At 50.4% G+C, this 69,424-nt stretch overlaps 4 protein-coding genes and 1 long non-coding RNA gene across 6 annotated transcripts; 3 read left to right on the top strand and 2 right to left on the bottom strand.

Annotated features, from left to right (window-relative positions):
• Positions 1–15,943: 15,943 nt before the first annotated feature.
• On the top strand, positions 15,944–20,098 carry FOXF1 (forkhead box F1). Its single transcript, XM_074881552.1, has 2 exons — positions 15,944–17,003; positions 18,732–20,098. The coding sequence occupies exons 1-2, from the start codon at positions 15,944–15,946 to the stop codon at positions 18,890–18,892; spliced, it is 1,221 nt and encodes a 406-aa protein (XP_074737653.1). The 3' UTR covers positions 18,893–20,098.
• Positions 20,099–28,338: 8,240 nt separating this feature from the next.
• MTHFSD (methenyltetrahydrofolate synthetase domain containing) lies at positions 28,339–45,869 on the bottom strand. 2 transcript variants are annotated; one of them, XM_074881781.1, is made up of 8 exons: positions 45,802–45,869; positions 45,473–45,576; positions 43,621–43,734; positions 42,915–43,028; positions 40,744–40,834; positions 39,761–39,873; positions 39,426–39,551; positions 28,339–31,380 (listed from the first exon to the last, which is right to left on the bottom strand). In XM_074881781.1, exons 1-8 carry the CDS (start codon positions 45,827–45,829, stop codon positions 30,865–30,867), a joined length of 1,206 nt encoding a protein of 401 aa, XP_074737882.1. In that variant the 5' UTR covers positions 45,830–45,869; the 3' UTR covers positions 28,339–30,864. The 2 variants fall into 2 exon arrangements, with proteins under 2 accessions (XP_074737882.1, XP_074737883.1); XM_074881782.1 differs by lacking the exon at positions 43,621–43,734 and adding an exon at positions 43,781–43,894 and having other exon boundaries at positions 45,802–45,838.
• LOC141948743 (uncharacterized) lies at positions 32,705–39,168 on the bottom strand. The gene is made up of 3 exons (XR_012630542.1): positions 38,937–39,168; positions 37,387–37,409; positions 32,705–32,806 (listed from the first exon to the last, which is right to left on the bottom strand). It is a non-coding gene; the product is annotated as an uncharacterized LOC141948743 (long non-coding RNA).
• Positions 45,870–51,651: 5,782 nt separating the features above from the next.
• On the top strand, positions 51,652–54,932 carry FOXC2 (forkhead box C2). Its single transcript, XM_074881429.1, has 2 exons — positions 51,652–52,258; positions 52,439–54,932. The coding sequence occupies exon 2, from the start codon at positions 52,518–52,520 to the stop codon at positions 53,994–53,996; it is 1,479 nt and encodes a 492-aa protein (XP_074737530.1). The 5' UTR covers positions 51,652–52,258; positions 52,439–52,517; the 3' UTR covers positions 53,997–54,932.
• A 4,762-nt stretch (positions 54,933–59,694) lies between these two features.
• FOXL1 (forkhead box L1) lies at positions 59,695–63,127 on the top strand. The gene has a single exon (XM_074881588.1). It carries the CDS (start codon positions 61,163–61,165, stop codon positions 62,066–62,068), a length of 906 nt encoding a protein of 301 aa, XP_074737689.1. The 5' UTR covers positions 59,695–61,162; the 3' UTR covers positions 62,069–63,127.
• The last annotated feature ends 6,297 nt before the right edge of the window (positions 63,128–69,424 follow it).

Here is a 69,424-nt window from a genome sequence, read left to right as displayed (position 1 = left end):
CCATACACCTACCTAAAACCAGCAACTCCAAATGCAACTGCTTTGGGCCAGCTGGGAAGAGAGCAGTGACTGCTAAAGCAGAAGAGTGGCCTCCATCCCTGAACACCCTCTCTGAAAGCTGGTATCGGTGGCCTTTCTCTCCTAAAATTGCTCTGACATGGAGCCTAGAGAATAGACCTGCAATGGGTCAGCGACAGGTTCTCTCTTCTGCCAGAGAGTTTCGAGCCTGCAATTGCCCCCATGCAATGTGGGTGCTTCTAGGTTCAGACAACAGGCAAACCAAGGGTTTGGGATTGCAGTTCTGGGCTGGCATGCCTTATATCCAATCTTTTTACCATTTTTTGTAATCCCCAAATTACTGTATCTACAGTGTTTGAAAAGTCATAACCCATCCACAAAACAGCTGGCTGGAAAAGAGTGTATGAATTCCCAACCCAGAGGCCCAGCAGTATGGAAAGATAACACAGCCAGAGCCTGAATTCTCTCTCCAGGGGGAATTTCTTTGAGCAGTTTGGCAGGAGGATGGTTTGTATGTCCCCACCAGCCCAGCCTGCCATTCCCTTCACCTCATCCCTCACGTTCTCACCATGCTGCACACACTGAGCCAGCCCTGGGTCTGGGGGAAGGGGAGAGCCAGCCACAGTGCTATGCAATCCCCCTGGCCCGTCTCCATTGGAGGGAGACCTGAAGGCAGACTCTTCCAGCCCCATAGCAAATCCCCACTGGAGTGCAAATATAATCCCAAAGCTCCCAGCTAAGAAAAACTGAAGATATTGATGCTTAAACATGGTTGGCATGACCGTTAAGAAAGCTTCAGGCTGTGCACAGCATGACCACAAGATAAGATCCATTTGCAGAAGCAGTCACTCTTGAAGTAAAAGCAATCCCGCAGTTAATGCTCTGCCTCTGATCTCTCTACACCTGCAATGCTGGTCCCTAGGCCACCAGGTCCAGATGCCACCAGCCCCAGTGAGAACATGGAGCTACCAACCAACCGCTTTACCAGTTGCGACTGGTTCTTCCTTGCATCCCTCTGGCTCGGAGCCAGCCGATGACTCAACATCCTTGCCTAGGAAACATATTTCCAGGACTGGTGGGTGACTGTTAAGAAATACGTTCAAAGACAGAGGAGTCCAGATTAGGCTGAGTTATGACTCCACATCTAAGGTCACACTGAGAATGTGACATCAAACCCAGGACTGAATTCTTTTAATATATAAAAAAACCTTCACCGAGCACAACAGATGACTTTGGAATTTGAGCACTTACTTCTCTTTTCCCATATATTTCATTACGCAATTTCTTCTCCCTAGAAGAACACCAAGTTCTCAGTTTTTTAAACAAACTGAAAGAGGTAATACTAATAATCTGGTCCACAGCCTGTGACAGTTTCTTTCGTTGCTTCAGCGTAGGACAACAAATGGTCTTAACCCCATCTGAGGAAGCTCATTGAAATGAATCAGGTAACAAATAGAAAACATACAGTTTACGCAACAGCATGTGACTAAGAAATCTTCCCTTAGCCAAACAATAGGGCCATTGTATTCCCCATCTGAGCAATCGGTAAACTTTACTAGTGCGGGGCTGTAATGAATTAAAGGCTTTTCTACAGAAGATACAATTGCTGTTACTAAGAAAAGCACGTTGTCTGGGCATCTGCAGCACACTAAATGCATGTGTTCATGTTCCCAGCATAGTCAAAACTTGCAAAATCGTGGAGGAGAAGGTGATTACCAGTCTCGAGTGACTCAACTCTATGCTGATTTCTCCCGTTTTTCAATAACGTGGTTACAGGAACACTTGCAACCAAAAGAGCTGCTGCTTTGATAGCAGAGCTTGACAACCTGGTTGGATGGACACAGGTGCACTGACAGCTCCTCTGCTGCCTGGACTATTGATACTCATGACTGTTGGACTGTCCTTGGAGGTTTTCAAAGCTCAGCTAAACAAAGCCGTGGCTGACCCAATCTGGCACTGGTATGGACCTGCTTTGAGCAGAAGGTTGGGCTGGAGCCCTCGGACATCTGTCTCAGATACCTGCTGAGGCAGTGACAATGGGACAGTAGGTTACAGGATGGGATATCAAGGCACCAGAGCTGGCTTTGGGCAAGGTGCTAAATCTTCTCTTGACTATATTTCCAGCTCTAGTCAGTCAGCCTGGTCTATATTGGATGTGCACTCCTCTTTTGGCTGGAAGGACAGCGGTGGAGCCTACCTGGCAATAGGTATGGGGCATTTCCAGTGGGGTTTGCACCACCATGGGAAAGCTGTAGCTATCTGAACACCAGAAATTGTTAAAACCGATATGCCTGTAGCAGCAATTAGGGCTTACTGTGAGACAGAAGAGAACAAATCCTGGCAGTGGAAATTAGGAAGTGAAATGCCAAGAACAATAACTAGAACAATGTCATGAATTTCCTCCACCACAGCACTGAAGGAGTGTGAAGGGGAATATTTTGATGGGCCCAAATATTTCTGAGCATTGGTTTCACTTGGGAAATTCCAACTAAACATGATCAACGTTTGTGTTTTCTTTTTAAATGTTAGCAATGGTTTGAATTGCTATCATGGGCACGCGTCATTGGAGTTGATCCTGGGCTCCCATCTTGCTACTCCATGGGCTCCAAACCCATGAGCAGCTTAACAGAGCTGGGAAAAGGGAGCTGAGACCTGTGAGACGGGCTTTCTCCTGCATCCCCTTTCCCAGAGCACACACATACCACGTGTCATGTTGAAACTGGATGCACCTGCTATAGGAGCTGTGTGGGGGCAGACATTATACACCAGTTATAAATCCTTAGGCTATCAACAGCCTTTAGTAAACATTTGGACAATCCTTCCTACCTCTCGGTCGTCCAAATATTTGCATCGTGCGGGGCTGCTAGCCGTTTCCTGACATGCTGCATATCTAAGAATATCCTCGGATCGTAGGTCGGTTCCAGCGCACTGTGATGGATAGTCTTATTGGATGAAATAAATGGCTTGGGGAGAAAGAAAAAAAAAAAAATCTATCTGTCTCCTGATGATAAATCCAGGTCAGGATGGAGTGAAACAGCTTGCAGTCATGAATGGTATTTTTAGAGAGCTTTTAGGATCTGATCCGAAGCACCCAAGGGTTAATGATGAACAGCTTAATTCCCTAGTGACTCAGACCACTTTGGACCAGTCTCTTGGAGAAATGGTTGAAGATGCTTCTGAAAGCTCTTCCTTCCTGCAGTGCTGAGCACAGGGTTGGAAACAGCCTGAGCCAACTTTGGATATAAAATAGGAGCCCGCTGCACCGAAGCTGGGTTTGGCAGCTCTTCCTCCAGACCACAGCATCTCCCAGGTGAATGCACAGGGCTTTCAATGTGTGTGTGAACCCTTTAACGCAGCAGAGTTGCCAAACAGAAATAAAACATTTTTCTTCTCTCTCAATGCAGGGAGAGGAAAGCAGCCTGGAGCTTTAGCAGTTAACGGGGTTTAGCAGTTAATTGGGTTTAGCAGTTAATAGTCTTAAACACAAAATCTGTGTTTTGTGGTTAAGACTACTGTGCTAAATAACAACGCTGGGAAGATTAAGCCTTGCAACACAATAATTTTAGTCTTCTGTTGAATACATGGCTGGTATTTTATGGCTAAATATACACTATAATAAGCCAGTGGATTTTCTGATAGCGTAGTAGAGAAAATAATCAACCCTCAACTTAACTGCAGGATAAAACTGCTTAGGGTGTAATGTGGCTTTTCCACTGCAACTTCAATTTGGACGTTTTGTTTTCATCTTCTCTCCCCTCTCAATAACACCACCAAACCCATGACAAATAAAATCAAGGCGGCTCACTGTTCTGTGAGATAGTTGAGGCGGAGGGTGCCGTAAATGTGGTTCCTAATTGTGGTGCGGGGCTAAACCCATGTGGGGAGGGTTTGCTCACCCCCAGGTAATTCCCCTCTGCCACCCCCCAGTTTCTCCAGCATCTCCTCTCCCCTCCCATGGTCATCGCTTCCTTTTGGGAAGCCCAAAGCTCCGACCCCGCTTTTGACAGACTAAACAACATCTGCAAAGTCGCCTCTCTCCCCTCCAGCCCTCCTGGGGGAGAAGAGCCGGTCCCAGATGGACAGGAGAAAGCCGGTGTCACCCAGGAGGGCGAGCGGGGCTCCCGGGGGGTGCCGGGGAGCAGGGATGTGGCGGAAGCATAAAGCACCTGTTGGGAGGCTATTTAGGGATTAGCCAAGTGCTGACAGACAAATTGGCAAGATTAATAAGAGCAATCAAGGCTGTGTGGGCTCGAGTTGTGAGCTGACATTAATGTGACATCACTTTCATCTGCTTTCACCTCACACCGCATAGCTGGTCTGCGGCATCATTAGTGCTTCTAGAGAGCAGCGTGGTCGGATGTGGGGGTTAGAGGAGCGGGGGGGTGTCTGTGGGTCTGCGTACGTGTGCGTGTGTGTGCACACACGGGTGTCTGTCGGGGTAGGGGACAGCCCACTGTGCCCACCCTTTAGCTGGTCCCGACACTGGGGCTGCCCACAGCGACCAGCACAAGGGCTGTCCCTGCTACACGGCAGGCAGCAGCGAGGGGCTGTGTGTTTGGGGGACCCCTGGACCCCCCTGCCCTGCTGCCCCCGCCCCCAGCACCTCTGCAGGGCCTACCTGGCTCCAACAGCATGGGCTTACTTTTGGTGACATTTTCTCTGAAGCCATCAGCTCTACTGGATTGTTGTTTTGGTTTTTTTTCCCTGTCAATCCCCCCTACAGTATCGCTTAATGTCACTGGGAAAACAAAATAGTTTCCCCCCCCTCAAAAAAAAAAAAAAATGAAAGAAGATAAAAAAGAGCATCGTAGAATAAAGGCTAATTCCAGGTGCGAGGAAAGAACAAAGAAACTCCTCTGAAGTCGCGCTAAGCCCCACGCTGGGAGTCTCCCCTTTCCGCAGGGAGATGGTTTGACCCCCTAAAGATATTTTAAGGGAGAAAAAGCTGTTTTCAGAGCACTTCTCCACCTCCCAAACCCAGGGAGAAATCCCCCCTGCAGCTCTAGTGCACCACAGCCATTGCATGGGGAAAATTTTGGGTAGGGTTTTCTCATTTTTCCTTTTTTCCCTTGTTTCCTTGAATCCCTTCCCTGCTAAAGTTTTGCTCGCCCCGAATTTTGTTTGCATCCCCTTCCAATGGCAACTTGTTTACGCCCCAATTTTCTTTGTGCTTTAGTCAATGAGGAATTATAACAGTAGTAAAACATCTGAATGTACAAATCCTCCAGGTCTGCCTGGCTCTGCAGGAGAGGCTTCTCCGCCGAGAGCTTTTGCCCACAAAAGGAAAGTGTTGAAAAGGAGCGAGATGCCAAACGCTCCGCACACATTTGCTCGCAGAGCTCCTGGGGGGAAGAAACCCACTCGCTGGGACCCAAAGTGGATCCCTCCATGCGGGGAAATTATCGAGTGGGGAAAAAAAAAGGCTGTAAAAATCAGTTCAAGCATGCAAATGCAGATGGGGATAGAAACAGTTGGGGGGGGGGGAAGGAATAATTTGGAGAGATTAATTTTAACAATCTTCTTAACAAATTTTCCTTGTTAAGAAAAACAGAATGAGACTGACCCCAAAGCCAGACTCTGAAATCAAAGTAACAGGATGATGATTGTTGCTCCCCCCCAAAAAAAACTTGTGTATTTTTATTTTCATGTGAATTTAATAATTGATTCCTGCTTAGTTAACGTTTAAAAGGACTGGAATTATATATGTATGGTTTTACCATCCTAAATGGGTAAACTACCGGGGGTTTTGGAGCAAATTTCAGGCTCTGCCTAACTCCACTCGGCAAGGACAAACCCCTGAGCACGACCCATCCCCACCACGCCCGCGGTTCCCCCCGCACAGCCGAAGTTTTGGGGTACACACTCCCGTTTGCCACCGGGAACCCCTCTGAGGGGTCGGGGAGGGACTCGGGGAAGGCGAGCTGAACCCCCCCTTCCCTTGCCCTCCTCCAGCAGCCCAGGGCTCGTTTTCGTTGGGTTTTATGGCTGATTCTTGGAGATGCTTTTCCCCACAACCCTCCTCCATCCCTGCCCGCTACGCCGGGAACCGCAGCCCCGAAACCGGGGGGAAGAGGCGGCATGGGGCTCCCCAAAGATCCCAAATGTCTTTCTGCTAAAAATAATAAACTTAAAAGGAGAAAAAAAAAATCATATTTGCTCCCAAAACCTGATTAGGTTTAAAGTACACAGCTTAGACCAATCCGGCAGCAACATCCCGGGCATTCAGTGGTCTGTTTGTAATCTCAGCCTTTTTCATTAACATAAACACTACTTCAACAAAAATATACACGGCCACCTACTAAGCCGGTGAAGTAAATGAGGAGCCGGTCGCGCCACTTTCAGTGCGGGTATTAAGCCGGGTTTAAGGGGCGCGGAGCGGCCGCGCACCCCGGGGAACGGCGGGGCAGGAGCTGCGTGGAAAACCCACGCGGAATTCGGTGTTCAACCGCGGTTCTCCTCCGTGTCCCTGCCCCGGGGCGGGGGTGTACGGGCACCGCCAACTCCCCTCTCCGGGGCAAGATTAGGGAAACACTAAAACATGGAACCAAATCCCCTCTACCCAAACCCAAACCCGGGCTGGTTTAGGCTTTTTTTCCCCCCGTTTCGCGCCGTCCAGGGGCTGGGTTAACGGCACCGGGCACGGCAGCGGGCTGCCCGCCGTCGGGGCGGCCGGCACCGGGGGCAGGTACCGGGGGCAGGTACCGGGGGGGAGGAACCCGCGGCCCCGACGGGACGGGACGGGCAGCGCCCGGGGCCGGGCTGCTCTGCCCGCGGGAGCGCTTCCCTCCCTGCTCACCCCCGTTTTCCAGGGAAAAATTATATTGTCTATGTCCTATTACTGGTTTTGCAGGAAATTAATTTCCCTTTTCGTACTTGTTTGCTTGCTTTTTTCCTCCCCTTTCGTGCTCTCTCTCATTCTCCTCTTTTCTGCCATTCTCTCTTTTCTTTCTTTTTTTCTTTCTCTTTTCTTTCGCTCTTTTAATCATTCTCTTTTTCACTGTTTCTCTTTTTTCTTTTTCTCTTTTTCTTCCTTTCTCTCGCTCTCTTTCTTCTTTCCATTTTCTTTCTTCCTTCCATTTCCTCTTTCTTTCTTTCTTTCTTTCTTTCTTTCTTTCTTTCTTTCTTTCTTTCTTTCTTTCTTTCTTTCTTTCTTTCTTTCTTTCTTTCTTTCTTTCTTTCTTTCTTTCTGTCTTTTTCTGCTCTCTCTCTTTCTCTCTTTTTTCCTGTCTTTCTCTTTTTCCTTCTCTTTTTTTTATCTCTTTCTCCCTTCCTTTCTTTCTTTTGCTCTCCCTTTTTCTTTCTTTCCTTCTTTCCAGATTTTCCTCTTTCTCCCTATTTTTTCTTTCTCTGTATTTTTCTTTTTCTCTTTATTTCTTATTTTTTGTTTCCGTCTTTTTTGCCTCTCCATTTCCCTGTTTCCCCGTTCCTTTCTTTCACCCTTTCTCTCTCACTCTCTTGCTCTTCATTTCTCTGTGTTAATGTCTCTCCTTTTCTCTCTCCTTTCTCTCCGTTTCTCTTTTTCAAATTCTTTCTAGTTTTCGTTCTTTATCTCTTTCTCTCATTTTCTTTATCTTTTCTTTCTTTCTCTTTCTTTCTTTCTTTCTTTCTTTCTTTCTTTCTTTCATTCTTTCTTTCTTTCTTTCCTTCTGCAGTTCTGTATGTTGTTCTGTCTGTTCTGTCTTTTGTTCTGTCTGTGCTGTCTGTTCTGTCTTTCTTCTTCCTCACTCTCTTGTTCTCTCCCCTTCTCTCCCCTCCAGGACAGTCTCACTGTACCCGTTTATCTATTTCAGTATTTGGAGGCATTTCTCTTTTCCTCTTCTGGGGCTGCGGGACAAACCAGACCCAGGTCTCCGCTCCAGCTCTGCTCTAAAGCCTCATCCCGATGTAAAGAATGCCCTTTCCTGCTCTGCCCGCGCAGATTTCAGCACACGCCTGTATTGGGTTTAATCACAGCCGCTTCACCTTAACCGGGAGGAGGGTTCGCGTCCCGCCGTGGGTCGGACCCACTCCCTCCCCAGCGCCAGGGCTGTGCAGGCGGATTTCGATACGCTGTAAGGGCTCAGCACCCTGCCCCGACGGCACCCCGTGGGGTCCCACGCGTGGCGGGGGGACACGGGTGACCCGGGACTGCCTCTGCCCCGGCACCGGCAGCTCCGCCGACCCCGTCCCCGCAAGAGCTCCGCGGCTGCGGCTTCACCCCCCTCCTCCCCGTTCCGTGGGGGAAACACCGCTGTGGGGGGAGAAAAGTCCTTGAGCCCGCGGTGCTGTGAGTGAATCTGTCCAACTCGATCGTTTCTAAAGGAGAAACGAGTGATTCTCTAAGAAAAAATTATTATGCTGCAACCCAAGCCCTCGGCAGCATCTTTCTTCGCAGGTAGCCGGCAAAATCTGCTGCAGAAAGGGATTTGCTTCCAGCTCTTTGGGGGGCAGGCAGGAGTTTCCCCTATTCACCGATTTTAAGGCGGTTAGATGCAAAATGATTTTGCATATTTTAAGAAGTGGAATTTAAAGGAGATTCAGAGCGCGGAGCTGAGGGTGCTCTGCAAAACGCACTGGGAGTGTGTGGGGGGATATAACTCAACGGGAGATTCTGAAAACAAGAAAACCAAAACCATTTCTGGGTTCGTTATTCGAATTTTTAGTGAGTTCCACACCAATTTTGGTGGGTTGGTTTTTAGGTTTTTTTTTTTTACAGATTTCTTTCCCTTTCCTCCCCGGCTTTCGCACATCCCCTTCCCCAAGAAACCCAGATGCCCAACGGGAAGATGGATGTACCCGTTCCCGTTATCAGCCTGATTCTCACAAAAAGCCAGTTTTGCTGCAGAAATCGGTTAACTTCGGGGCATAATAACCAGTGCTGCGGAAAACCTTCCCACCTCGGGTCGAGCATTTCAAGTATCCACTGAGCATCTTTCCCGGGAATGCCAACCGAGCACGCTGTCCCCTGCACAACATTTTTTAAAGCCCCCCCCCCCCCAAATCGCTTATAATATTTAACTAGGGACCGGTTGTGCAAAGGAATCGATTTGCGACTCGGTCTTCTGTTTTTCTAAGCATCATGAAACAATTTTTGGAGTCTTTTGACTCTCTGCGCTGGTAACTGCAAAGCAAAGGGGGTCCCGAAGCTGCGGCACCCCGTAGTGTGGCTCCAGAGCCCGCTGGTGCGCTACAGAGCTGCCCGGGTGCAACAATTAAGGGATACATCATTAGCTGGGAGTTTACTCATTAAAAAGAAAATAATAATAACGATGGGAAACAGTTTTTGCAGGGAGAGCTTTCAAGGAAAGCCATCCGCAGGTCTCTGCAGCCAGGGGAGCAGCGAGGGGGGAGCTGCAGTTGTTCACAGCGGGGGGGTTTTCACGTTGTTTGTGAACATGAGTCCCGAAACCCCCCTTTGGGTTGGGGAAGGGAGGGGGGAGGACGGAGTTTAGATGCGGGATTTATTATAGAAACGAGGTTTAAAAAAATCAAGAGGTCGCCCTGGGCCACAGGCGGTAGCTGGGGGGGCTGATCTGGGTCCGGGCAGGGGGGTCTCCCCTTAGCCGGTGCAGTGTCGTCGTCCCCCGCCGCAGCCCCTTTGCCTGGGGGCTGCAAGGCCGCTCTGCAGCCCAGCCCCACGCCCCGCAGCAAAGGAGCCGGAGGAAGGGCCCACGGGTGTTTTTTTCCCCCCCAGAGGGATGCTCCGGGGCTCCCTACAAAGCCGCTTTTACAAGTGGGGCAGATCTGGCCGGTCCCGGGGCAGCGTGGGAGTTCCGTGGGCAGGACAAAACCCCTCTGCAGCCCCAGGGACCTTCGAGACCCGCCGGGGGCTTCCCCCCCCCCGTCCCGGCCGGGTACCTGGGCAGGTCGGTACCTCCCGGCGGGTGGCTGAGACGGTGCCAGCCTCGCCCGGATCCACCGGAGGAGCTTTGCCCTCAGCATCCTTCCCTGACAGCCGCATCCCTCCCCACGCGGGACCGCGGCGTCCTGCGTGGATGGCTCTGCCGCCGCAGCCCTCTCTCCCCTCTCGGCAGGCGACAAGGCTCAGTGCTGGGGACCCCAGGGCAGCGCTCGGCTGCTGACACCCCCTCTCCCTCCCAAGGCTGGGTGATGCTCCGGCCTCGGTGATCCCGGGTCCAAGGAGCCCACGCGGATCCGCAGCACCGGCGACCCACCCGGGGCTCTGCACGGTCGCCGACACCGTGCGGGTCCCCCCCAATATTCCTCTTAGGATTCCCGCTGCCCGCACCCCAGCCCGGGGAACCGGGGTACCCCGCACTGCTGTGCCCCGGTGCTCAGCAGCGGGAGGCCGGGTCCTTCCCCGCGTCCGTCGGGGTTTGTTTTCAGCATCTCCGTATTTAATCGTAGGCGAAGCTCGGTTATTATTTAGCCCGACAATATACCTTCCCCGCGGCCTTTACCACTCGTGGAAGAAAATAACCCATTCCTCCTTGTTTTGGGCTATTCCGTTTTCACTCCTCTCTCCTCTCCCTGCAGACGGATTTTGTGTGATACCCCGAAACGGGGGGCCGGTGGCCCTCGCCTGCCTGACGCTAAAAATCCCCCCTTGCCGCTCGCACCGCCACATCGGCGCGATTTCGACGGGGTCTGGGGTTAAAGTTGGGAAGAAAACAACGAAAACCCAATTTCAATAAGCCTGGAAATAAAGCTGAGCCCCGGGGAAGCCCCTCGCCCTCCCCGTTTCGCGGGGACTCCCCGGCCCGGCCCGGCCGGGCTTTTCGCTCCGGGAGACGTCGAGGGCCGGGGGTGATTCCCCACCTCAAAAAGCTCAGCGGATCGAAAGGTTTCTTCGGCACCGCTGTCCCCATTTTACCGCTACCCACCCCCCCCCCCACCCCCCCCCCCCGAGTTTGGGGCTAGAAAAGTTGGAAATGGCTACTCATTTGGTTTGCGTGCCACAAGGGGGGACATAACTTCCCGAGGGACCTGTTTGATTTGGGGGCATCCCCAGCACCGGCCCCGTCACTAGAGGAGCCCCCCCAGGGAAGAAAACGTGTCGGAGAAAGCACGGATGGCTCAGCGATGCCAGCCTGGATTTACACCTGGATTTACACCTGGATTTACACTTCGGGCCGCCTTTAAGGGCGAATTTGTTTGCTGAGGGTTGGCCGGGAGCATCACTCGCCGCGTCCCGGCTCTGCTCCGGCTCAGCCCCGCTGTTTCTCTCGGTACCCAGGTCCGCGGGTCTGAATCCCAGCCAGTCAAAAAGCATCCCTCCGGGAAAGTATTCCAGCTATCCGTCCCTGAGCAGGGATATAAATACCCGGAGATATTTTGAAGATCTCTGTGGGAAGCGATCGTGTCTAAGTGGTAGCGCTCGGAGCTTATTATCGCTGGAACCGATTTGTGTCGCGGGGACTGGGTCCTGCCAGAAAACTCCTAAAAAATCCCGCGCTGAAGCAGGCTGTAAATTCCTGTGCTGCAATATTTCATCGAAGGACGTCATGGAAAATGTGGGCTTTTGGAGAGGGGAGGGGGGGCGCAGTGTCGGGACAGGCAGAGGGGGGAAAAGGGGGACCAAGGGGGGGAAGTGTAAGATTTTCCTTTTTCTTTTTTTTCCCCCCCTTTCTGACCAAAGCCTGAACTTCTGCCTGAGACGCAGCGCCTGCCAGCCAGCCCGCACCTCCCGCAGCCGCGTCAGGCGCTTCGGCAGCTCTGCTTCGCACCCGCTCCCAATTTTGGCTTGTTTTTTCCCAAAACCTCCTCCAGGTCCCGCTCGGTCCTGGAGGCCGGAGCTGGGCTCTGGGTGCCACCGGGAAAAGGCCCGCCCGCGACCGGACACACGCACACGCGTGGGGCAAAGCGTTGCCGTGTGATGGACCCGCAAAAATGGTTGGGGGGGGGAATGTCCCCCCAAATACCACCTCTCCCTCGGTCCGTTCACACCTCCCCCGCAGCTCCGCTCTCCCCAGCCTTAAGCCCCTCGCTTGAACGCACCCCCTCGGCCTTAAATAAACATTTAGGGATCAATTTGCCACGGATTTGGGGCGAAAAAAAAAAAAAAAAAAACCCAGAAGAAAACCCCCACCAACCGAGGGAAAAGGGCTGGTGCTGGGGAAGGAGGGGAGGGGGTCTTGCGGGTGGTGTTAATGCAAAGCAGGAGCAGCGGGGGGGGGGACGGGGGACATGGGGCGGTCACTCCCCTCGCCCTGGGTGGTCCGGGCTCGCAGAAACACCCCGGCCCCTCTCCGAGCAGCACCCAGCCCGCCTATAACAATACTACCTATATACATTTCCATACTCGGATTACACCCGGCCTGGTTGCAAAGTTGACTTCACTTAAGCAATTAGCTAGTAAAAATACCTTCGGCGCAGGAAAAGGAAGAAAGCTCGGATTTGTCTATTTTTACACAAAACACTGCCGAGTTTCGGGGAGGGGGAGGGAAGGGGAGCGGGTTTGGGAAGGACCCGGTTGGGAAGCGCGGCGGGGCCGAGGGTGGTTGCGGGGAATATGCGGGGCCGGGCCGGCAAAACGGGCTCCAAACGGTGCCGAGATTAGCAGGGCTAGTTGCTCTAGATGATCTTTTCTTGGGTGTTTTTTTTCGTTTGGGGTTTTTTGTTGTTGTTGTTGTTGTTGGTTTGGTTTGGGGTTTTTTTCCCACCCCCTTCCCTGCATCTTTCCCTCCGTTCATCTGCGGGGGTCAACCTGCATCTTCAACCCAGAAACTTTCCCATCTTCTCCCTTCCAAAAACCCATCCCAGGCCCATTTTGAACCTGAAAATGCTTCTGGGACCTCCGCGGAGGTTTTATAAGCATTGAAGTGTCACCACCAACCCCTCTCCCGGCGTGTTTCTCTCCCCTCCATCCCTCCAAGGCCGACACGGTCCCTCCAGCCCCACACACCATCACCCCCCTCGTACATTGGCCCGGCTTTTCCACCCCAAAATTCTCTTTTCCCCAATTCACGGGGTGGGTTTAAAACCCTCCAAAGTTTCTGCTATTCCCACGGCGAGGCCTGTAAAACCCGGAGCGATATATTTCCATTTTTAACGTTTGCTGGCTGTAATAAACACATCGGAAACCAAATCATCACACTCCGAAAAGAGCCTGCGAGAGTGAGAAAGGGCACTTGTGCGGGGTCTGATATTCTTTGAAGGGGAATGGTTTGATTTTTGGAGAGTTTTTTCGCTCGCAGGTATTTTATTTCCTAGTGGAAATGCTGCCGGTGGCGACGGTTTTGAACGTGGCTTTTACACGAGCTCTTTGTGTTGTGTTTCGAGCTCCATCCCCGGGTGTTTTGGGGGCAGGTCGGGGAGATTCAGTTGCAGAGCGATATAAAGTAAAGAAAAACACCCTTTTCGAGGCCCGGGGCGGGGGGGGGGGGGGGGGGGGGGGGGGGAGGGGAGGGAGGCATTTGATGAGGAGCAAAGCTCAGGGTCAGCGATGCTCTCGCCTCGGAAAAATAAAAATAAATACAGCGAGAAGCAGAGGGTTTATTCTACACCAGCCTTCCCGGGACTGTAAGCACCTGGGGAAGGTGATCGTTTCCCAAAAAAGCGAATTTGGGAGTGGGTTTTCCCCCTCCCTGAGCGGCTGCTCTGCTCCTCGCGTTGCTCCGCGCCCGGCAGAAGGGAACAGCGGCCGCCGCCGCCCCGCGCAGCCGGAGCAGCCCCATCTCCTCCTCCTCTTCAAGCGAAAAACTCCACAAAAAACTGTCCCCCCCCACTGCCATCCCCTCCCCGGGTACCTGTCCCCGGCCTGAGGTTTGCCCAGGGCTGTCCCCCGCCTGTCCCCGTCCCCAAAGCTCCCCCCTTGCCCAGGGAACAGGGGGGCCGGTGCTTTCTGCAAGAGGATTTATTTTGCGGAGAGGGGGCAGACGGTGGGAAGGGGAAGGAGAGAGGGGGAAAAAAAAAAAAAAAAAAAGCCCCTGATGTGAAATCCCTCTTGGTTGTGTCACAGATGTGACAGGCGCCCCGGAGGCTGCTCACAACTCCTCGCGAATAACGCGGAGAGAGTTTGGGAACCCGATCGGTATCTATCTTTCTTTTAGAAGGTATTAAATTATCATGAAAAACTTTAAAAGCGAAACTGGAAGACGGGGGACTTGGAGGGGGGTGTCCCTCTCTCTCTGCAGAGGGAGCAGCGGGACGGACCCACAGCATTGCGGTGCGGCCTGCAGCGGGGGGGGGGGGGGGGGGGGGGAGGTTTTTTCCTTCTTTTTTTTTTTTTTTTTCTTTCTCTCTTCCTTTCCCTAATCTTGAAAGGGAGCGGGCTGCTGCAGCCAGCACATCTGCTCCGCTCCCAGCCAGCAGCCCTGAAAGCCCAGGCTCTCACAGCCCTGCCAGCCCCCATCCCGCCCCCCCCTACCCCCCTCCACCCCCGGAGCGCAGGTTTCCACGCGCAAGACGGTGACAAAGGTTTCAAGAGACTTACCTCGAGTGAAAGCTCTCCTGACGGGACGATGCTCAAAAGGGTGGGGTGGGCTTTTTTTTTGGGGGGGGGGAGAAAAGGGGTTCTTTGCCCCCCTGCCTTCCTATTCTCCTTCCCCCCACCCCTCACGCGTGACCGTGGCATCCGCCGGAGCTGAGCATCAGGCTCCTGGCATTCAACTGCAAACGTTCAGCATAGATTTATATACCCCCCCCCCCCCAAAAAAAACCCCGAAAATCAACCGTCCCACCCTCAACTCGAAAGAAGCCTCGGAGCAGGCGAGGGGTCCGACACCCGTTCCCATCCCCGGGCCGGCGGCGGAGGCAGAAAAGGGCATTTCGAGAAACAGCAGGAGTTTTCGCCGATTTCTTTTTATTAAAGCACCCCCGAGCCCGTGTTTACATTGCGCAGTATAAACATCCTGCCCGGGCCCGCCGAGCTTAAAAGAGCGCACGAAGAGGGGGTTTAAAGTGGGTGAAACTCCGCGCTGCGCGGCGGCCGCCGCTGTCCTGCGCCTCCCGCGGAAGCTGCCGCGCCTCGGCCCCTTCCACGGCCCGCGTGGGGCCCTTCCCACTCTCCCCGTGATTTTCAGCAGAGGCGGCGTGGGGGAAGGGGGAAGGGGGATACACACACACGCACACACGGGTGGCGGAGCCCCACGCAGCGCCGCGGTCACGCGTGGCACAACCCCACATATACACACGCCCCCCTCCCCTCCTCCTCCTCCTCCTCTCCCCCCCCCACCCGCGGAGGGCAGGGATGCTTCGCGCAGCCCCCGGGTCGGGCAGGGCGGCGTGGAAAGGGCTCTTTAAAAGCTGCCCCACCAGCTGGAGCGGGGAGCGGAGGGGGGCCGGGACAGGGCGGCGGAGGGGGCCGCCCGGGAGGGCGTGGGGGAGCGGGTCGGGGCGGGGATCTCCTCTCCGCTCTTACGTCTGTCAAGGAGCGGCAGACGCGGCTGCAAGGAGATAAAGTAAAAGGCGAACGGCGGGACCGGGGGCAGACTCGACAGCCACCGCCATGGGAAGCAGCTCTCCGCAGCACCGGCAGCGACAACCCAGCTAGAGCCGGGGCCCGGGGCGGGGGGGGGGACGGGACGGGACGGGACGGCGGCCCCGGGAGCCCGGCCCGCCGAGGGGCAGCGGGGCAGGCGGAGGCGGCGGCCGCCGGCTTCTCTCTCGCAGCAGCCGAGCTCAGATCGCTTCCACCCGCCCGCCCGCCCCCCCCCCCCCCCATCCCGCCTCCCTGCGGGCCCCCCCCGACCCTCCGCCTCTCGCTCGCCTTCTGCAGCAGGGCTCGGATTTAGGGATAAAGTGGGAGGAGGAGGAGGGAAAAGGGGGGGTGGGGGGGGGGTGTGTGTGTAGAGGGGGGTGTCGTCGCTTCCATTTGTTTATCCCCGGAGGGGTGAAGTCTCCCGGTGGAAAGAAACCCCGCCGGGGGGCCGGGAGGAGGTTTGGGGGTGGGGGGTGAGTGGCGGCGAGCCCCCAGCAGCGTGGCCTTTTGGGGGGGCTCGTGGGGGAGGAGGGCCGGGGCTGGCCGCCGCGGACCTGGCCGTAGATGACTGCAGAAGCGCAACAGGCTCTGTCCTCTCAGCCCCCTCCTCCTCCGGTGCAGAGCAGCTACGGCCCCATGTCCTCCGTGGCCGAGAAGCAGCCGCAGAGCTCGGCCATGGACGCCGCCTCCGCGGCCACCGGCGGGGCGACCGGTAGCGCTGCGGGCAGCGGCGGAGCCGCCGGCAGCGCCGGTCCCAAGGCGAAGAAAACCAACGCGGGGATCCGGAGGCCGGAGAAACCGCCTTATTCCTACATCGCCCTCATCGTCATGGCCATCCAGAGCTCGCCCTCCAAACGCCTGACCCTCAGCGAGATCTACCAGTTCTTGCAGAGCCGCTTCCCTTTTTTCCGAGGCTCCTACCAGGGCTGGAAAAACTCGGTGCGCCACAACCTCTCGCTCAACGAGTGCTTCATCAAGCTGCCCAAGGGGCTGGGGCGCCCGGGCAAGGGCCACTACTGGACCATCGACCCGGCCAGCGAGTTCATGTTCGAGGAGGGCTCGTTTCGGCGCCGACCCCGCGGTTTCAGGAGGAAATGCCAAGCGCTGAAGCCCATGTACAGCATGATGAACGGGCTCAGCTTCAACCACCTCCCCGAGAGCTACGGCTTCCAGGGCTCCGCCGGCGGGCTCTCCTGCCCCCCCAACAGCCTCTCCCTCGAAGGGGGTTTGGGGATGATGAACGGGCATTTGTCCAGCAACGTGGAGGGGATGGGCCTGGCGGGACACTCCGTGCCCCACCTGCCCGCCAACGGTGGGCACTCCTACATGGGCGGCTGTACCGGCTCCTCGGCGGGGGACTACCCGCACCACGAGAGCTCCGTGCCCGCCTCCCCGCTGCTCGCCGGCGGCGGCGTGATGGAGCCCCACTCGGTTTACTCCAGCTCGGCCTCGGCGTGGGCTCCCACCGCCTCGGCGGCCTTGAACACCGGCGCGTCCTACATCAAGCAGCAGCCCCTCTCGCCCTGCAACCCCACGGCCAACCCGCTCTCCTCCAGCCTTTCCACGCACTCCCTCGACCAGTCCTACCTGCACCAGAACAGCCACAATACCGCCGAGCTGCAAGGTAAGGCGCGGACACGCGTGGGAGAGACCCCGCGGGGGGTCGGACGGGGGAGACCGGCCGGGCGGGAGCGCTCCGAGCCGGCCACGCGTGGATCCCGGCCGCGCCGAGCCGCCCCACTTCGTGGGGTTGTAATGCACCCCCCGGGGGGGAAGCCGCCGTGTCTGTGTGTGTGTCCCCCCACCCCGCCCAGCTCCTCGCCTCCCTTCCCAGGGGCAACGGGACAGCCGTCGGGGCTCGCCGCGGGCCTGGGCCCCGCCGGGCCGGGGCTCCGCTCCCCCGGGGCTACCCCGGGCCTGGGGCCGGTGGGCTCGGGCAGGCGGGGAGCTGCGGGAAGGAGATGGACCCGGGGGGTCTTCCACCTCCATCGGGACCTGGAGGGCTCCGGAGGGAGAAAAAGAGGAGGAAGGGGGGGGGGGGGGGGGGAATTTCCACACCGGGGTGTCCGCCATCCGCCCCCTCCCGTCCCCGTCCCCCGCCATCAGCTCCTCTCCGGGGCTATGTTTTCCAGGCCCATCGCCTCCCTCCGCTCCTCCGCCCATGCGGAAGTCGGTGGCCCGGGCCCCCCGCGCCCCACAGCCCCGGCCCCGGGATGGAGTTGCCGAGGGTGGGTTTCCCCCGGCTCCTAGAGCTGGGGGGGCCACACGACACACGGTGTTTTGGCCAGGAGGAGGCCTCGGGAGGGACGAGGCCGGCGCTGGGCTTCGCCCTGCGGCCCAAACTCACCTCGGGGGGGCTCTCGGGGCACGGGGAGAGCCCTGGGAGCCGTGGCCGGGTGAAGGGGAGAGTTTTGGGGGTCCCTGCACATCACCCCGGGCCTTTGGGGGAGCGGGAAATGCCTGGCAGAAACGGGAGTGAAACGAAGCGTTAGCGGGTCAAAACCACGAAGAGGAGCGGGGATAAAGGCGTCAAACGGGCCGCTACGGAGAGGCCGAGCCCCGGTATAGAGCACCGGGCCGGGCCGGGGCCAGCGCCCGATTGTGGGCACCCTCCTGCGCCTGGGTGGGTCCCGGCTCCGGCTCAGCGCACCCAGATCCGCTGGAAAACGGAGGAAAAATCCGCCCCGAAGAGCCACGGGGCCCACCCGCGGCCTTAACAGAAATGCTGCGGATTAACACGCAAATTAACGGCGCCGGAGCGGCGGGGAGCGGCGTCCCCGGGCGGGCATTTCTCCCCAGCTCACCCCAATTTTATGGGGCGTTTGGAGGTCCCGGGGTGGCGGCAGAAACGGCGGGCACAGCCCCGCTCCCCGCGGCCTTTCGCCCTCGGCCTCTCCGCCACCGGCCCCGGTGGACGAATGTGCGTCCCCGCTCTGCACCCCGCGGACACTCCGCGCGGGCGGAGGCGATGGGAAAAGCAGCCGGCAGCTTCAAGAGGGCCAAAAAAACCCCCAAACCCTTTAAACCCAACCCAAATCCCGTCTTCTCGAAGCGTCCTTGGGCCGCGCCGTCCCGGGGCCGAGGGGGTTTCCTCCGCCGCACCTGTCCGCGCCCGCGGAGCCCCGGGACTGCCTGTGTATTTGTGTGCATGCAGAAATATACCCAATTCTGCTCTGAGACCCGGGGGCTGCGGAGGGCTTGGGGTTAGTTTGTTTGTTGGTTTTTTTTTTTTTTTTTCGGTTTGTTTGTTTGTTTTTTCATCCAGACGGCGGCTTTCTCCCCCCCGCGCTCAACCTCCTCTCCTAAATATAATTCCGATGGCTGACAATCTTTCCCCCCCCCCGTCCCGCAGGCATCCCGCGGTATCACTCCCAGTCTCCGAGCATGTGCGACAGAAAGGAGTTCGTCTTCTCTTTCAACGCCATGGCCTCCTCCTCCATGCATTCGGCGGGCAGCGGCTCCTATTACCACCAACAAGTGACATACCAGGACATCAAGCCGTGCGTTATGTGATACGGGGCGGAAAAAACACCTCCTGGGGCCGGCAAAGCCTGACCCAGGCATCGAGCCCCCCCTCCCCAGGACCCTCTCGGTGGAAGGGGGGGGGATCTCTGCAGCCTGGCTTTGTTCGGGAGGAGCGGGGCGTGCGGCCCCCGGGGCTGAGCCTGCCCCGCAGCTGAGCATCGGCCGGACCCGGCCTCCAACACGGGTCTTTAAATCACAGACGGTCTCTGCCTTCATCTTCTGCTTCTTCGCTTGGGGTTGGGTTGAGAAGAAAGCAAAAGCAGCCCCACCAACCCCCCCCCGAAAACCCCGACTGCGAGTTTGGGGTTAAGGGTTTGATAAATGAGGTTTTGATGCTTCTTAAAAAAAAAAAAAAAAAAAAAAAAAAGAAAAAAATTAAATTACTGATTCAGTTTTGTAATTGGCATGGAGCGATGTTGCCGTCCCAGGTGGTAGGCGCAGAGCCGGATCGGGCTGGGGGCAGGGGGGGGAATGGAAAGGACCCTGACCCCAAAGCCAGCGCATCCCGCGCCTGCGGCCTCTCCGCGCTGCGCCGCGGGGAGGAGCGGGCTCTCCGCCGGGGTCCCCCCGCTCCGACCCCCTGGGTCCCGTCTCACTTCGAGCCCCTTCTTCTGAAAAATACTTTTTTTTTTTTTTTTTTTCCGGCAAACACACAGCGGGAAAAAAATCTCTCAGAGGGATTTTTTTTTAGCCTTTTTTTTTTTTTTTTTTTTTCCTGCATAAAGACTGCAGGATCAGACCCTATGCAGAGAGAATAAGGCACTTTGAAAAGAGACAGCCATGCTCATTCTGTTATTTATTCTACATTTTTTTTGTTGTTGCTAATAATCGAGACACGAGTAGTCTCAGTCGATCAGTATTAAATCGGTGAATCTGTTGGCAATATTTGCCATATAGATTATTTTTTTTTAGTTAACCTTTGTAAATTTTAAACCGATCATGGTCTCTGTGTAAAGACAATCCTCCATATGTTTTTATAGAAATATATATATAATGAAGGATTATTCCCCTCCCTCCCCCTCTATATTTTTTTTTCGCCCTGACTTTGTACAGTTCGGTGACACCTATTTTAATTCTTTCTGCACTGTATAAAATTGTAATTATGTGGGTTTGTTTTTTTTTTTTTTTTTTTTTTTTCGCCCTGCCCTTCTGTGTACGTTTTGCCCCTAAAGAAAAAAAAAAATCGAACCGAAATAAAACATGTATGTTATTTGTACATGGGCTTCACGATTGTATGAGCAGCAAATAAACGAGCATGCGGTGTAACACGCGTAATTATATCTGAGGAGTCTGTGGCCTCCGCCGGGCGCTGCGGAGCGCTCCGCAGTGCGCGGAAGGGCCGCGGAGCGCCCGGCCCGGCCGCTGCAACCCTTCATGCGTTTGGTGCAATAATTCCCCATTTCGGTGTAGGGTCGAAAAGGCCTTTTTGGGGTTTGGCTGCGGCTTCCGAGGGGTCCCGTGTCCGGGGCTGGTCACCCTTTTCTCTGCGCAGAAATATTTAAAATGAGGATAATGAAACGAGGAGGGAGGAAAACCGGAGGCGATTTTTATTTTTATCTTTTTATTATTATTATTATTTCATTTTTTTCCCCCAAGGAGAAAGCGAAAGGGGGTTTTTGACAGCTCCTTGCCTCCTACTCGCAGACGAGGCGTGTCTCCGCAGGGATAGAGCCTGCGGCTTCTTTTCTCTCCTCCTCCACCCCGGGAGGGACACGCGCATTTTTCGGGCAGCCAGAGCCGCGCATCCCCGCGGAATTTCCGCTGGTAACGGCCGCGGCCGCGCCGAGGAGAGCGCTAAAAGTTCCCGTGGGTTTTTCCCCACGTGAAGAAAAAAGAAAAAAAATAAAAATTAAGCAGATGAACTCCTGCGCCATCCCCGTCCTGCGCTGGGCAGCGATAAATCCGCAGCGAGGGGAGAGCAGGCAGCGGGGACACAAACCCGGCTCATCTGAAAAATTTTCTGCAAAGTTTGGGTTTATTTGGTCTGATTAAGGGTACTACCTTATCCGGGAATTTTTGCTTTAATCCGTGGGCCAATATGTGTATATCAACACTCATCACAAATATACATGCACATAAAAAATAGATGCAGGCAAATTAATGTGCTTACTTAGCTGTGTATTTCTGTCTTTATACAGGGAAGTTAGGTTACTGCACACTAATTAGCCCAGTTCTGTGTAATCAGCTTAATTAAAAGCAAAGTAAGCTGGTAACAACAGAAAAAAAAATCTAATTATTCTTTAATTAAAGCAGGTGGGAAAGGCTTTATCAGAGCTGGTGGAGGCCTTTCTCAGAGAGTGGGATTTTTGTTGTTGTGGGTTTTTTTGGGGGAGTGGTGCTTTTTGGTTTTGGGTTTGTTTTTTTTGTTTGTTTTTGAGAGTAGATTCTTTAAGCTAGTGGCAATCAACCGGCAGTATTTATTGGGGTTTCCCTGTTTTTATGCCTTTATGGGTTGAGCCGTCGGCACTGCCGCCCATCCCAGTTGAGGTGAGCCGCTTTCTTACCATCCTTTTTATATACAAGCCGAAGGTCTTTGCTCCTGAAGCACATATCTGTGCTAGGTGTGGCTGAGATAAAGGACCGGGGTTAGGAGTCCAGTCTCTGCCAAGTGATTCTTCCTTCCTTGAAATCTCTCTGTCCCTTCTAAGGTTCATTTTAATCTTTTAGGTTAACTTTGGACTCTCGTTTGCCTGCAGTGCCAATGCTGCCAGAGCTTGGCCTTCGCTGGGCTGGAAAGGGCAGGCAGGTACCTTGCAAGCCTCAGGCCCAGCTTGAAAGGGTTTGATATCTGGTCCCCCAACAAAGGTTTATACGATTCATTTTTCCCCCCTCCCGTTGGTTTCCAAACCTGGACAAACAGAACCACTGCATACCGTGGACGCCACATATTCCTCAAGCCAGTGAGCGCAGTCTAAACAGACAGCTCTCCATCTCAGACACCTACATCAGGGAGGAGAGGATGAAACCCCACAGGCTGCTGCCCCCAGCCCTTCTTCTGCACAAGAAAAACTTGATTTTTCCCTGCATATATTGTCCCAGGGGATGGCAAAAAGCCTCGCCGCTATCACAAGTGGTGCCTTTGTACCAGCTCCGCTCGTACGTTTGCAGGATCGGTCGGGCTCTGGTCAGAGGTGAGGAGGAATAAGCTTGCTCAGAAATGCTGTTGGAGCCCTGTAAGAGGAGATGAGACAGAGGCTTGCTCAGAAATGTGCTATTTGCTCACGTAACGGCCCAGATCAGACCGTGGTTGGCTGCTGGGGCTCAGTTTGGTATCAGCCATCTGCTGTCCGCTCCTCACCACCCGCTTCCCAACCTGTAGGTGCTACAACAACACTGGTTTCTTTGCTTTTTTGGCATTTCTGCTAGAGGAAAGAGTTTCTCCTTGCAGATGCCTTATGCAGGCCCATGAGTTTTCTCCAGGCCTGGAGCATTTTGGAGCATGACAAGAAACAGGGCACGGTGGCTCCAGATGGGTTTGGCACAGATGTACCCCCGGCTCAGGGGTCCTGGGGGTCCCCAGATGTGCTGCACCCAGGGCCGTGCGCTGCTGTAGCAAGGATTGGGGTGATGAGACGCATTGGCAACATCGACGCTCCCCTCTGCTCCTCCCGGGGTGCTTCCTCCCACCCTTGCGGGGCCTCCAGGGAGCTGGAGCTCCTCATCTGGCGTTGTCACCTGCCTCTGGGCTCGTGTCCCCAGTGCTGCTTGTGGGGGGCACACGCTCCCACGGTGGGGGGGGGGAAACAGCTTGAGGGAGCGTGGGATGATGCAGGGATCCCAAAGCAGGGACAGGCACCCCCCCAAAAGGAAGTGTAGGGGTTGGGTAACCGGGAAGGGGGGGGGCGGGGGGGAAGGCACACACATTTGGCGTGATCTGCGGTCCATTTGGGGGGGGGAGGGGGCAACATCTGGGTGGGGATGCTGTCGAGGGGCCTCTTGGGGCAGGAGAGGGAGGTTTGGAGGGATCCCCGCCGGGGGCAGCGGGGACCGGTCGGGGGTTGGGGGGGGTACCCCGGGGTGGGGGGGAGCAGGGTCGGGGTGGGGGGGCAGTGCCGTTCCCTTGGCGGCAGCGCCACCTCGTGTCGGGGACCGGCACCACCCGCCCCTCGCTCAGCCCCGATTTCCCCCAAATTGGGCCTAAAACCAGGCCGGTTCTGGCGGTTTCTGACCTTTTCTCCACGGAGTGAGTGTGAAAGGTTTGCTTTCTTTTACTTATTTATTTATTTGTTTTTCCTCCTTCTGGCATCCGGCGCTCCGAAGGTGACTGTCCCTTTATCTTCAGGTTTAGCATCATGATACTGGTGATTAAATGTGCCAGGCAAAACTTGTTTATGGGATGTTTCTGGATCAGGCCTGTTCCGTGTCCAGGTGGGACAGATGGGGATATTTGGCACAGGATAGCATGAAGCAGCCCATGAGTACAGACACAGCACACGATGAGGTTGGTTACCCAGACTAGAAGAAAACTGGGCACTTTGGAGACTTAACTGGTGGGAAGAGACACCTTGAATCATGAACGGGTATTTGGAAAGGCCAAATTCTGAGTTTGGTACCAGCTTCTTAGCAGGTAAAGGCTCAGCTCCATCAGAATGATTGGGTGCCTGATTTCTCCCTCAAACCCAAGAAGTTTAGGATCTACTTAATCTCAGGGGATTTGAGCCACAGTTCTTGTCACTTTTGAAAAGGGGACTTTGATTTCTATGTCACTGAAATGCTTTTGGAAGACCACACCTGAACATTTGTTCCCTTTCCATGCATATTTACAAGCACAACTGCTGCCTGACACCAATCTTTGCAGGAAAAGACAGTGCTGGGGTGCTCCTGTGGCCTTTGCATTTCCACATCCCTGCCAAGAATTCTTTGCCACTGGGAGTCACCCTTGGGGACAAAATACCTGATGCAGGTGAGCGTGTGCCTGGCTAAAGGAGACCCTGTGATGAGCAGGAGATACCTCAAGTGCTGGCAGCAGCTTTGCAATTGTGAGCTGATGCTATTCATAGAAACTATTATCAGATTGGCTCAACAAGTGAGGAAAGGCACGCAGCTCCATTGGTTTTTTAAGTAACTTTCACCGCCAGTATTCATCTTGCCCAGTAAGAAACTAAAATCAGAATATTATTAAGGAAATAAACCTTATCGTTACTGAGCTTCTGGGTTGGAGGTCTGTCTATTTGCACACGCTCTTTCAGACCAATTTCCATTATCACAGGTTGCTCTGATCCATCAAACTTCTGATAAATGTTTTAAACCCAATCTTAAAATGAGCTAAACATTTGCAAGGGAGAGGCAGATCCTTCAGAAAATTTCACTGAGGTGAATCGCTGTGTCGTAAAGATGAATTTCCTCTTCTTGGACACTTCTTGCACATCCTTTGAGAGGTCCTAAGGAGCCTGCAGGCCACTGGTACAAGCATCAGAAAGCAAATGACAATTCTAGAGGTCAAACCATCTCTGCTTAATCATGTTAAGAGATGCGGGGACACTGGCAGTGCCACTTTACTTCAGCAGTTCTTACATGGTGTAAATATATGAGCCTGAACATAGGCGTTTCTTTATAGCAGCAGGAGTCGGAAAACCCAGAATGGTACAGAAAGTGCAGTTCTGTGGCTCAGCTCAGCTTCAGGCTAATTACTGAAAAAATAAGCAAACACACCTGGGAAAGCAAGATGACAGGGCCTGGAAAGTTTTGCAGGGACTTACAGTACCAAGAGTTCACTTGGAGCAGAACTTGCTACAGCAATTGTGTTCCTCTGTGGTGGTAAAGAAAAGCTGCTGCAGACCAGCTACCTGAGTAATTGCCTCCTTCAGAGAGATGGAAACACCACACTTCGGCCTCTGAGCACTGCAGGTGCCTGGAAACACTCTGAAAACACGATATCCCTCTGGAAAAATGTAAGTACTACTCTTGTCTGAATAATTATTCACTTGAAAATACTAAGGAGTGGCAGCAATGGATACACTAATGCCTAGAAATGGAGGAGCTTTTGCAGCACTTCATGAATGTTTCCCTTCTTTCCCTGCCCTTTTTCTTCTCCCATCTAACAGTTCTGTATGTTTGCCTTATTCCCTAAAGAGAGAAAATTAGCCGGTTAGCAACTTGAGTTCCTGCATGGGATGGGTGGACCGTAACACACCGATGGACCTGCTAGACCTCTGGAGGAGGCATGTTTTGGGAAAAGTATCTCAGTTTCTCTCTCATGTCTTGTCCCGCAGGGTGAGAGAGCTGCAGTTTTACGTCCCTGGGCTGGAAAGAGGCTCCTGTTGGGTGCCTTGGCTGGAAGGCTCCTCTGGAGCAGGAGGACCCGCAGGATCACACGCTTCCCAGCCATGGCAGGGCTGGCCGGTGGCTCTGGCCGGTGTGTGGAGACAAAGTGACCACGAGGCTGCAGTTCTTCTTTTGGAAGCAACAAGATGCCCGTCTGGGACATCAGGTATCTGTCACACAGAAAAGTCCAAAGGCCACCATGCTACAGGGGTGGGTTTTTTGAGAGCTTTTGATGAGTTTCCAGCCTGTTCTCTCCAGTTGTTTTCCAAAGTGGTAGGAATCACCCGTTGGATTGAGTCTATCAGGAGCCATCGCCGCCTTCCTCTTTTTCCCATCTGTAAAACGTGGATGTTACTGGGGCCACTGTAAAGATTGACTAGATAGGTCCGTATCCTGAACTCATTTCTCCCAGTGACTTCAGTGGGATGCCCAGCCCAGAACAATGGCAGGATACACGACCCTAAACATTTCTACAGTGCTTTGAAAGATGAAAAGCAGTGACTTTTATACCTGTGTCAGCATAGGGGCAGGGAAACGTTTCATGATGTTTATAGCAGACATCACGGACATTACACATGAAAACATGGGAAATGGGGCACTTTTCTTGTAGGGAGATAATCTTTAATAGATGGCAACAAGGAAATAAAAGCATTCGTACACAACAGCCTACCTCACGGAGGGGTATGTTTGCCTGAGTAACATGGCCACAGTCACAGATGTTTCCTCCAGAGCCAGAACTGCTGCACAGGGCTGTTCCTTCTGAGGAACCGGAATGAGAGAAATCCCAGCACATGCTTTTCCTCCCACTCCTCACCTCTTGCTGTAGTCGTGGAGAGAAAACGCAGCCCCAGTGCTAGATTTTTTCAATGGAAACATTCCCCTAAAAACCATTTGTTTGTCACTTTGAAGCAGTAGAAGACGATGAAATTTGGTGAGATTTTTTTTCTTCCTTTTTCTCTCCATGGAAACAAGCAATCTCTGACTCTTGTCACTCAGAGACTACACAGCAACATGGCTTGTTTACTCGCTGTTGTCTTCGGTGGATTGAAGCTGTGTGGCCTTGTCCTTGTTCCAGGAAATGCATGGACATAGCTGTCTGAAGGAAAACCCTAATGATTGTATAGTTTTCAGCGCCGAGTGGCAGTTAGCCACCTCGCTTTTATTGTTAACAGATTACAGAGTTGCCTCACTGCTCTGTGCCACACACCACGCTGTGACTAGTATCATTCAACAAAAGAAAATCCCCTCCAAAGTCACCATGTTCTGGAGCTTAATGGATCTGGTCGAGGCTCCATTCACCCGATACCGTTGTCTCTCCACACCTCTCCCCTAAGCAAGGATGGGAAGAGGGGCAGCACGGCCCCGGGGAGCTCACGGCCACACTGTAACCCCTCGGGTGGTCGCTGCTGGATCCCACACCATCCCCACTGCCAGGAGAGCGGAGCTGGGTTTACTCACACCGACCAGCCTCGGGAGCTGTTCAGCATCTTTCCCCACTGAACCCTCAAAAAGAGGGGCGTGCAATAACAACATCCTAACTTGTTTGTGCCATGAAAGGAGCTGGAAAGAATGCACTGAACCACATGACAAGCGAGGACATCAGGCTGCGCAGAGAATAGAAAGACCTCATTTTTAATTACTTCTGAACAAAGTTGGCTCAGTAAAGTATTTCCCATTGTACTGCTGAACTTTTCTTCTCATCACACAGCAGTGAAACGCAGGCTCCTCTGCTGCTGCAAGCGAGCAAAAATCAAGTCAGCGTTTGGGATCACTTCATTCCCTATTAAAAGCAGACTACCCATCTATCACCAGCGTTTCAGACTTTTCTGCAGCATCCAGGCACTCCTTTGTCACTGTAGATGTTTTTATCACGAGAATCTTAAGCAGCAAGGATGTCCCACTGTCCTTACAGAGAGAGACTGGGGGTTAAAGTGCTTAAAAATACCTTTTCCCCATTGCTCCAGGCACGAGTGCTCACAGAAAGGCCATTAGAGAACTGGCTTGAAGCACTGAGGCCTCTGAAGTCTTGACTTCAGTCACAGCAAGAAAGAGGGGACTCGAGGGCCAGTGCCCACCTGAGATGAGGCACAAACTACATCTCCATCCTCAGGCCACTACAGCAGGTACAAAATGAAGAAATATTATTCGAGCAAAGGTTCTCATCTTCAAAGCCTGTTAATTCACACTGTAAATTCTTTAGGGCGTGGACTTTATGGTTTGATTGTCAGTAAAATATCTTCATAGTCTTGGTCTGGGCCAAAGTAAAATATAACGAGGCTTCATTTCCTCGAGTTTTGTTGCGAGATCAGAGTCCAAAGATTCACTAAAATGTATCGCTTTTCAGAATTTTGTGGATTTAGGGAAAAGTCAGAAGTGACTCATGTATAACTGATGTCTTCCTGAGCATGCAGAGAGCCTGAAACAATAGATCTAAGAGATTCAGACTGCCCCATTCACTTTTTCTTCAAAATCTGCTGTTTCCTCAAGTAGGAACTTGGTCAGCCCACAAGAAAAAATCCACATCACACAGCTAACGACACCAGAAGGCCATGTAGGCGTGTGCCTTGGGCAGTCTTGCATTATTTAATTAAATAGCAATTTAGCATCTTGCATTGAAATGTCTTTTAGCTAAGGATGAGGAACTTCCCAAGCAGTAGTAAGGGCCCCATCCCTGTCACTGCTTCCCAAGACAGAAATTGCAGACCTCAGGGTGCACAGGCTCCAACTCCTGCTGTGTTGGTACACAATCCATTTCAAAAAGCACGAGCTGTGCCCTCCTCCTCGCAGGTAAGCTTATAGAACAGCTCTGCTGCAAGCTACGCTGCTTTTTTTTTTCAGAATGTAAATACTCAAGTTCTTGTTTTCCCCGTGGGAATCCTATAGCCACCCAAAGGGGATTTCGGAGGACTAGTTACATCTCCATGTAGCCACCTTCTACTAAACCTCTGCTCTGAACCCTGGTGAGCCTTCTGCAGCTTCAGGCTCTCCTTTCAGCAGCTGCCTGTACTAATTCCTTCCCTGCAGGTTGTTGCTCTTGAAGCAGAGGTGACAGCAACTTGTACCTGTGCTTCAGTTGCCACCGACTCACTGAAGCTGCTGGTGCAGGAGGGTTTGCTACAGGCTGCCAATCTCTGACCTGGAGCAGCTGCTCCTTGGAATTAAAAACACTCTTTAATGACTTTATGAGAGCAAGGCCCAAAAGACCTCACCGTTTATTAACAACCTGGATTAAAAATTACTACTTAAGTTGGAAATGAAACTATCATCACATCATTATTCCAGTCCATTCAAAATGATAATGAATGGTGTGTTAGTTTAAGCTTATATTAATTATTTTTCTTCTGAGCCTAACTACAGTTACATACCTCTGTCCAGTTAATATTTTCTCCTTAGCAGGGTTTGCACGGTTAATAGTCTGTTGGGAAAATAACAAGATACTAGGTAGTACTGTGAAATGTGGCCTCACAATACATGAGAGGAAAAAGTGACAGGCTGGAAGAGAACTGCAGAGATCTGCCCCCGCGGATCCACCCTCGCATGGCTCACCCTTGGGTTACACACAGAACCACAACCGCAAACAGAAATTCATCCAGGCAGGTTTGTCCAAACAAAACCAGCCGCTGACTGCATGCGGTGTTGAGAGCAAAGCAAGCAAAGCTAACACATTTACCTATCACATAACATGGAAACGCATCTGCACTCAAACTTCAGAGGTTAAGAAACAAAACAAGGGAAGAGGATGAAATTCTCACAAATTTGACCAGAAAAGGCTGGTTCCATCTGTAGTACAACAGGGGAAGTTTGAGATGCTGGAGGTTTTCATTGGCAGAAAAACTGCTTTTTAACTGCTTTTTAAGGTCACCTGGGCATCTTCACCAAAGCAAGCAGTATTGCACGAGTCAAAAAGAACACCAAATGATCATGTTACTTAATTTGCCATCATTTGGAAGGGGAAGGCAGTGATGCACAATTATTTTTTTGCTTTTCTTTCCTCCTCTTTCTAAGCTCATGATGTTTAAGTAGTAACATAACCCCTGACTCTTACCCTTGAAGTGCACAACTACCGAAACAAGACGCAGAGGACTCTGCAGTGCTTATGTTTTAATTCAGGCTAAGTGATACTGAAAATAATTTTGAACTGGAGAAAAAGAGAGCATTTTAGAGCACAGCACTATTTTTTTTCAGAAATCTTTCCTTTGTTCACCTTACAAGAAGCTGAAGCAATGCTTTCCTTGAGCCCCTCTGTACTGAGTACATGATAACGATGAGAACTTTTTATTTTATACTATATGAAATGTCTGACCCTTGAGGCATAATAATGTGCTTAAAATATACTTAACAGTACCCTCTGGCTAAAAAAAGTTTCCAACTCATACTTAAAAAAAAATATCCATTTAGATGCTTACTTTGACTATGTGCCCAGCATCAATGGCAAAAGTGCTTCTGTTTAGAAAGGATGGTTCAGCCAAAATTCAACTTGTTTTTCAGGAATAGGAAACTGAAGGAAAAAGAAAGTAAGAAAAGCCGTACCAAGTACATCATCATTCTCCTTTACACTGTAAGTGAATGTTCAAGTGTGTGCAAATCTAGCTGTTCAAGCTAGTGCCTGATAGCACTTTCACAATGAAAAACTGCCAGTGCTGCTGTCTAACCCTCATCCCTGTCTGACATTGTGGGTGCAGGAAGACCACACTGGTGGTGACAAAGGCACAGCAGGAACAGGCTTTGCTACTATCTCCAGCAACTTTTCAAACAACTCCATGCCAGACCAGTCACCCACAAGCTTTGAGCATGGTCTGTCTGCTTTTCATTTCCACTACAGTGATTAATAGTAATGTAATTTCACAGAGGCAATGGAATCACACCGAATTATAAGAGACAAGACAATCAGGAAAAACATCTATTTTATGATTATCTCCATCTGTGAAAAAGGCACCTGAAGTGTTTTGGGGAAAAGCAGAGGAGAAAACTGGTCTTCACTTTCCTCTGCCAGACTGAAAAAAGAAAGGTAAGGTTTACAAAGGGCTGAGTTACCAAAACAAAGCTGAGAAAGGGGCTACCATCTCTTCCACCTGATGTTAATAGCTATTACTAGAACTCAGCAGCTGAGCCAGTGTTTCCACAGCCGTTCTTCAAGAGCACAAAAAGGGCAACCTCTCCCCCCCAGCCATTTTTATGAAAAATATGCTGAAAACTCTCACTGGGCAAACCCCATTTTTCAGTAAACAGAATTGTAACCCTTAAGACAGATTTTCTCCAGCTGGCTTTTAAGATCACGAGTACAAATTTGCAGGTACAACCTCTAGATGACAGAACATAACCACCTCGCTACATGTGGCTGCACACAGCTACCAAGGGGCAGGTTTGTGATCCAGGCCTAACAAACACCAAACAGCAAATCAACCCACGGCCAATGAAAAACAAATAGACAGAGTGTGGGGACTTGTGGATAACCGTTTAGAGAAAGGGCCTCTCTTGACATCTGTCTTGACAAACACACTTTGCATGTACATGTGCAGGAAGGAGGCAGGCAAGTCAGCTGTGACGTGTATGCCTCATTTCTTTGAAAAGTTGGCTTTGCACTGTGTTGTTTAGCCTGCAGGAATCAGAAGATATACTAATATCCTTGAAAACTTAGGTCGCTTTCTCACAAAACGATGAAAACATGACTATTTTTCCCCCCCCTCTATTCATATTCACTTCTGACTATTGATTTCTACTTGCCCTTTGTTTCTCTGATTCTTGGCCAGCTCAACTCGCAAAGTATTACCCCCGAGGCTCAAGCCTTTCAAAGAGGATACAGCACTCTCTGCGGTTGCTTTATCCTTGTAATCGAGAAAAGCCCTGTGCTGTGCTCCTTGCCAATTCAGTCGTAAAGGAGTTGCATGGAATTCCCTTAAAGCACATTTCAGCTCGCTCACTCTTACGCTGGGAGATATGTTCCCCACATACACAGTAGTAATCATGCCAGATCCCTCTAATCTGGGACTTAAAGAATCACTTTCAACATAATGTTGTCCTATTTGAGCTGAGCCCGTAGCAGCCTGCGGTCTTGTATTTTCAGCCATCGCCTTCTCATTTAACGCTGCTGGTGTGTTGGCATTTGCCAAGTCTGAATGTTCATCTTGGAGGGTAACATCCTTGCCAGTCTGCCTCTCTCTGTATCGAAGACTCTTTAGGATGGGGATTTTTCCCAGCATCTCATAGCTGACCTAAAAAGGAGGAAGACAGATACAATTAAGAGATTTCTCGCTTTCCAAAAAAAGACGACAACCATCAGGATCCATCTGTGCCATAAAAAGAGAGGAACCTTATTATATTGCTACCATTCAGAGTGCCAGAGCATTCAAAATGTTACTAATTGCTGGCCTGATTCTGAAGTTGCTCCCTAAATACACACTGCAGGATAAAAATAAACATTAGTTACTCTTTAAGCAAGCAGCACAATGTAGATCCAGCAGGAAAATCAAAACCAAACTCAGAACTATTCGATTTTGACATTTATTTATCAGAGTGCTTTCAGATTTGCATTCGCATTGTTATCCCTTAATATTTGCTTTGACCGAGGGCCTGTGCTCCTGCTCTGGCAGGATCTTACATGCCTACAGTTCATCAGACCATCAGGCACTTCCATTCTGCAGACCTCCTTGCGCTCTTTTGCCCCAGAACAGGATATCCCGTAGGCTGGGTCGCACAATGGGGAGGGACGATGGTGTTAAGCTTGCAGCTGAGGAGCGTGCCTTGTAGCGGGGCTCCTCTGGGTGTGGGCCCAGCTGGAGGCACGTTCTCTGGTTGTGGCACATCACCGCAGCCTCCCTCTTGTCATCCGACCTCACACACCACCCGCAGCTACTCATCAGATCCCACATCAGTCTGCTGGGTTGGTACACAGAACGGAAGAGCACCCGGACACTCTACTTCAAAACTGTGAACCCTCTTTCCCTTCCATCCACCCCCGGTTCACAAGCAGCTTTTCTGGAAGGGCTCTTCCTCTCAACAGCTGAACCCTATCCATCTCAGGCATGAGATGCCCCAGGCTGCACTCAGTGGCTGGCAGGAAACGCAGTGGTTCCCCAGCTCATGTGGTCTAGTTCTTGGCTTGCAGACTGCAGTTGGAAGGAGGAATAATTCGTACTTGGCTGCTGGACAAGCAGAACATCCATCAACACAAGATCCAATTCTTAAATTTAGGGAGCAAAACAGAGCCTAGGGAAGCGATGCCTGAGCTAGCAGAGACCCAAGCTAGTAGCCCACACAGTGTGAGCGAGCCACTCTAGCAGGGTTCTGCACCCAAGCTTATGAGCCACTACTTCTGAGCAGGCTGCGCTGGACTAGCACCAGCATACCCTGGCTAGAACGTGCCTGCACATCTCCCAGCTCAGATCTCGCTCACCTCAGGGCCCGTGGATTCCTGGTCCTGCAATTACAGTCAGAGTGAGTTTGGATCTGGCTGCACCACATCAAGTTGAAAATGTACAGATCTCTAGGGAGAGTAGCCCAGCTCTGAAGTGACTCGAGTAAAATCGAAGACAGGGTGGGGGCAATGTCAGGTTTAGGTAATGGGAAAGCCAGTCAACAGAAGTCTCTTCAATATTCTCAAGGCTCCTCTTCTGAGGAGCAAACAAGTTTTATTTCAGGCTGAAACCAAACAAAAATGTAACTTACATAAAGCCTGTCCTAGCTCTGTCTTGTTAATACAATATTAAACAGCAGAATAGGACTACACCAGTATGGGTGGAGGCCACCTCCATTCTGCTAAACTGCAGACCCAGAGTCAAGGTGTTTGGGATCAGGCCCTTTAAACAAGCAAACTTTATGACTCAGAACAATTTCTGAATAACGCTGACCTGATCTGGCAGCCAGTACAGAGAAGCAAGGACTTCCTCTGGGGCTCTGGGAGCCTCCGCACTCTGAAAGGTACATGCCATTTTCAGATTTTGAAGAGTTATTGCTCTGTGGATTCTTGGACTGATTTGTTTTTCTCAGCCAAGAATTCAGACTGCTGTGTTTGACAGCAAACTCCCCTTCCCTGGGCGATACAACATCAAACCAATGGCTGAAGCCATCTTACTTTGTTTTTACTGGCCAACAATTAGGAACATTTGTTGTCCTCTGTCAAATTTCTATGTGAAATGTAAGCTCTATGCTAATTAAACCAAACAGGAAAAACATTTTTCTATTCTCATGCAACTAATCACTCCTGAGCCCAAAGCACAACTTCAACCTCTTACCAAGTGTACGTACAGTTCCTTTCACCCTGAAATTAAACTCAGTTCACAGGGCATAGACTGGGTGTTTAGTTAGAAAGATCAGTGCTACCAAGGGAAAAGCCTCACCACTTTGTAGATTAAAGGAATGAAAGAGATGGGCACTGAGAGCATAATCTCTGGAACTCCCAGTCTTTCAAGGCCAAACCAAGGAGAGGATTTAGATAATCCAGGGACCAGCATACTCTCTAAGAGACTTCAACTGGCCAGGCTTCAACATGGCCTCTCCTCTCACTAGAGTGACCAGGAGTTTTTGGCACCTGGCTGGAGCTCTTGGAGCTCCTGTTTCAGGCTCCCTGCAAACTCAGGAAGATGCAGTTACAACAGCATATATGGCTTTATAAGGGCTATGAACTGCTGCTTTCTGTAAAAGCTGAAGCTCTGATCAAACACCACCCTGAAGTGAACCTGTCATTACCTTAAATTCAGCCCTGTGCAGATATAACTGTAAATAGCCTTTACACTACCAAAGCAACAAAGGCAGTTGGCTTGGCACTTGGGATTTTCTGGTAATAGACAACATTCCATAAAAAACCTACATTAGACAAGTTCTGACACCGTCAACTGACAACTTTCTGCCACAAAAGAGAGGCAGAGGATTTACCTTAAGGGCTGTTTTCCCTGGGGTCTAGGAGAATCTTTCAGCTGGGCCAAACCTTCCAAGATCTTCCTTATTTTTCCCCACTTTTATGTCAAAGAATGGCGGAAACTGAGTTTGGGATTTCAGTTTCAATTCAACAAACCAATTCACTACCTTTTTTGGGGTGCGGGGGGTGAGAGCCAAAAGGGCAAAGGGGGCAGCGGGTGGCAGAGGAGAGGAAAAAGCTTGCTCTGCCCTGTTGCAAAACAGCAAACAAAAGAACTCTGTGGTAGTACAATGTGTTGCTAATTACGATCATGCAAAAAGTTTCTTTTGTCTTGTGAGCTGCGGAGGATTGCAGTGATTTATTTCCATGTGGAGAGAGGCCAAAGATATTCCTCCTCTCTTTCAAACAAGCTGCACGTTTCTTGGTCCTGTGCCGGCTGGTCCCTCCTCCCTAGCTTTGCCTACTGCTTTAGGCTAAGCCTTGGGTTCTACCCCCAGTCTGGTTGATCCAGTTATGCAGACCTGGGCAAACCCAGCGGTGGAAGCTTCTTCCCTTGCTCCCCTCATCTTTATAAAGTCAAGGCCAAACCATTTATTGATGTTTGTAAACTTTGTATTGAGTGTTGGGATTTCGCTAAATGATTGGCTTTGGCAGTGAAGCCAGCTGAAGAAGTTTCCTATTATCCCTTGACCACCAATTCCCAGGCCAGTTCCATACTTCAGCCCTCTGGGGTTGGCCAACAGAAGCGCTTGTGGGTCTGTGCTATAAACTCAGTAACTGAAGTGATTCAGGTTAAAAATAACTCCACCAAAGGCAATTAATCATTTAACAATCCTGCCTACTCCCTGCCATAGCTGGGAGAGCCTTGGGGAAAGAGGACAGCAGGGTAGATGAATTCTTCTGGCACACAATTACCGGGCTATGGGAAAGGAGCTGAGAAGGGAAATGTGGCCCCTTTCTGACTGAAACCTGAAGAAAACAGAGTCTTGGATGCCGAGTGCCAATACAAATCTCCCAGCACTTAACCCCGAGCATCCACTCTCATGACACCTGGTTTGGTCCCAAAACAACGCAGTGGCAGATGGACTTCTGCAACATCTCTGCTGGAACATCAGGGCTCTCTTCAACCGCTGTTATTCCAGAACAGTGAATGTAGCCACTTTCAATATTTAGTTGGGGAAAATGAAAGATGTGTTTGTCCTCTGACAGAATGAGTAATGCTGACCCCTGATACAGTGCAGGCCAAGCCAAACACCACTTTGATTTCCCTGGCAGCAGAGGCGGCGCGGTTCTGATGTACGGCAGATGAGGGAAGGACAGCTATAGGTTGGAGAGCATGCTAGGGCTGCTATTTAATTCTACTCCATGTAGCTACCCTTCTGCACACACCGACTAATGTGGCTCAAGATGGAGACAGATGCTGCTGCCCTGCCCTGGAAGGCTGCGAACAAGACCAAACAGTCTTTACTACAGTGAGTCCAATAGCCCTTCCAAGTATTGAGGCTGGTAGGCAGAAGGTGTTTGAAAGAGTCACCGTTGCCAATCCTGAGGGGTCTCTGACCCCAGACTGTTCCTAAAGGCCTCCAGGGCAGAGCCCACTTTTCATGTTGTCTCCTTCATCAATTGCTTGTTTCAAGGAGCACTGAGCTCACAGGGGTTTAAAGCACAGACAAAGCCAAGACAGCTAGGACGGGCCAGCACAGTCCAACGCTTTATCATTCATTTGTACAAAATGTCCAAATATGTGCACGCAATCCGAGGGCATATTTCTGGGAGCTGGCAGCCCATGAAGTCTGCTAGTGTCCCTCAGGAGAAACTTATGCAACCCACATTTGGAATTCACAAGCAAAAACTGATTCCATGGACTCCGCAGCAAGGGTCAGATTTGCAAAGGTGTTGAGACGTTTAACCATGCGTGGAAGCATGCCCTGCTCATGCTATCCCTCCAAAAAACAAAACATGACCAAACCTTGGCTAAAATAATGGCAATTTTCTTCTGATAGCAACACTGTGTCCCTGCTAAAGGTTTTGCCAGCTTGAATGTGTGAATTTTCTGAGCTTTAAAACTTTCCAAATAGTCTATCACAGACCCGAATCAAAAGCTGTTTGTTGTCAGATAGTTTCCATCTCTGCCACTGCATACTAAACTCTTTCAACATCAGACCCAGGGATTCTCCCCAGCTCATTTAATTTCGGGAAAAGTCTTTTCCTACTTCTATAAAATTCTCAGCAAAAGAATGATTTAAAAACCAGAAGGAAATGCTTGCTAGAATATAGTGATTTTTCCACCAACTACTCTCATTTCCCTCTTCATGACCCCAAATATTTTAATTGGTCTGTACAGTTTCAATTTAAAATAAGTACAGCGCAAATAACTTCATAATTGTGACAAATATAATAGACAGTGTCACAGATAAAGATCACTGCTACCCATACAAAATACTAAATGAGAAAGTAAGTCGTTTCATGAATTTAGAGTTCCCAGAAACAATGGGTTAGATTTTCAAGACAGATGAAGCCAAATAATTCTCCACTGGCATCCAAATAAAGTTTTCCAGAGTGCTCAGCTCTTAGCAGCTCTTGCTGTCCTCCAAGAGCACACACTGATTTCTCAAACCCCTGAACTCGGATGCAGAAAACTTACCCCTATGCACACTCCCGTACTGACTTTGTATTTAGAAGTGTTTCTAGAGTGCCCAGCACCGATACTGATAATGCTTCTTTGGTATTGATAATATTGTAGCTCTTAGACTTCCTTGGAATTCTTTAAATCAGCATTTCTGTGACTAAAATCACAGCAAGTAATTCACATATTCCTGTTTGGAAAACCTCGACAGCAAGAAATAGCTCAGCTGGAAATTCTGCACTGAAGACTGAAAGAAGGCAACTGAGGGCAAGTCATGCCAATTACCCCAAGAAGTGACTCATTTACTCACAGAGGAACAAGTATTTACCCCATCCCCATATCTACTCCCTTCCTACATAGCACATAAGAAAACCATGCCAAGAAAATGCAGTACCTCTTTGAGCACAGAAATCAAGCCCGGAGACATGGATTTTGTTTGCTGCATAAGTACCTTCTTACCCCTTTTGAGCTGAAAACAGCGTATGTATTAATGGCTATTTATCCTAACAGCTTCAGGAAAGCACATCCTTTACAACAATGCTTAGCTGTAATCCTGTGTTTGCAAACACCTTTAATTTAAGCTCTTAAATCATTGTCTTGGCTTGATCCAGCCATGTTCCTGAAGGATGAACGTTTTTGCAATGTATTTTACACATCACACATCTAAACAACAGAGTTAAGCTACTTTGTGTTGACAAAACACCATAGTTAGAAGTGGGTTATTTATTTACTCACTACCTCTTGGTTCATTTAGTTTTGCTCTGAGGAACAGGAATGCACCAGTAAATCCAGGATTTCAAGGAGAAAAGGATGTAGAAGCAGCCAGGAAAAGTCAAAGGACAAACAACTTAAATAACCCGTATCAAATCCTGCATTTTTAACACCCTGTCGATTAACTGGACCTCCCACCTCCAAGACCCTCTGTGCAGGAGTTGATCATACAGTTACCACCACAACCACAAACAAAACTTATACAAGTCGTTCAGCTCCCTGTGAAAGAATAATGCTCGTTTCTTTCTTCTTTATATAGACACAACACTTTGTTCTCCTCCCAAAGCAGAAATGTAATGATTACCCCTGCTCTGGCTAGTACCCTCCAATATTCTTATCTAATCAACACATGATCTGAAGAACAGCCAAAAGCAGTTTTAGGTGTTAAATCAACATTTAAACATTCAAATAAAGGCTCAATCGTGTAATGTGCTCCACTCTCAGTGAAAGCTGTAGAAAATTCAGCGAGTGTTGTATTTTTCAGACACCACCACTAATGCAGAGCTGTGGCAGGTACTTCATTAGTTTATAAGGCATATATTATAATACTGATCTTGATTTTTTTTTTTTCCTCTGAGAAGCAAAGAAACACAAAGGTAAGATCAAATTTGATATGTCACTTAGGACTGACTGACTTTTCATGAGTGGCAAAGGTTTCACAAAAAAGTCAACAGCCCCTGCAAGAGACTGTGTTCCCCAGACCTTTGAAAAATGTCGCTGCTAAAGGGAATGAGACAGAAGAAAAAAAGTCTTAGCAAGGCCACTTATGAGACTGAAGTCTGACACTAAGACAGACAGACTATGATCAAAAGTATGTTGGCAAGATGGATGGAGCACAAGGGGTAGGCCTTCAAAACAATTACATTCAATAATATCCTAAAAAAATTATGATTCAAAAATAATTCAATGGAAAAAATGCACTAGTACAGACAGAGCTTTTATTTATTTATTTATAACCTCAAATCCTCAACCACAGGCAGGGTAAAATACTCTCCCAGCATAGGAATAAAAATAGTACTGGCTAGAATTGTTTGTTGTAGATACATTACCTTAACAAATTTAACTCTTTTTGCTAGTTGGCAAGTGCTTAACAAACAACTCTTGATTTCCCTAGAAGCATTCACTAATAATTCCTCAGCGGTTTCTGCAAGACATGGGTGTACTATTCCTCATTTCAGTGTTCCTACTGTTACTCAGTCATGCAAGATGACGTCTGCTCCCTAACTGGATGATTTTAGGAATGAAAATCTAATGACAAAGAAAAAGTTTTCCCAGCATGAACTTCCAGTAAAACAATTCACTAAATGCTTTTCTGAAACCATTTGTGAAGCTGCTAAAGTTTCTGACAATCCTGGGGAGGTGGTGAGCCAAACCCATAAAACAATATTTGTCAATAATGATTCACGATTTTAAGCAGTATAAAGTCGCTATTCCTCCACCTGAAAACAAGCTCCAGACAAATTCAGCTATCCTTTGAAAGTTAATCCCATACAGCCACTAGGTAAACAGCAACATACCAGCCACTAGGTCACGTTTTCCTTTCACCACCACAGCAGCACATATTCCACCCATTCCCCACGGCCTAAGGCCATGAACTTCTCTCTGTGGTACCATCTCCAGAAAATGAACAGAGCCAATTTCAATGAGCACTGAGGAATAAAGCACATAAGGTGAAGAAGCCCCTCAGCTTATATAGACTATTATAATACAGCAAACGACTACAAGACATGATGTCTACCTTAAAAATCCACGAACGATGTTTCCAGGGACTCTCACCCTATAATTCATTTGATACAGCAACCTCAGCTTCAGTAACGTAGTTCTCCTCCTCACCATTACCACTTAAAAAGTGCTGAACACAGATGCCATTGTTTCATTCATCTGACAAACACATTTGCTCATTTTCCAAGTGTTTCTAATACAACAAATGTGTTTATATGTAAAAATGGGGGACTTAACAACAGAATGTCAGTACCAGTAAGCCACTTTTAGCAGAGGTAACTTGCCTTATGCCATATTATTTCTTGAGGTTTCGGTCGTTTGCAGTTAGTCTTGATAGTTCTCGTTGGAGTGAGTATATAATCCACGGTTAAATCATGATCATCAAGAAGCTCTTCTGCTATGTCAACCACCTACAAGGAACGAGCGATGTGATAAGTAGTTAAAACCAAATTCACTAAAATTGTGCACCATTCCTGACATCTCACAACATAGGAAAATCTGTCAATGACAGTGGAAACAAAGATGCCACTCCAACATCAGGCCAAGTCTCTTCTTCAGACACACCACTCAGCAGCACACAGTTCTGACTCGTCACTCGGGAGCGGATGTTTTCACTTGCCTGACAGTCATGCACAATAGTAACTACAGGTGTATCCTCCTGCACTGCACCCATTGACACCATCATTGCATATTCCATGTCTGCATAACCTTCCCCTTTTCCAATTCTCCAGCCTAAAATACATAAAAGTAAACAGTGACAGTAAACGCAGAAACAGCAGAGTGGAAAGGCTGGTAACTGTTAAAAGCATGCAGTCAAACTAAGCTGTCTGCAACAGATAAACCAAGCTCAGAACTTGGGAAAAATTCAGATCAGCATCTCTCACAGAATGCAACTTTCCTTGTAATCAGCACTGAAATTTAAATAATACATTAGTTTCAGTGAACTCCTAAAGGATCCCAGGAGCCTCCCATTGAGAATAAACCAAATTTAGTCCAATTCAATTAACACAGAAGCCTATTTACCCACTGAAATTAGAACCCTCTCTTCATGTCAAACATAGGTTAACTTCACGTGGGTGAAGAGGAGTCTGGGTCACATACAAAAAGCATGTAATTTTTAGACAATGGATAAAGTCAGGGGAGAATTTTTCACCACCAGCAAGTGTTCAAAATACTAGAAAACGCAAAATCTGATCCCCAAATAGATACTGAATCAGCAGCTGGAACACATGTCCTTTCACACACCCTGTGAGAGCAGAGCAGATCCTCTGAACAGGGAGCCCTCTTTGATTCTTTAAAAAAAAAAAAAAAAAATTTGTCTGAATAGTTCTACTGAAGGCCAAAACACCGGCCCGCATGCTCTAAACCACACTGCTGTGTGTCCACTAAGTCCTGCTGGCATTGTTGTAAAGCAGGCATTGATTCCTCCTGGTTGGAGCGGGATCAGTGACTTGTCACACAGAAGAGACGGAACTCAAGACCGTAATTCAGTTCCAGAGATAGGTTCAGGTCTGCCAAAAGGAACACGCAGTGTAGCCTACTGACACTGTGAATCGTGACTTGGGACCCTCCTCCTGAAAAGCTTACAAGGCTTTATCTTACCTTTTTCAGAGACAGCCACTGATCCTACAACAACCAAGTCCACTCGTGCTTTCCCATCAAGACCTACAGGCACACTGTATTCTTTTATACCCTGCAAGAAAAAGCATAATTGTAGGTTTGCAGAATGCACAGTCTTCCAACCAGTGAGGCAGAAATTCAGAATATTTTGATAAAACCAAGTAACTCCCCACATTTCAAAGTGTTTCTTCCATGTATAGCCAAGCTGTACATGTCTGGAAAGTTATCCTCAAGGGAATCCTAGAATAGATTCCCTACTACAGTGACAAGAATTTTGGCACACTTCAAGAAGAGCTAAAGGAGGTGGGCACTTTTTTAAGCAAGGTTACTTATTTAGGATCAAAACCTCATACTTTGAAACCCTTTATTGAACATTTATTTCTAAAAATGAGGGCAAATGACACTTCCTACCCTACTAACTTAAAGTTGTAATATGCAACTTCATGCCCATGAGGAATATCAGAGCACTACAAATTCTTAAATTAATTCTCACGTGCAAATCACAAAGTTAATTTAGACACAGCTACAGCATAAAGATGTTAAGCTGCTTTCCTGAAGTCACCTAAAATGCTTTACTGAAGCACAACCAGGCACAGGAGCTGGATCACTCTCCATTTCACACTGCATCCACCGCACTGGCAGTTTCTCCACACCTGCAGCTTTAAAAGCACCTTCCAAAGCTGCCTACATGTTCCCCGAGACCGCATTCCTCAACACTTTCCTGGGTGATCATCATTCAGGATGTGCCACGGCTATCTTTACCAAAACCTTCTATCTAAGATGCTAATGAACAGAAGAACACACCATTCCTGACAAGTGGAAAGAAAAACCTTACATTGCCCTGTCATCCTTTTTTTCTCCTCCTCTCTCCCTGCTTTTCCCCACCCAGCCCTCTTCAGGCTCCTCTCTAAAGAACACATGCCAACAAAATTCTGCCCAGACCTGCAGAAATTAAAAATGGTGCTTACTTAGGTTTTCAAATATCAGATTTAGAACTTTTTAAAAGATATCTTGTGATTTATTCACTCTTAATATATGTGTACAGCGTAATGTAAATCCTCCTCACACCAGCACAACTTTGTGCTAAGTTGGTCCTCACAATAAAGAGGCAATCATTTTCTGTGTAGAGCACAAAACCAAAAAGATCAGTAATTTTCCGCTGACTATCAGTAATAACGCTCATTATCCACTTCACAGGAGTGTGCTAAGAACTGTTTGCACAGTGCTTTGTAAATATAAACTGCTAATAGCATTTATTCATTAGTACCCTGGTTGAGAGAAAAACCAGACACATGGTGGTAAGATCACAGATCAGATATGAGGCGCGAAGCAGGTCAAGAGAAAGGTCTCTTTCAAAAGTGCTCTTCAACCCTGAAAAGCTTAATTAGTTAATGACTTTAATAGAACTTCCAACAAAGAAAGTCGCTACTAATTACCATCCATTTACAACCCTCAGTTGTATACAGGATTACTGTAGAACTTTATTGCCTTTAGCAGGAGCTAAAGAACAAAATAAAACCTATATAGCTGGCCTATTCATTTTGTACCAGTTACGTTTTTCTATCAAATAAAGATGCATATAAAATAACACAAGTTTCTCTGCCAAACGACTTTAGCTGTACAGTATGGTATTTTAACACCAGAGGGCAGCAACATACCACACTTCAAAAGAAAACTGTTAACACACTTTTGTACCTCGGTTGACACAAATGACAGAATTAATGTTTCTTTAGATTTAGGATTCTAAAAGAACTGATCTCTCCTATTTAGTAACGTCTAGTATTTTACCAACCAGATTAGGTGAAAACTGTAAACGCTGAAGTATTCCTTATAGGGTTCACTAGCTCAAAACTGCAGAATACAGGACTACTAATTCTAAGTCACCTATGAAAGTCGCTGAGAATGTTCCAAAAAGCATTCACAAAATATCGATACCATTCTGATAATAAAATATAGCAAAAAGACTACATTTCCTCATGATTTAAGTACCAACAAAAAAAAATATTAATGGGGGATGTGTACACAAACCCAGGAATAACATACTAGTAGAACAGTATTTCAGGTAGCATCTGGTTTTCCAACTTCTCGTTGGACTATCATAACTCAACACTCTTCACAAGTTAATTCAGACCCTTCCCGTTTTTCATTCCTACTTGAGACGTGGCACATATTCGCAGGATCTCCTTAGTTGCACCTGAAGGCGGAACAATCTTATTGAACAGCCCAGTTCTCAGACGCGGTGTGGGAACCAACAAAGTCTTCCTTGCCTGTGTAACAAAAGAAGTTATCACATTAGGAGGTGGGCTCATTATGCACTAAAGAAATATTTTTACCGTCCCGTAAGCCTTCACGTGGTCAATCATCTTACTTGCTACAGAGCAGTTCACACTGTTGTGTAGCGCTTGTAGATGAAGCCCCTTCAGTACAGCAAAATTCTAGATGAGATTTTATTTAAGAAATAGATGGCAAGACATACCTATTGATCTGAAGGGCGTGTCCACAAATGAGCTACTCATATAAGCCAGTGAACACGCATTGGGTTGAGGTAAGTCTGTCACACATTCACCTTGTGATAAACACAAGGCAAATTGAGGCAAGGCTACATGTTTCGGGGAATAAGAATAGAATGATGGTGAAACAGCTATTGCTCTGCAGAAACACATTAATTTCCCCAAACCCTACCTGCACCTTCACCATTTGCCAAAAAGGCAAAGACATCCTTACATTACATGAACAACCTCTCGAGGGTTAGGACCTGTAAATCTCCTGCCAGAGACATGGCAGGTGTCGACCATGAGCTGCTGCCGAGCGCTGCTCTGCTGTCCCACTCTTCTCCTCAGGGGTACAAAGGTGCGTTACCTGCAGCACAGCCAGCCGAACACCTTCTAGAGGTTTGTCAGGATCCACTTTAACCTCATGTGCTCTGTTGAACACATCCAGCTCTTTAATAGAGCAGCAAGCCTGGCGAGACCCCTGCGTGAAGAAAGGAATCAAGAGAGAAGAGAATACGTTCACTTACTTCCAGTGTTAGAAAGCGAGCGTTCTTCTGGGGAGCATCGGGATTTATTTTTACAGTATTGGCAGCTTTGAACTCCTGTAAACCCAGAAGCCTTGTCGCAGCGTGGGAGGCCCCCTGTTTTCATAAGATATCAGTGCATCACCAAGGAGTTCACAGCAGAGAAGGGAAATTTACACTCTCTCATCCTACAGAGAGGCTGATTTCCCCAGATTTCAAATATGAGGGACATACTGCTAATTTTGTGATGTTCTCTATGAGAAACCTGCACATACTAAAGGATGCTGAGCGCTTGATTAATACCTTGCAGGCCTCAGAAAAAGAGGGGATCCAGGTACACTCACTTTGCCTGACTTCAGCCTCATTCTCACCTCACTGAAAGCCAGAGATCAACTTCACTTTTTAGTGATGAATACAAAGAGATTCCTTTAAACACAAGCTATAGTCACAGATTCTTTTAGGTGAAGACTTTCTGGACAAGGCTCTCTCTTTAGAGAGACTACACTGAACTCAGAAGATTCACTTCTTAAGTGAGGTGCTCAAGCTTAGCAGAGCACACACTCCCCTTTTAATTTCAGCTCTCATATCCCCCTAAGGGCATGATAAAGCCTCAGGCTTCCTCCACGTGCTTCTGCACCTATTTTACCTCAGCGCCAAACTAAGGCTGAATATTTCTGCCAGTCCCTTGAGCAAAAGCAGAGCCAATCTCCTAATGCTGCTCATGGGCTAAAACACCCAGCACACATCCCCACAATGCTATTTTCATCATCATTTCTTCAGCAGATACGTGGCTGCACACCTTGAGCTTGGATTAGAACAGGCAGACGGTAAAGTGGTGCCCTGAGTAACTGAATACTTTGAAGTTTTATTTCTTCCTCCCACCCATCAAACTAGTGACACAATGAAGCCAGAGCAGGAGGAAAAGTTCTCTCCACCGCAGCCCAGCAACGCTTTACAGAATCACAGAATCATCTAGGTTGGAAGGGACCTCGAAGATCATCTAGTCCAACCGTCAATCTAGCACTGACAGTTCCCAACTACACCATATCCTTAAGTGCTCTGTCAACCTGCCTCTTGAACACCTCCAGGGATGGGGACTCCACCACCTCCCTGGGCAGCCCATTCCAACACCTAACTACCCGTTCTGTAAAGAAATACTTCCTAATATCCAGTCTAAACCTTCCCTGGCGCAACTTGAGGCCTTCACCCAGTGATAACTTGGCCACCACTCATGTTTTATCAACACACTGTATGTTCCTAGGCTAGGCCCTGTAAGATGGGTGACCTCAGCTGAACGGACCTGCTGAAGGCCCTGGGGAGTGAAATCCAGTTCTGAATGCCTCAGTCTCCCCATCCACAAATATTTTTATCGCCTTCACAAGGTGTTTTTGTGTTCACTGATAGAACGCAGCACGCACCTGCCACATCTCGTCGGGTACAGTTACCTGCACTTCTTTACTTGCTAGAGATTATATACACGTGCTGTTTGCATCGTGACGTTTTTCAGAGCTCTGCCGCGCTCTGTGGTCACTCATCAACGCCGTGGACCGCGGGGAAGTGCGGCTCACAGCTGCCTGGTTGGGGGCTGCAGCGACAGGCAGGGAGCAGGCAGGGAAGGGCGGGGAGAGGTGGGGGAGCCCGAGGCCTGGCGGGGGAAGAAGGAAGCGGCGCAGACCCGCTGGCGGGTCGCCGTACCTTGAAGTTGGGGATGCGGCGGTGCACGGGCCGCGGGAAATCGGCCAGGCCGCTGGCCTCCAGGTAGTCCCACACCTTCTCCCGGACGTCCCCCTTGGAGGCACCTGGAGGAGGGCAGAGCTGAGGGCACGGCCGGGCGCCTCACGGGGGAGCGCTTCGACCGCCGCCGGGCCGGGCCCTCCATCCCCCCCCACCGCTCCGCTCCCTCAGACCAACGATCGCCCCTCAACGGCCGCGCTCGCGCTCCCCCCGCGCCGCGCCGTGACGTAACGTAACGTAACGTAACGTAACCCGCCGTCCCGCCCCTCCGCGCGCGCACCCCCCCTCACCCGCGCGCAGCCGCACGCCCCCCTCCATGGCGGCGCGACCGGCGGCGGAGGCGAGGGGCGGAGCCTCCGCATTAGCCCCGCCCCTCCCTCTCCCGCGCGCGCGCGTCTACGGCGGTGCGGAGCGGTCAAAAAGCCTCGAAGGCGAAGGGAAAAGGGAGGGTGGATGGGAATGGCCGGGCTGTCTGGGCCGGGGAAGGGTCGCTCTTGGCCCGCGTTTGTCTGGATGAGGTGAGCCCCCGGGGAGGGGGAAGCCTGTGCTCCCGCCGGAGCCCCCTTCTGCAGTGTAAAACCCCTGAGGGGAGCTGGGCCTAGTGCGGGGCCCTTTCCTCAGGGCATCAGGCCTGGTGGGAGCGGTGTGTGCTGAGGAAAAAAACATTGCTGCACGCAAAATGCGCGCCTGGGACGGTCTCAGCTCCCTTGTCCGAGTGTCTGTGTTGGCGGGCAGCTTCCAGGCTGTAAAATTCCAGAGGGCTGCCAGGTGTCTTCCTGCTTGGGCTCAAGGTGAGCCGTGTGAGGGGTCACACCCCCCAAAATCTGCAACAGCATCGCCGTTCTTTCTGAAGTTAAACATAGAAAGGGAGATGCAGTACCATTCATGTGAGAGTGCCCCCCCCAGCGTTATAGAAATACCATGGTCTTTGGATCAAGTGTTATAGCTGGGGAAAAAACCACCCTACTTTTCATAAAATAAACTCCCAAATCAATTATTTTTCCATTTAAAATTGGTTGATCATGAATAAAGAAATATCCAGCCTTTAGGTGGGCTTCCAAGTCTGCCAGCTTTCAGAAAATACATTTCTCACTTGCATTTAATAGGATAGTAAATGATTTCTTTGCATGATTTATTATTTATAGAATTAATGTATTTGACAATTACCCCAAGAAGAGGGAGGACGTTGAGAATCCCGACATTCCTGAGCGGAGTGGGATGGAAGGGTCATGGGAACAATGAAACGGAGATTTATTTTAAAGTGTGTCAGGGAAGAGGGAGGAGAAACAGCTTTTGAATTTGGTTTCTAATCTGCTTGGCTTGGATGCTACCGATACACATCCACCGTCAGAGCTGACTGTTGCTCTGCCAACCAAAAAGCGGAACAAATTCGGATGCTCTTCTCTGAATAGTTACAGATGTAGCTGGGCAGATGCAAACGCCTTTTCTCTCTGCGGCTGCTGTTGATTGCTGAACTGTTTTTTTCGCAGTGCGAATCAAAGGCCAGGACTCTGCTGGGTTCAGGAGTCTTTCCCCCCCAGCTATGTGTGTTTTTCAAACTCGGTTTAATATCAGTGTATTGCGCTAAATGCTGTGGAGCAGCTGCGGTGAGCCTGAGGCTTCACCTTTCCACCGAAGTCCCTCGTAAGCATTCAAAGAAAGTGCTTAGAGCCCTGGTTCTGCAATGGGGTGCATTTAGGAAGAGCCTTTTCACTACCTCAGAGTGCTGCTGGAGCCAGTGGGAATCCGTCCAGGCATAATAGACCACCCATGTGGAGCTGGGCCTAAATGTTTGAAGCTCATTCCTCCACTTCCTACTCACGGAAAACTCCCAGCGACTTTGATATCTCTGCGGGGAGTTCAGGATCGGGCCTTTGGTGAGCAATTTACAACCTCTAATGTAATTCAGCATCGTGATTTGCACTCCCGGGCTGCGAGTGCTGACGCTGTCCGTCTGTCCGCTGTCACCCAAAATCGCCACGCCACAGCTCATGGGACTTGTTTCCACTCCAACACGCCCTCTTCCTCCTCTCCTTTGAGGAAGGGAAAGCGAGGGAGGTAGCAACAGTGCTGTTAATTAATACATTAACAATCAAGGGGGGGCTGAGATCTACCAGACCACCTACCTCTCCCTCCAACCTCCATGCAAGATGCTCAGTAAAGCTGTTCCTCACATGGATTTGGCTTCCAAAAAGAGAGCCTGAGCTCGCTTTCCAGAAATCAGGATACTTTGCCTTAAGCAAATGAGGAGTTTGCTAATAGGTGATGTCTTTTCTGCTGATTCCATTCTCTGCTTTGATTCTACAGGTCTGAAATTTGCTCCAAATTACTTTTCCAGGGTCTTTCCTATCACATGTACTTCAGCCTTTAGCATCAGCTCTAGCAGCCTGGTGCAGCTCATACGGATGCCACTGGAAAGCCTCTTTCTTCAGCGGGAGGCAGACAGGGCCACCAACATCCTTGTAATTGGAATTAGTCTACTGAAGGTGCCCGAATCACTTCTAATATCCATTTTACCAAACTGAATAAAATACTCTAGTGAAAGAGGTTAAGAAAAGGATCCTAGGCTTTCATACAAAAGACAAAATGCAGCTCTTGCTTGAAACACCCACAATTTGTGAAAACACCTAGAGAGAGGGACCACCAGATTAATACAAACCCTGTGAACAACGTGGAAAGAAACGCCTTGTGCTGCAGGAATCGTTTCTCTGAAGTGCAGGCTGAACACACAAGGGCAGCCCCGGAAAAAAGCCAGAATGCACCCAAAGAGGAGTGCTGAACTGGCGATATCACTCTGCTGGGTTTTCAATATTAAAATTAAAAATTGGCTACAGGTTTTAAAGGCAACAGTTTTTAACAAGGTTTTCATTCATACAGCATATTAGGTGGGTCCTAGAAACTGGTCTTTTGGACCACTGTGAAATGGATTTCCACGCGTGGATAAACCGTGTATGACTGAATTTCTGTGCTTATGAAATAACCCGGCAAAGGAGGCACATTAGGGCAGGTGGGGCTGGTCTGGACTAACCTGTTTGAGCCCAGCAACATCGCCTGCTGCTGGAAAAGATGTGTGGGGGCTGTGTCAGCCCCTGTAGCCAGCGGTGGGTGCCCTCTCCTGGGTTGGTCACCAGTACAGATGCAAAACTGGTGAACAAGCAGAAAGCCATGTGCATCGGTAGGTCTTAGCTGGACTGGTGCCACTGATTACATGGCCAAGACATAGCTTCTCCTTTTCTTTCTTTTTTTTTTTTTTTTTTTTGTTTTCTCCTTTCTTTCTCTCTCTTTTCTCTTTCTTGATCTTTTTTCTTTCTCTCTTTCTTTCTCACCTTCTTTCCTTCTTCCTCTCTTTTGCTCTTTCCTGCTGTCCTCTCCTCTTTCTTTCTCTCTTTCCTTCTTTCTTCCCCCTCTCTCTTTCTTTCTCTCCTGTTCTTTCTTTCCTTCTTCCTCTCTTTCTTTCTTTCTCTCTTTTGCTCTTTCCTGCTCTCCTTTCTCTTTCTTTCTTTTTTTCTCTCTTTCCTTCTTTCTTCCCCTTTCTCTCTCTTTTGCCCTCTTCCTGTCTTTCCTCCCCTCTCTCTTTCTCTTCCCTTCTTGTTTTCTTCCCTTCCTTCTTTTTCTCTCTTGCTTTCTTCCATTCTCTCTCCTTCTTTCTGCCGCTCTCACACTTTCTTTCTCTCTTGTTCCCATTCTCCATTCTCTTTCTGTCTCACACATTTCTTGCTCTTTCTTTGTTGCCTGCTCACTCACTCGCCCTCTCTTTCTTTGATCCTCTGTCTCATTTCCCCCCCTCTCTCCTTCTCCCCTCGCCTCCTTTCTCCTCATCTCTCCTCCTCTGGCTCCCTCTCCCCATCTCCCCTCCTTCCCCGCCCAGTCCCCCCGCACAACCGAGGCCCCGGGGCGGGCAGCCGGTGCCAGTGCGGTGCCGGGCCGGCGGTGCAAGCCCGCCGCTTTCCCCTGGGGGGCAGCACACGCCGCGCAGAGCCCCCGGGGCGGGCAGGTGAGCTCTGCGCCCGCCGCCGGGGACCGGCCGCCGGGGACCGGCCGCGCCGAGCACCCGCCCGCCCGGGGAGCCGGGCAGCCGGCGAGGGGAGAGTCCCTGAGGAGGGGAATGGGGTCAGGTTGTTGCTCTCGGGTGCTCGCCAAAGGCAAATAAAAGCAGCGGAGGGCAAACCGCCGCCTCCCCGGCCGCGGCCGTCCCGGTATCGCGGGCAAACGCGGCTCCCGGAGCCCCGCAGGGGAAGGGGGAGAGAAAAACCCGCCGTGCCTGGGGAGAGGGAGCGTTTTCCCCGTGCCTCGTCCCCTCTCGCTTGAAAGGACTCTCCTCTCTTTGCGCTCCCCCGTTTGGCTATTTTTCATTATGATGAATTTTTCTGTATTTTTTTTCTTCCTGCAGTTTGAAGTTTGGGCTTTTCCGAGCCCGTTGATTCAGTCTCGGTTAAGTCCTCAGCTGCAGCAAGCAAAGACCTATTGCTGCTTCTTGGTTTTCTGTAGAAATTCATCTCAGTAAAGTTTTCAGCCGAGGAGAGGTAAGATTCAATCAAGGTTATTTCTCGAGAGCGTCCCAGGCTTCTAGGAAGGGACAGCTCTAGGACGCCGCAGGGGTGGCATTCGTCAAGCTTTTGCAGTTAAAAATTCCTGCCTTTTAAGAAGTTATATTGTTTAATAAACCCCGTGTGTTTGTGTATGCTAAGATAACGCCCTAGTTTGTAGGAGAAATATGATTTCTTTGAAAACTGAAGATAAAACCGTGAAGTCGTTCTCAAATTATTCCAGGGGGAAAAAAAAAAAAAAGTTTTCTCGGTGGTCGTACATTTACATGCAAAGTATCAACAGACCTCGCAGAATTTACTATCGGTTTTTAAAAAAAAAAAAATCCCCCGGACGTTTGCTCGGTTGCTGAAACCCTCCCAGAACATTTACATTTATTTCCATCAAAATGAAATAACAATTTCGAAGCGTCCGGCGAAACTTTCCAAGACAATATTTCCACGGCGGATCGCTTTTAACCATACCTCCTTGTAGAAGAGCTGCCTCTTATTTTTTGTTTTTATTTTTTTTTCACTGCCTATCGCATAAAATCGTTTCCTTTCTTATTAAGAAAATCTCCGGTAATTAACAGCGCCGACGAGCTCCCACGGCCGGAGCCGGCCGCGGTCTCGTCCCATCGCCCCGGCTGGGAGCGGGGAACGGACTCTTTGTACCAGCAGCCAGCAAAAATCACAATCTGACTTTGGGGGAGAAAAAAAATATCTTTGTTTAAAGCTTTACGAAGCCACACAAATTGCAAGGAGGGAAAGGCACAATTACAGTGTAAGAAACCAAAAAATCACCGCTTAGAAATCAGAGCCGGCGCAGCCGGGCTCGGGGGAGGCAGCGAGAAGGAGCCCCGCCGAAGTGACAGCTAATTAATTACAACCTTATCTTAGTCTCTTCGGGCTCGAATCGATTTTGCAGTGGATAATTTATATTTTTTTTGGGGGGGGGGGGGAGCGGGGAGGGGGGAAATCGCAGTTTCCCACCTTTATTTTCTCGCTGGGCAGATCCACGCTTCTCCCGGGTGGGACAGGGCAGCTCGCAGCAGTTTTTCCCGATACCTGAGTTTACACTTGGTCGCCATGCGTCCCTAATTGTCCCCCTCTGATTGCCTCTAATGAAATCATTAGAGAGAAGGCAGAGGGGCGGATTTCACAGGCACAAGAAAATCCGCCTCAATGGCCGGAACGAAAGAAAAAAAAAAAAGAAGTCACTTCAGTGCGCTCGCTGTTTTCTTTTTTAAAAATATTGATAATAAAATACCCTCAAACTCCCTCGAAGCGCCGGAGGAACCTCTCAGCCCCCAGCGGCGGCGGGGCCGGGGTGCGAGGGGCAAAGCGGGGCGCGATGCCACTCGCCACCGGGCGAGCAACCCGGTGGCCCTTCCCGGCGTCAGGCGAGGGACCGCCGGGCCGTTTCACTTAAAATACATATATTTAGAAAAAGGGGGAAGAAGGACCTGCCCGGCCCAGGGGCACCGTTATGTCGGTGCGGGGATGAGCGCGGTGTCGCGACTCCCGCCGTCCTCCAGATCAACCTGGCTCCAAGGAAAGTGCTTAAAAACTTTGGCTTTTTGGGTGAGGCGCGAGGGAAGGTGCCGCGGGCGAGCAGAGCCGCTCGGCGCTGGCTTCTTTTGGGGCCAAAACGTTAAAATTATAGAAGGGGAGGAACATATATAACTTTTTTTTTTTTTCCTGCGTGTGTATAATTTTAGAGCGGCGCGCGCGCGCGTGCGTGTGTGAGTGTGTGTGCGCGTGTGGCGCGTGCCTGCGCGGGAGCCTCGCCAACGCCACCGCATCCCGCCGCCGCCCTCCCATTGGCTGCGGCGGCGGCCCCGCGCTCCCCCATTGGCGGGCGGCGGCGGCGGGGGGCGGGGCCAGCGGGGAGTAAAAGCGCGGCGGCGGCGCGGGGCGAGTTTTGAAGCTCCGCAAGCGCGGCCGAGGAGCTCGGCGGCTCCGCGCCACCTTCCCCCTCCCCCCGCACCCCCCCGCACCCCTCGCCAGGAGCCGGCGGGGCCTCGCGGGCTCCGGAAGATTTCGGGCGGTTGTTGTGACAAGAACTGGGTTTCCGCAAGGCTGCTTTTTTTTTCTTTTTTACATTTTTTCCCCTTTTTTTATTATTATCTTTTTTTTTTTTTTTAAATAATTCCCTTTTCCTGCGAGGACAGGGCCCCCCCGCCCCCCCCAGCTCCGCAGCAGCGCCCGCCGCGGGCCGTAGGTGTGTATACAAGAATCACAGTAATAAAGAGGGAGGGAGAGGCCGCCAGAGACCACCCTGCCCCCGGCGACCCGAAGGATGCTGCTGCGGTGCCGCTGCTAGAGGACACGCTGGGATTTAGCTCGCCTCTGAGACTCTCTCTCTCTCTTTCCCCCTCTCTCCCCTCTTCCTTCTCCGCAGAGGACGGGGGGTGAGGCCCTTCCACCCTCTTCCTCCTCCTCCTCTTCCTCTCCTCCCCGGCCGCGGGAAGCCCCTCTCCATGATGCAGGCTCGCTACTCCGTCTCGGACCCCAACGCTTTGGGAGTGGTGCCGTATTTAAGCGAGCAAAACTACTACCGGACGGCGGGGACGTACGGCGGGATGGGCAACCCCATGAGCGTCTACCCTGGCCACGCCGAGCAGTACGCGGCGGGCATGGGGCGCTCCTACGGACCCTACCACCCCCACCAACCCGCCGCCCCCAAGGACCTGGTGAAGCCACCGTACAGCTACATCGCCCTCATCACCATGGCCATCCAGAACGCCCCCGACAAGAAGATCACGCTCAATGGGATTTACCAGTTCATCATGGACCGCTTCCCTTTCTACCGAGAGAACAAGCAGGGCTGGCAGAACAGCATCCGCCACAACCTCTCCCTCAACGAGTGCTTCGTCAAGGTGCCCCGCGACGACAAGAAGCCGGGCAAGGGCAGCTACTGGACCCTGGACCCCGACTCCTACAACATGTTCGAGAACGGCAGCTTTCTCCGCCGCCGGAGACGCTTCAAGAAGAAGGACGTCTCCAAGGAGAAGGAGGAGGCCCGGGAACGGCTGCTGAAGGAGCAGCCCAAACCCCCCGGGCTGCCCGGCGCCGACCTCCCCAAGGAAGCCTCCTCCTCCTCTTCCTCTTCCTCCGCCTCGGCGCCGGCCTCCGAGAAGAAAGTGGTGATCAAGAGCGAGACAGCATCTCCCGAGCTGCCGGTGATCACCAAGGTGGAGACGCTGAGCCCGGCCAGCGGCGGGGCTTTGCGGGACAGCCCCCGCAGCGCTGCCTCGCCCCCCGCCGCCGCCTCCCCCGAGGCCTCGCTGCCCGAGCATCACCCCGCCGGTAACGGGCTCCCGGGTTTCAGCGTGGAGAGCATCATGACCCTCCGGACTTCCCCCGCGGGGGATCTCAGCCCGGTGAGTGCCGCCTCGGGCAGGACGGGCGCCGGGATGCCGTTGGGCTACCCACCGGGGCAACCGTCGGGCTACAGCGCGGCGTGTAGCCAGGCCCTGGACACTAGTGGGAGCTACCACTGCAGCATGCGGGCCATGAGCCTCTACAGCGGCGAGAGGCCGGGTCACATGTGCGTGCCCCCCGCACCGCTGGAGGAGGGGCTGGCCGAGCACCCCACGGGTGCCCCGTCGCCCCTCGGCACCCTCAGCTTGCCCTCGGGGCAGGAGGGTGCGCTGGGGAGCGGGCATCCCCACGGCGGGGGGGCGGCGGCGGCGGCGGGGGGGGGACAGCCCACCGCCTCCTGGTACCTCAACCACGGGGCTGAGCTGAGCCACCTGCCCGGCCACACTTTTGGCTCCCAGCAGCAGACTTTTCCCAACGTGCGGGAAATGTTCACCTCGCACCGGCTCGGGATGGAGAGCGCCTCGCTCAGCGACCACCAGGTGAGCAGCAACTCCGCCTGTCAGATCCCCTACAGATCCGCGCCCTCCCTATACCGCCACGCCGCCCCCTACTCCTACGACTGCACTAAGTACTGAGTAGCCGCGACCCCCCGCCTAGGGCCACCCGCCAAAAAAAAAAAAAAAAAAAAAATTAAAAAAAATTATTAATTATTAAAAATGATCAGGAGAAATAAAACCACACCAAACGCTTCAGACGCAGGAAAAAAAAAAAAAACAACCCAACGAAAGAACAAAAACCAAAATAAATCTGACAGCTTCCTCGTGGAGCTGGGGGCCACAGAGTTTGCAGATCCCAAGCCCCATTTCGGGCCTCCTTAAATTCCAAGCAAGTAAATTCTACTTGAAAAAGGGGATCTCTCCTAAAAAAAAAAAAAAAAAAAAAAATTAAAAAAAGGAAAACTCTATATATATATGTCTATCTAAAAGTGGCAAATTTTATATGCTAAAGTATAGGGGGTCTCAGAAAAATAAGTTATGGACCAATATCACAACGACCATTATACGTTTTAAAAGAAAAAAAAGTATATAAATATATATATATAAATATATGTCCTGGGTATTTTTTAAGTTCTCTGTTGTGCTGTAAAAAATGTGTGGATTTCTAATCAGGCTGATTTTCAGAGCCATTAATATAATATTTAAAGTTGAGTTCACTGGATTATTTTTGTCTCGCCCAATGATTCCTAACTTCCAAATTAATGACAAGTGATTTCTTCTTCTGTGTACAATTATGCAATAGTTTCTTTCGTTTTAGAGCTGTTCTTTTCGCAAGACGAGGAAATAATTTATTTTTTGCTGGTGGATTTTTTTTTTGAAAGAAAAAAAAAAAGACAAAGTATCTGATACTTTTTTATTATTATTTACGACGTGTGATGTTTTGTATAATAGATTTCACCGTGACCATTCCTAAGGACTATTTGCTTTAACCTGCTTCAAAGTTCGTTTGTCTTATGTGGTCCTAATTGTTGTACTTACCTTAAAATAAATCCATGCTGTTTTTTTCTGCTCCAAGTCTGGCGCTTGTCTGTGTATATACATGGGTTTTGCAGGTTTTTTTCTCCTTTCACCTTTCCTTCATGGGGAAAACTGGTTGTTTTCAAAACAAAGTCGTTTTTTCTGGAGCCTAAAGCTTTCTCATTATGATTATTCCTTTGATAAAAGGTTTAGTTCACGTGCAGAGCTGGAAAATACACATCTGCAGGGGGAAACGAATTAGGCACCGTGGGGGCGGCCGCGTCTGAGCACCGGCTCTCTCCCTCGATCCCAAATCCTTGGCCAGCTTGAAATTTAGGGACATTTTCCCAGACCTCCGAGGGGGAGAACTGGGCAAAGAAAAGGAGCCGCAGGGAGGAGGATTTCTGCTTCCCCTGCCCCGTCCCCGCAAGCGCAGGCCCTGCGCGGTGCTTCGCGTGTCTCAGCGCCCGGAGCCGGCTCTTTCCACTACAGAAAACAAACAAAATCCCCCCCCCCCCCTTTTTTTTTTTTTTTTTTTTTTTTGAAAGGCTACGAGTGGGTGAGGGTGATAAGAGCGATCGGTTGAACCCGGACTCACTGCGGAGTCGCAAAACAAGGCGGAAAGTTCACTTCAGAATCATTTAACCGTTTTTAAATCCTCTCCCGTGTGAAGATTTGGCTGATTTTAACCTTTTCTTTATCTATTTAACCTCCAATTCGCAGTGCAGGGCACTGACACATGTCGTGCCTTCTCCCCAGATCAACCTTAACCTGTTAAAGCAGCTTTACCCAAGCCCCGAAGCGCGGGGGAATCGCGATGCTCAAGGCAGGGAAATGCCGGTAAAACCTAAAGCAGACTTTAGGACGGCTCTTTGGGACTTCTCAAGCCCAGCTTGTTGGAGCCCGACTCCTTTCCCAGCTGCCCAGACGCTGCAGAGCCTCAGTCGTCCAACGTTTCCAGGGAAAATTTGCCGGCCGTGCCCCCCTTCCACCTCCCGCAGCCCCCCCAGTACCCCTCGTAGCCCCGGCTGGGTCAGAGAGCGGTTGTACCCGTGGTAGCCTGTTCAAATCGATGATATAAATTGGTTTTGATCGGGTAGATTTCACATGCGCTAGAAAGCTGGCAAAAAGCACTGAAACTCTCTATTTAAATGAGAAAAAATGTCAGAGCCTCACTAGATCTGTATTTTAAGGAACATTCTTGTAAAACTCTTGCCATTTTTCCTGGCTCTCAGAGGGTGTTTTATTTTTTTCTTTTCTTTTTTTTTTTTTTTTAATGCAACAAAATCCAAAGTGCTATTTCAAAGAGAGAAAATAAATAGGGTAAAGGGGGAAAAAAAAAAAAAAAAGGTAAAAAGAAAATAAATAGGGTAAAAAGATTAAAAAAAAAAATAAAGCGGGGAAGAACTTTTCCCCTGGCCCAACCCATTCCCCCGCGGGTTTTCTCCCTGCGTGGAGCCCGGCAGCAGGGGAGCGCCGGGTGGGTGCCTGCCCCCCCCTCCCGGAGCTGGCTGAAGTCAGGTGGCTGCTGTGGGTTTTCCCATGCATGTCGAGCAATCCTGGGGCCGCCGATGCTCCCACAACTTCCCACGCTGGTTAAGGGCGCTGGGCACACGGGGACCCTTCCCCTCGCTGGTGGGATGCCGAGGGGTGCGGGGCCGGGGTGTCCCCCCGAGGTTCTGCAACTCCCCCCCTCTGCTGCTGGACAGTTCCTGGGGGGGGGGGGGGGGCGGTGCAGCTTGAGGTGGGTTTGGGGGTCCCCTCTTCCCCCACAACCCCTTGTTGATGGTTTTTTTTTCCATCTTGTCCCAGTGGGACGCTCCTGTGTGGGGTCTGCGCAGCTCCCAGCCCCTCTCCCCCTCCTCACCCTGCTGCACACCAACTTTCAGAGATGATTTCAGGGTTTTGACAAAATGAAAACCCTTCTTTTAGTGCAGGCTGGGAGCTTGCAGGATCAGGCCGGGAGCTGCAGTGGGGTGGAGTGGGCATCCAGCCCCCTCCTCCCAGGGCTAGGGGGCTGAGAGCGACGTCCCTTTGCTGTGCCCCGTGCTGGGGTGGGGGTCAGACCCCCTCTGTCCCTCTCCATCAAGCCCCAGTCACCCCCACCACGCCGAGGGGAGACCTTTTGGGTGGACTGGTTTCGCAGGCGAGGTGAGAGCCACGTGCAGGACACAGGGATCTTTTCAGGGCTGTATGGAAAAGCTGAGATTGGAGGTCAATAATGCGATAGGCCTCTGTCGTGACAGGTGACTTCAGCCCGGCTGGGACAGAGTGGGAGGAAGGGAGGAAGGAGGAAGGCCCAGCGTAGCTGCTGCAGACAGCCGTGTCCGGGTTGGGCTCCACAGACCCTAGCAGTTGAAGGACCAGCTTAAAACCCCTCTGGAGCAGATCAGGAGGGCCAAGCTCGGCCCCGGGGGAGCCTGGCTGAAGCTGCTGCATGGCTGGTTATACCAGGCCAGGGCCCAGCGTGGTTCCGGGCAACAGATAAGGATGGTGGATGGGGGGTTTTGGGTGGGTTTTTTTCGCTTTTTTTTCTTGCTGCGCTGCCATTAACCTATGGTTTGCAAACCTGTATGAAAGCCCAGACAGCTCTGGGTCTTGGGAGGGGAAGTGACAGGGGTTTCCCAGCTTGTCCCCACCAGGAAGGTTCCTGCATGGGGTGTTCCCTCAGTCCGGCCAAGGGACAATTTTCCTTCTGCTGCAGGACCCAGGTAAAACACAGTCCCTTCAGGAAGCCCCCCCGGCCTCTGCACAACCCAGGAGCTGTCTGGTCCCCCCTAAGCCATCCCACCTTCCCTAGAGCTTGGCAATGTGCTGTAGGAAGGTGCCGGCCAGGAAGTTTGGGGAAGGCCACCAGCTCTTCTGTCACATTGGAGGGGACTTGGCAGAAAGCACCAACCAGGCGCTGAAGGGCTGGGAGAGGAGACAGAAATGCACCCCCAGGCCCGGGTCAACATCAAGCGACCTCGCAACCGTACAGCGCCGTGCACGGCAAGGGGTGGGCAGCTCCCACCGGGCCCCTCTGGGAGGTCGTGGCTGAGGGAGCCCAGGCAGGGCTGTGGTGGGAGTGGGGAGCACTGATTTACACCCCTGCTCCCCCTGGGTAGGGCTGCGGTGGGAGTGGGGAGCACTGATTTACACCCTTGCTACCCCTGGCCCAGGCTGCTTTGGGAGCGGGAAGCACTAATTTACACACCCCGATCCCCCTGGGGGCTGGGATGCAGCAAGTGGGGAGCACTGATTTACACCCCTCGCTCCCCCCAGGGGCCAGGATGCATCAAGGAGTGGGGAGCACTGATTTACACCCCCTGCTCCCCCCAGGGGTCGGGCTGCAGCAGGAGTGGAGTGCACTGATTTACACCCCTCTCTCCCCCCAGGGGCCGGGGTGCAGCAAGGAGTGGGGACCACTGATTTTCACCCCTGCTCACCCCAGGGCCAGGATGCATCAAGAAGTGAGGAGCACTGATTTACACCCCTCCCTCCCCCAGGGCCGGCATGCAGCAAGAAGTGAGGACCACTGATTTACACCCCCTGCTCCCCCCAGGGCCGGGATGCATCAAGGAGTGGGGCGCACTGATTTACACCCCCGCTCCCCCCCCCCCCGGGGGGCCCGGGCTGGAGCGCTCCTCTCTGCTGCTTTAAAAGGGGTTTCTCAGTTGGAGAGGAGGGGAAACACGTCCAGGAGCGCCTCCGCCGCCGTCTCCGCGTTTGGTTTTTTTTTTTTTCTTCCCCCCATTCAGGGTAAAAGCGACGATAACAACAACAACATCAACAAGAACCCCCCCTCTCCGCCGCGTCGCTCGCTTCCCCAGCTCCCCCCGCGCCCCGCAGCCGTGGGAGCCGCTCGGAGGCTGATCCCGTGCGGATAAAGCAGCGATACTGGAGGGGGACAAGGGCAGCACATGAGCTGGGAAGAAGGAGCAGAGAGAAAAGCCGCATCCCCGCCTCCCAGGATTTCCGACCGCCAAGAGGGGAAAACGAGGAGGAAGCCAGAATTTTACTGGGGGAGGGAGCTCGGGGAGTGAGCGGGACCCCGTGTGCCTGTCTCCTGCCGTACACGCGAGTATTTATTGTTTTAATAATCCGTGCTTGGACTGTCCCAAGGAGCGGGGGGACTCCCCGAGGTGGGGAGAGGAGGGGGTTGGAGCTGGGGCGGAGTGGGGGGGAGACCATCGGCAGCCTGCCCTGAGGATGCGTCGGGAGGGTTGGAGCAGCCCCATCCCTCCTCGGCGAGGATGCTACCGTGGCGGGGGCGGGGGAGGGACCTGCCCGGCAGTGCTAGTCCCCAGTATCAAGACAAGGGGATCCCGCACCACTCCCCCCAACCTTTCTTCTGCCTTCCTTTTTTGATTTATTTAGGGGTTTATTGCATTTATGGCACGCCAGATGGATCCTGCAGCGCTCGGGGGCCGGCGGGTGCGTGCATCGCGGGGGAGGGATGCGACAGCACCGGCAAGGGCGGTGTTAGAGGGGTGGGTTTCCCTCTTTCCCTCCCACGCGTGGGGCCAGCCAGTGAGCGGGGAGCCCCCCCCCCCCCCCCTCCCCGCCCGAGGAGCCACCTCCCTCCGCACCCCGGCTGTATTTCCCAGGCTCGCATGGCGGCTTTTAGGACTCATTTTGCGGCTCCACAGCCATCGCGTTGGTTTTTACCCCTGGGGGGAAGCCCCTTCTCTCGCTGGTTGCTGGGGGAACGGCAGGAAGGGAGTAAAAGTGGGCGAGAAACCCCACGGGTGAAGGGGAACCTGCAGGGAGGTGCGGGGAGGGGGGTGGGGGGCATGGCCAGGGCCGGGCGGTGCTGGGGGACACCCCGGACCCGGCTTTTACCTCTTCCCCTGCCAGGTAAAGGTCCCACCACGGCCGTGGGAGCTGCACTGACGGGATATTTCTCTCTGAAGGAAGAAGGGAACCCCCTCAGGCCTCCTCTTCCCTCCCCCGGAGAAATGATGCTCCACGGCAGAGTCTCCCCGGGGTCTAACGCAGGTCTGAGCCACGGGGGGGCTGGGGAAACAGCCGGCACCTCCAACTGCATCGGAATCCCTCGGGGCTCCGGATTAAAGCTTTTACATCAGTAAATTAAAAAAAAAAAAATATATATATAATAAAAAAAATCCAACAACAGAAAACACAGCCCCAAACCTGGACGTTTATACAGAAAAAGAGCATCACAAATTCCTAATGTAAGCACCGGCCAGCTGTGTGCACTTGTAAAGTTGTTATAATCCCCCTCCTTGTTATAAACAGGAAAGTACATAATATAAAGCAACAGGCCCGCATTCACAAATACTGACCCTCCTCCCCGCGCCTGCCAAATTCCCCTTTTACGAAGCTCCCCGCAGCCCCCGGGCGTCTCCCCCGGCGCGGCCCTGCCTGCCCGCGGCAGAGCCCGGGGCTCACCCGCCGCCCGCTCCCGGGTGGCCCGTCGCGACATGGGGAGGGGGGGACACACGGGGCCGGGGCCCGGCTGCCGCTCCGAGCCGGGTCCCCGCACGGGGAGGTGCAGGTCGGGCCGGGGAGCCCCGCCACACCTGAGCTCCCCCTTTCTCGGGACTCCAGACAGCCCCTTCTTCTTCCTCCTCGTCGCAGCGCTGCCTTGTCCCCTCATCCATCCCTTTTTCTACCTTCCTTTCTTTTTTTTTTTTTTTTTTTTTTTTTTTTTAATTTTGTCGTTTATGCCCCAGTTTTCCTGCGGGGATCCTTGCCCGCTCCTCCCCGAGCTCCAGCAGTGTACATCCTGCTCTGCTGTGTGTGCTTACAGCGTCAAAGGGTGGACGTGATATTTCAAACATCAGATCAGTGCGTTTATATATTGGGTGCCCGGAAATTTTTCCAAATAAACACAGCTTGATTCGACTTGGGTGGGCAGACTTATCAACAGACTAATTCTATAAACAAATGAAGGAATAACCCGGAGACCATTGGCTGGTACCAGCAAGACACGTGGAGAGAGCTTGGAGTTTTGTAGCAATGAAATTTTAATTAATGTGGGTGGGCTGAGAACACAAACGACTGTTTATCAGAGACAATTTATTTTCCAGTGCTAAGTCAACATATAATAGCAAACTTACAACAATTATTTAACTTTTTTTTTCTCCTTTTTTTTTTTTTTTTTTTTTTTTTTTTTTAAGAGCTATGAAGCAGGGACAGAGGCAGAGCGAGCTCCTTCAGGCAGGGCTGGGATCTGAGCTCGCACAAATAGCTCCCCGGTGGACTCGTCCCAGGTTTCTGCCCTTCCCCGTCCCTTCGCTCGGCTCCGAGGGGGAAGACCCGGAGCTAAGAGCTCGCCGGCGATGAGCCACATCTACGGCAGCCACCTCCCCGCCATGGGCAGCCCCTCCATGGTGTATCTCCCGGCCGCCCTGGGCTTCGCCCCCAGCGCGGCGATCTCCCGGCAGGACCCCCCGCAGAAGCCCCCCTACAGCTACATCGCCCTCATCGCCATGGCCATCAAAGAAGCTCCGGAGCAGAAGGTGACCCTCAGCGGTATCTACCAGTTCATCATGGACCGCTTCCCCTTCTATCACGACAACAAGCAGGGCTGGCAGAACAGCATCCGACATAACCTCTCCCTCAACGACTGCTTCGTCAAGGTGCCGCGGGAGAAGGGACGGCCCGGTAAGGGCAGCTACTGGACCCTCGACCCCCGCTGCCTGGACATGTTTGAGAACGGCAACTACCGCCGGAGGAAGAGGAAGCCCAAAGCCCCGGGGCCACCGGAGCCGAAGGGTGGCGCGGCCCCCGCGGCCGGCGAGCAACCGGGGCCGGCCGCTCGCCCCGACGAGCCTAAGAGGGCCAAAGGGAGCGTGGCGGCGGACTCGAGCGATGACGGGGTCCCCAAGACGGGGGTAGAGGGGGAAGCGGCCCCCCCCGGGCTGTCCCCGGCCCCCGCCGCGCCCCGGCCGCCCGCCGCCGCTCCGCCGCCCAAGAGCGGCCCGCGGGGCCGCAGCTTCAGCATCGAGAGCATCCTCGCCCAGGGGCTGAGGCAGCCCCCCCCCGGGGGAGCCCCCAAGGCGGCCCGCGAGAGCCCCGTCGGTTGCCTCGGTGGCTCCCTGGTCGCCAGCGGCGGCTTCGGCCCGGCCCTCAATGCCTCCCTCATGCTCGACTCCCAGGTGCACGGGAGGCTTTATCACATCGGCATCCCCTTCCTCTCCTGCTTCCCTCTCCACTTCTCCGAGGCGGTACTGAATTTTCAGTAGTTGCCCCATAATTATACCCCCCCCCGCCGTCTGGTTGCTGCTCTGGGGGCGCGATGGGAGGGGGAGACCGGACTCAGACCTCACCAAGCGGGTAAAAAACAAAAAAAAAAAACCCCAAAACCAGGCGATGTTAAAGGTGACTCAGGATTTCAGGGCATTTTCAAGGCACGTCTTGCTGCGGAGCTCTCTTTAGCGATTGCCCCCCACCCCCCCGCCAGATCGACTTTTAAAGGTAAAACAGTTTTCTTTTCCCGTGGGCGGTGGAGGTACAGAGTCAGGCGGGGGGGTGGGGGCGGGGGGCACGCTGGCCTCCAACCCCCATCACGTTTGCTCTGCACCTTTAGTCTTTGTATCCCTCCAGTTTCTCAGACCTGGTTTCTGCCAAGCCCTTTGGGTCTCTGATTTTCTTCTTTTTTTTTTTTTCTTTTGAAAATCAGACCCACCTCGTCCATCCCTGGGCGAGGAGGCTGAATTTTGTTTTGCCATTAATACCCACGGGTGCCTGCATGTAATAATTCCTGATATTGCCCTACTGGCCCAGTCTCCTGAGTGGGTAAAAGGCAGGTAACCAGAGCTGGAATAAGGGCAGATGAAACAATCATGGCTCATTCTGCACAATCCTGCTTGCTTTGACTCAGCACCGTATATAATTCATGGCATTAACGCAAGCTGGTTTCCTGCCTCGCACTTGTGCTTCTCGAGTATCGCAATTGCGTTTCTGTCTCACTGATGTGGCCAGAGAGAGGGGGATGAACGAGCAAACACGTTGTGAATGTGGAGATGCGGCCGATTTCCATGTCTTGCTGAGATCAGTTGCTTCTTACCAAAAAAGACTGAAGCAGGATTGTGGAGGCTGGTCTTGGCATTTTGAAGGAGCTGTGTTAACAACCCGGACAACTACCAGGAAAAAAAAAAGACACCAGCTATATTTCTAAAGTTTTCTTTTTTCTTAAAGAAGGAAGAATCCAGACACATTACAAGCAATCAGGAATATTTCTTTTTTTTTTTTTTTTTTTGCCATAAATAGAGGCTTTTTGTATATTAGTGGATAAATGCCCTTTTGGAAAAAAAAAATCTATATTCTCAATTTTCATTATGAAACCGAACCTATATCCAATAAAAATATTTTGTTCAGGACTGTGGCTGATGCGTTGTAAAACACCCCTCGGCTCGTGCAGCCCGAGGGCCGAGGAGCGAGGCCTGCTGCCGGACACAGCAGTAAGCTCTGGTGCGAACATCCTGGTGATGGCACAATGCACTCCGCTGCCAGGAGGAGGGAAAAGGTGGGAGAGGCTGAAAACAGGGGCCTGGGCAATTACCCATTCCTTGAAACTGAGAGAATGTTTCCCACAATGGTTCTGTTTCTCCTTCTCTCCCCTTCCTCCATCCCACCCCATCTCAGTAGCAAAACCTGTCCTTAAATTAGCACCTGGACTATAGGAAATCTGGGTTTCTCAGGTGAGTTGTCATTCAGCTTTTGCAGAGGATGGCTGGCATCAAACTGTCTTGACATCTGGACCAGGAGCTCAGGGGGGGTCTTGTCAATACAAGGCAAAGAGCTCTTGGGGGGGAGGTACAGAAAATCTCCGAAAGGTGGGAACTAATGTTGAGTTTCCCAAAAGAAAGATGCTTTTAGTGGACCCCTGGATGGGCAGAGCTACAACTTCTCACCAGGAAAAAAGAGAATAAAAAAGGAGATGGGGGCTTTTTATATAGATTTGCAAAATATACTTTATTTAAATAAAATCCCATATATGCTTCCTATTTCTGACAATTCCTGTTTGAATATCTATTAAGTCCATTCTTTAAAGCTATGGCACTCAATTACAAAAAAACACTTGTAAAAGTGAAGGTGTGACTGCCCAGTCAAAGCCACATGTCCCCAACATAATTTACAAGGCTGGGCAAGTGCTGAGAGGGTTAATGCTCTCTGCATGAAACCCGTGTCCCTGCAGTGCCACTCTTGTGTGTAATCAGACAGGTATTATAGCCAGTTCAGTGAGTGGCCACCTTGCAAGGAGGTTTCTGTCCAAGGCTCAGGGCTGACATCACCAGTCTTTTTGGAGTCCGTGTGGTAACATCACTCACGGGAAGCTGCAGGGGTAGGGAAAAGATCCAGCTTAGTTCTTGCCCAGCAGAGACCTCAAATCATCTCTCCACCCCCAGCTGCTTGCATGTGCTAGGACTTGGGCACGTGTGTGAAAGAGGAGGTTAATCTTACCTCCAAGGACTTGTAAAGCTGGGTCTCCATAAAGCTCTTGAGCCAGTTCCCACAGGTGGGGATCCTACATCTCTGGTCTCCCTGCAGCCTGGCCGACAGAAGGGTTTTACCCCCAGAAAGCAGTTATTTATGCTCTCATGGTTTTTCAGTCTCACAAGGTGGTTGATTCTTAGAAAAACCTTTTTGCTTCTCTAAAAACCCTCCCCTGAAGGAGCTGTGGATGTTCCCGTCAGGCACAGGGAGAGCTGTGTGGGGCAAGCAGCCGCTGTCAGCGAGGGCGAGTACTTGCTTCTGCATGCATGGGGCGTGAGGACAGCCCCACACAAAGAAAAATCCACTAAATCCTCCCCAAAGCAGTTTTAACCTGTGTCTTCAGGCTCCTCTACTTCCCTTTCTCCTAACTTGACACCCCAGCTGTGACCCTCCTGGTTTTGGCAATCTCTCAGCTCCTATTCCAGCTCCCGAAGTACCTTTTTGGACCTGCAAACATCAGGGATTTTACTCCTTTCCTGCCTGTACAGGTGCACTCCCTCCACCTCAGAGCCCTTTCTGTACAAGGACAGTTTTTAGTGGCAGGTCCCGGTCAACCATCTGAAGGAGTAAGTCTTACATTAGGACTGCAGTTTGATATGTACACAATGTATATTTTTATCACAGGCATGTTTTTTTGAGATTCAACTTCTTCTATGAAATGGGAATTTATTTTTTACGAAGCTTTGCTCATGGTGACATTTGATTTTATTTCTGTTTTGTTGTAGTGGAGTGGGACAAAATACAGCTGCAGTATTTAAAAGCCACACCGGGCCTGATTTTGGTTTCACTTGAGAGTAAAATTAGTAAAATTAACACACTCTGCATAAAAGTGACACTAACTCGGATGAACTCAGAACCGAGTGAATAGTTATGAGTGGCATTTTGGAATTCATTGGGATCAGGCCATTGATGTAACTTGCAGGGGATGAATACCAAGAAAAAGGATCTTATTGCCAACAGGCAGAATGACTAACCGCACACGGCTTTTGCACGTCATCTGTTTATATATAGAGGAGAAGAAGTAATGGTGCAATAAAACCAACAGCGCTTCAGTGTGGAGAACTAAGTGTGCTTGTCAATACACCAGTACCTGCCACTTGGATGTAACTCAGCATCCTTTAATCCTCTATACATCACGTGAATTTTGGTGCTGTGCAGCACAAACCAGACAACGTGTCATACAAATATAAAGGACTTGACAAGCTGCAAATAATTGATGCCAATGGTTTCACACCTGTTCCACAACCCAAAAAAGCAGCTGCCAAACACAAAACTGCCACCCAGTATTTAACTCATCCCCCGAATCTTCCCCCTCTCGGCTTTCCCAACCTCATGGTGTTGGCTATAAACACAAGTCTGAAATACTGTGAAGAAATGTAGAAAATAGCCTACGATGCAGTATAAACAGCATACTTCTTGTGTGGGCGATATATATGCCTTTCCGTTCCACTGGAGAGGAATGACCTCTACCAACCGAGCAAGGTTTCACGTCTCCGAGGTCTGCAGCCAATTTTAACTCATAGAGGCAGAGAAGAGCACACAGTGGAAGAGGTTCAGAGTGGAGGCGTTCAGTTCATGGAGCAGCTTCACTCCAAACACAGGTTTCTTATGAGGGGAACTGAAAATTTGGCATATTAAAATAATTCAGGAATTTAATTTCTCATAAATACAGCTTCCAGTCCTTAAATACGCTCAGTGTGTGTTCTCTTAAAGTTGGTCCCATAGCATATATAAAAAATAATCGAGTATTTACTTGTGAGCAGAAGCCATTTTCAGGACTTGTCACTTGAAGTTCATGGCTGTCCATCTCTGATTTCAAGGTGACACAGCTCTAAGGGACTTTGTAACAGCTTCTACTTTCCAACCACCCCCTTCTAATAGTTAATTCTCCTTCCATCCTTTACCAAGAAGACACCTAATGGAGAGATTATCCCTTTTCACACCAAAACCCACTGGCCTCCTGCTAATTGTTCCTAAGCCTGTTGTGAAGAGCAGCCAATACCCGAAATGAAACAGGGAGAAGGATCTGCCTCGTTACTTGATTCATAGCCCCGCACACCCAGAAAAGGGGTCTCCTGGGAGACAGCGTTTTGGATATTAAACAGATCACATATTTGATTTTAAGTGAAAGAGCAAGGAGACAAGATCACGGAATTAGAGAAGTTACAGATGGAAAAGGTCTATGAGGTTATGCAATCCATCAGTCTGGACATTACATAATTGCTCCCCACAGTATATTTTTAGTGCTTTATCCAGACAAATCATTAAGTGCTTTAAAATGGGCCAGATTCCTCAAACGCAATGCGTGCTAAGTCACAGCTGATTTCACTGCGGCTCGTAGCTTGCAGTGTCTAATAAGACACCAGAAGAAAGTTTTGTGTGGTCAAGGAGAACAGAATGGACTCCTCCAGAAACAAATATGGGTCTGGTTCGGTATTCTTCATAGGAACCTTTCCAAAATTGGCTGAATTAGATCTTTTAAATCCCATTTTCGGATTATACTGAATAATACATTATTACTTATTCAGATGTTCACTTAGTCCAAAGTAAAACATTGTTAATGTTCATGTGAATGCAATTTGTTTTAAGCCAGCTTCAAAGCCCGTTCAGTAAAGCGTAAAGAATGTTTATTTAAAATATAGTTGCTAAATTTAGCATGAGCTTGCTTAGCCTAAATCTTAGCGACATTTTTAGAGAGCACATTGCGAATCAGGAATGCATGGAGAAATAAATAAACTTTCCCACATTTTTGGAAATCGAGTAAGAATTTGCAAGTTATTTCTTGCATGGGCAATTTCTGTGGATTGGAAAGCATTATGAATAATGCAGATTTCCTAGTAAACAGACAGTTGAAAACACAATGCTAATAATTTTCATTGCAATTTCATTTCAAATAATGCTCCCTCAAGGAGGAAACAATAGCTGTCAGCTTTTGTTATAGAAATTACACAGAGCATCAACATGTTTCAATATTTACTCAAGCTCTTTGCAAAGCACCGAAAAGTGCAATGGAGCTGTGGTTGGCTACAAGCCACATTCAAACCCCTGCAAAGGAAATCTTATGTTTGAATTAGGTCCTGTGCCTCTTCCTAGTAATTATGATACTGGATTTTACACCCGCCCCTCGCACACTGGTTCCCAAAGTCCTTTGGCCAGATCCTCAGCTGGGTTAAATGCCAGCCTGCCTGCTGGCTGAGCATTTAGACAGAAGACAGATGATTTTAAGCTTTTCCTTTCCTTTCTTTCAGCATCACCTCCCTGAGTTTATGCAAGTAAAAGAGGCACATCTGGGCCATCTTTACGTTGAGTGACATTGCCTTAGAGAAACAAGCAAAGATGAGCAGACTCGTGATGGTTAAGTAGTTAAATTCTCTTTTATCAGGTCAGTATCAGAGGGCTGGAGCCTGGAAATTATGCTCAGTTTTCATCATCTCCCTCTGCCCTTTTCATCCTTTGGTTGGTGGGAGTGTAATACCTGTTTCTGCTCCTAAGGTGGGAGGATTACAGCTGTACTGGGGCTACAAGACAAAAGGAAAGTCCAAGTGTCGCCCAGTGTCACCAAAGATACCCATGGCCTCTAGTGGGATTGGGATCAGCTCCTCACCAAGCAGACAGGTGAAATCAGGGGGCATGGAAGAAAACACTGAGGGTATTATTTTTTTTTTCTCCAAAGACAGCGCTCTACTGCTTCCACTGGTTTTAGGCAGCTTCAAGCATCTACATCCTGATCCGAAGCGCTGTGACTCAGCTTTACACCCAAACGCCAAGTCCCACCTGTAGACCCATCCTCCCCAGCCACCTCGGATCCCTCTCAACTCTTCAGATGATGGTTTGCAAATGCACTGGCCCAACACACTAATTCCTGAACCTGCAGTGAGGTGGGCTCCTTAATTCTTCACTACCTATCTTCAACTGCTTACTAAGTTGCTGTTTTCATTAGAAAAGCAATATGTAATAATAGTTGTTAAAATAATTGTATTTCTGTTTTTACATCTGTAAAGATTAAGTTAAACAGTATGAAGCCCATTAAACTATTTCATGTCATGCTGCCATAAATTTCCTCCATTCCCATTGCTACTATTATTCCAGAGTAAACTCTGAGATCAAGCTGCTGCCACAGAGAGTTATTTATAGGAGCTCATTCATCAATAAAAACTTCAAAAGAAATCTGTTACTCTTCTATTGGGAAGCCAAAGAAAACTAACATAAAGACAACCCTGTTAAGAAACAAAGCTAAGGAGACCACAAGACATTTAGTTAAGGAAAATCCTGATTTCTAACAAATACCATGCAAGGAGGGGAAGAGGAAAAAAAAAAAAAGACTGTTGGCAACACAAATCCTTTAAAGTTATTTCATTCTCATTGGATGGTTAAAATAAACTGTTAAACAGTTTTATTTGTACTGGCTCAGCCCCCTCATTAGACTTCATGGGATGGATTTGTGATCTCGCAGTGCGTAAGGAGCTCTTCATCTCTTGTGAAAGCTGGCGTTGTCTTTCCGCTTGTCTCAGCTGCTCGTACATCCATCCATCAGCACAGCAGAAACCGAATGAGCGAGATGCTGAGTAGGCAACTGGTAGCATCCACTTCCCTAAAGGTAGACGTATAGTATAGCAAGAGTTTATATTTCATCTTCCTTATTCTCTTTTATTTCTTATTAAAACTTCCTCTGTACGCCTGAGCTGCGCAGCATTGGCTTTGATGGTCATGATAGGCCTGCAGAAACTTTAATATCTGAGGGGTCTAGTGCTGGACTTTCCTGTACCAGCACCCACTGCCTGTACCAGCACCAGTCCTCACAGAACACATCAGGTCTCTTTTCTAGCAGGAGTGATTGGAGCCACATCAGATCTCAGCATATTTCACTTATATCAGAGCAATTAAGCATAATTTGGAAAACAATCTCTCTCCTTTTTATCTGTCTCCCTAAGAGCTCCATGACTGAGATCTTCCTGGAGGTCTTCGCTGGAACGTGGACTCAGTGGTCAGCCATGTCATGGTAACAGCATTCTCAAACAGGGGTTTTTTTTGAGTGCAGCAGACAGACACACTTGTTTCCATCACAGGGATCTGAGTCCTGAAGGCAATATGGACCTCAGACT

The sequence above is a fragment of the Strix uralensis genome, chromosome 12 (assembly GCF_047716275.1).
Source record: "Strix uralensis isolate ZFMK-TIS-50842 chromosome 12, bStrUra1, whole genome shotgun sequence".
NCBI classification, from domain to species: domain Eukaryota; kingdom Metazoa; phylum Chordata; class Aves; order Strigiformes; family Strigidae; genus Strix; species Strix uralensis.
This window is presented reverse-complemented; position numbering and strand designations above follow the sequence as displayed.

Coding starts and splice junctions, on each gene's coding strand:
- FOXF1 (XM_074881552.1), top strand. CDS start 15,944: ATGACTGCAGAAGCGCAACAGGCTCTGTCCTCTCAGCCCCCTCCTCCT. Junction 17,004..18,731: donor CAATACCGCCGAGCTGCAAG/GTAAGGCGCGGA, acceptor CCCGTCCCGCAG/GCATCCCGCGGTATCACTCC.
- MTHFSD (XM_074881781.1), bottom strand. CDS start 45,829: ATGGAGGGGGGCGTGCGGCTGCGCGCGG. Junction 43,029..43,620: donor TTCGGCTGGCTGTGCTGCAG/GTAACGCACCTT, acceptor TTTGTTACACAG/GCAAGGAAGACTTTGTTGGT. Junction 39,874..40,743: donor AGTGGCTGTCTCTGAAAAAG/GTAAGATAAAGC, acceptor TATGTATTTTAG/GCTGGAGAATTGGAAAAGGG.
- FOXC2 (XM_074881429.1), top strand. CDS start 52,518: ATGATGCAGGCTCGCTACTCCGTCTCGGACCCCAACGCTTTGGGAGTG.
- FOXL1 (XM_074881588.1), top strand. CDS start 61,163: ATGAGCCACATCTACGGCAGCCACCTCCCCGCCATGGGCAGCCCCTCC.